The sequence below is a fragment of the Vigna umbellata genome, chromosome 9 (assembly GCF_029865625.1).
Source record: "Vigna umbellata cultivar VRB3 chromosome 9, Vumbellata_1.0, whole genome shotgun sequence".
Taxonomy (NCBI): Eukaryota; Viridiplantae; Streptophyta; class Magnoliopsida; order Fabales; family Fabaceae; genus Vigna; species Vigna umbellata.
This window is the reverse complement of record NC_142173.1, coordinates 22,283,571-22,355,659: the sequence shown is the minus strand read 5'-3', so window position 1 is coordinate 22,355,659 and position 72,089 is coordinate 22,283,571. Positions and strand designations below refer to the sequence as shown.

Genomic DNA, 72,089 nt, shown 5'->3' with positions numbered 1-72,089 from the left:
TTGAATGTTACTTTGAAAGCATGAATGACTTTGCCCAGGTTTTCTATGATTGAATCAATTGCTTGTTTTGCATCATATGATCAAAGGTGTTTTTGAAACCCTTTTTATTGGCCAAATTCATAAAGTTAGCCTTCTAAAAGAGAACACGTTGTGTTCTATCCTTTGAACCCTTAGCCTTAAATATACACTGAACACCCTTGATTGAAAATCTTTACCTTGAGTTAAGTAGAAGATCTTGTGTGGTATTGTTAAATGTTCAAGTTTGGGGTTATTGGGGAAACATGAAAAAGGAAAAAGCATTGAGCTAACAGCTAAAAAGTAAGAATATGCAAAGAAAAGAAAAGAAAAAGAAGCAAAGCTCAATGCAAATGCAAAAGCAAAGGCAAAAGAAAGTTGGGAATGAATAAGAAGATTGTGTTGTTATGATTCTCTTAACTCAAGGATTTTGTGATCCAGAAAAACCAATTTTCTTGTTAGCCCAGCCACATTATAAGCCATTGAAAAGTCCTTGTGATGATGCATGCTTGTGAATGTATTTGATTGTGGTTAAATGAAAGGCAAAGTTGATTCATGTGACATTGTGATAGTGGAGTGAATGAGTGAAACACTTTACCTCTTATACACTTGTGTGTTGAGTGAAACACTTTACCTAGTGAGGAAATATTCCATAAGCACATGAACATCCATGCTTAATTGATTGATCATTCATGAAAAATAGCATTTGTTGGAATTTAAATGACTTTGTGAACACTAAAGCATGTGCACATCTTGATTGAACTCTTGGTCTTAAGTTTGAGTGAAGTTATTACTTATCTTGAAAAGAGGATTTTGAATGAGTGAACCATCATATGAATTGGTTGGAGATGGAGTTACATTTTATTTGCTTGAGGACAAGCAAAGTTCTAAGTTTGGGGTTGTGATAACAGTTGAAAAACTGTTATTTTCATGCTTAAAGTTGATACTAAAAGCAACCTTTAGACTTAGAAACTAGCTTGAAATCATGCCTTTTGTTTATATTTTCAGAAATAAGAGAGCTGGACAGGTTTATGCTTGATTTAAGTGTTCTTGTGCAGGTTTTGAGGTGAATTTGGTGAAAGAAGTGAAGAATAAGAGAGAGGACATTAGAAAAGACAAGAAAGAGTGCAAAAAGGAGAAGTCGAAGGCACCGCTCAGCGGCAAACTACCGCTGAGCGGCACTCAAGAGGTGACGTTGGAACCGCTGAGGGGCAAAATGGCCGCTGAGGGGAAGAAAGAAGACGCGCAATCACCGCTGAGCGGTAAATACCGCTGAGCGGCACTTTTTGGGCTTGGACTTTTGTAATCTTTTGTAACTCTAGATTAGTATATAAGGGCTTGCACGTCCTATAGTTAGGCATCTTTGGCAGAAACGAGGCAAACACTCTCTCTTTCACCCCTTTGAAGGAGGATCTTGGATGCTCAGGCTACCTCTTCACCTTTATTGGGTTTATTCTTTCATACTTTCATTGTAATTCATCTAGGTTCACCATGAATATGGTGAACTAAACCTTGTATGTTTGTTGGGGAGTCAAAGTAATCTCTTGAAGCTCTCATATATGGATTTGTTGAGTACATCTTTGAATTAAGACATATGCTTTCTTTCATCATTAGTTAGGGTTTTTCCTCTTTGCTCAATGCTTGCATTGTTTAACTCATTCTAATGCATGATTATTGGTTTTGTTGATACGGACACGTACGGGGAAATCTAGATCCGGGGAATTTCTCCCAATATTATACTGACAATATTATATTGGTTGCCTTTAAGCTCCTGCACTCATGAACTAATCATTAGGAATGCTAGGAATTGTATGAACTATTTGATTAGGGAGAAGCCATCTAGAATGGTACATTAGAGAGTGGCATTAACAATGATGATTTGAATGTTGAATTCCTAAAATATATGAGAGTGGATGAGATGAAATTGACCCCCAACAACATATTCATTCATATATTTCCTTGAAAGTGTTTATCTTTTGTCTTTGTCATTGATCAATTCATGCATACATATTTAATTTTCGTCTTTGCATATTAAACTTCAATTATTGTGTTCTTAAGTCTTAGCTAATCAACAAATCACATAACTAAACTAGGCCGTGAGTCCTTTGGGAGAACGATACTTGGTCTTACCAAGTTTATTACTTGAAACGATTCGGTCATACTTGCCGATTGTAAAACAAGTTTGTGACATCATATTTTGGTGCTTACAAATTTGTCCATCAGTGACTACAGGAAAAGGACGTGTTGTGCTCTGGAGTTTGAGGGGTTTCTCAAAGGGTTGAAAACGGCAGGAGAGGGGACATCTTGTTGCTGGTCTTTGTGTGTTGTATCTGTATATTTTGATTATTAGAGGGTTAGAGAAGTGTTTTATATTTTTGACGTGGAGGTCTCTATAAAAGCCTTGTTGTAAAAACCTTGATCATTATAGTGCATTTGCTTCCTGGTGAGGAAGGACATTGGATGTAGGCTTGATTTTTCTATCCCTACACTTTTACTTAATCAACTCTGTACTGCGTTTAATCAACTTTATTTTCGTTGCACTTAAAAATCTTTTTCTTTATGTTTCAAGAAAGTTTTTAAAGTCATCTACTTTGCGAAAAAGTTTTAAAGAAAACATTGTTTTTGTATTTCACCAATTCACCCCCCCCCCCCTCTCTTGGTGTTGAAAAATAAGTCATTCTATTTTAACAGGTTATTTTATCATCCGTTGGACATCGGGCCCAATAATAATATAAGCGCTAGCCCAATTGTGGCCTAGCTTTAATAGAACCGTTTGCCCTGATTGGCCATAATGGTAACCGAACGGTGCTGAGTGTATGACCGTTCGGTATTGAGTGTATGATCGTTCGGTCTCTACTAGGTATAATACATAGTTGACGAGCGTTGTCGCGGTTTGACCTGGTTGACGAGCATTGTCCTGGTTTGTCCTGGTTGACGAGCGCTGCTATAGTAGATAGACCGATCGGTCTTGGATGCTTACCGTTCGATCTACATATCATACTATACATAATGCCCCTCAAGTCCGAGTTAACCATTCGGCTTTAACCAAGGTTAAGTATAGGACTTATATGCGCTTGGGAGAGGTTTTTCCCGTTGTATTGGGGATGTACTTTAAGTTGCCGCTTTTTAGAACTTTTTCATGTGATGGCCCGAGCGCGCTCGGATTAAGACCCGAAGTTCTCGGAGAGGGTTCCCTGGGTTTCGTGGACTAGACTTTGTCGCTTAGTTTTTCGACTTAGGAGTTCGTTTTTGAACTTCCTAGTGGACGAGAGTGTCAGTCCTTGGGGACTGCAACACCACTCGGTTTAGGACGAGAGTGAGAGTTACTCACCGCTCGGTTTAGGACGAGAGTGAGAGTTCACGGAGAACGTTCCTTACCGATTGGTTTTTCGACTTAGGAGTTTATTTTCGAACTTCCTAGTGGACGAAAGTATCAGTCCTTGGGGACGTGCAACACCGCTCGGTTTAGAACGAGAGTGAGAGTTCAAGGAGAATTTTCTCACCGCTCGGTTTAGGACGAGAGTGAGAGTTACTCACCGCTCGGTTTAGGACGAGAGTGAGAGTTACTCACCGCTCGATTTAGGACGAGAGTGAGAGTTACTCACTACTCGGTTTAGGACGAGAGTGAGAGTTCACGGAGAACGTTCCCCACCGCTCGGTTTTTCGACTTAGGATTACGTTTTGGAACTTCCTAGTGGACGAGAGTGCTAGTCCTTGGTGACGTGCAACACCGCTCGATTTAGGACGAGAGTGAGAGTTCACAGAGAACGCTCCTCACCGCTCGATTTAGGACCAGGGGTTCTCGGATAGTGTTCCCTGGGTTTTGTAGAAGCTTTGCCATCACCCATTTGATTGGTGCTTGTTGTCGTGTCTATTCCTGCAATGAACATTTTAAAAATAATAACGTTAACAGTTCTTGAGGAAAGCATATAGGGCTGAGTGGTAGAGTCCCTTTTCCATCCTTTCTTTGATAAAGGATCTTGCAATGTCAAAGGCTTGGTTGGCGTGGAACTGTGTCTTCCACCTTATACTTTTGGAGTTGTTGATTTTGCTTGGGGTAATGTTAGATGCCGAGAGTGGGGGATGCTAGCAATGACCAATCTCATATATTGAATTAGAATCATTCAACCAAAAAATAGTACTGTTTTGATATTGTTGGTGAATCTTTTACTAGGTGATGCATCAATTATAGAGGATGCATTTATATGTTCAGATGAATAACATTAATATTCCAAATGGTTTAGAAGTATAAATTAAATCATATAATATAAATTAAATAATAAAATGAACTTAAGAGGGTTATATCAAAATATTTATCTGTAAAGCCGTAGAAGTTTGTTGACGTTGATGGTGAAAGTTTCTTCAATTAGGATCAATATGTAGGGGCCTGGTCGACATGATGATGTTGAGACTGCGTCATTGTCTAGTTCCTTGCAGTTTCAGCGAGATGCCGCTCGACCCCATGATGAGTGCCAAAATGTTTCGGTAAGGATTTTGTGGGACCGAGAGACGAACCTTTGCTAACGTGTCTTTGCCGCCTTTGGACGTCTATTCTGCTCGCTTTCCTACAATATGGACCGCTCGCTTGTCCTTCGATGGGTCGGTCGCGCTCCTTTAGTTCGCAGTGTTCGTTCTCCTTCACCAGCAGAGGTGGATGTACCTGCATAAGGTACTCCGACGCTCAAGTTAGGCATAGGTTATGGAGCCTTAGCTCTCAAGAAAGTGATTTTGTTATCACTGTGGAGTATTTGCGAGTGTGAGTAGAACGTAAGTGGAAGGTACCTGACTGTTGGCCCTGACCCTGTATTTATAAGTTATCTCACGGACCCTAAAATGACACAGGTCCAATAAAATATAAACATACTTACCTTATAATCCGGTTGGTTGCTCATAAACCGCCTATCAAGATCTTTAATTAGATATCTTTGATTATTTTATCATCCGTTGGACATCGGGCCCAATAATAATATAAGCTTTGGCCCAATTGTGACCTAGCTTTAATAGAACCGTTTGCCCTGGTTGGCCATAATGGTGACTGAACGATGCTGAGTGTATGACCGTTCGGTACTGAGTGTATGACTGTTCGGTCTCTACTAGGTATAATACATAGTTGACGAGCGTTGTCACGGTTTGACCTGGTTGACGAACGTTGTCCTGGTTTGTCCTGATTGACGAGCACTGCTACATTAGATAGACCGATCCGTCTTGGATGCTTACCGTTTGGTCTACCTATTATACTATACAAGTTTTGTAACTCTATACATACACATTTTCGTTTATGAAATTATATTATTATTTTCTTTCATTTTTAATGTTTTTATTTTCTTTGCTAGTTGCGTCATCCTCTCCTTATTGTCTCTGTCAACCAGTTTATTGATTTTTTTTCTCAAAGATACTGATAAAACTTCTTTTCACAATCTTCTCTATAATTAGCAGTTAATATTTATCTCATGCCAGTAGATTGGCCTGGTTCTGCAGACTTTTTTTTTGTACAAAACAAAACCCTTGAATTGATATTCAATGAATGATAATTTGTTGTTTTTTCCAAATTATCTTCTTTAACATGATTGAACTATGTGCAATTTCAGTGCAAAAATGGACATTCACTTTCTCTATTATGAACTACTGTATCTAATATTTACTTTTGAAAAATGTGTTATGGGATGATTCAAAGCTCCCATTGCGAAATTTTGGAGACATAAACAGTATCAAATTCAACCCATCACACTTAATTTATTAAAAAAATCTGTGAATCAGTGTAAGTAATTTATATTTCATAGAAGAAAATTTATGGCCTAGCTAATGGTAGAATCAATAGACAAAAAGGAAAATAGAAGTACCATAAATATTGTAATATATATTTCATAAAAGAAATACAATTATGAAAATGTTCATACTGGTCCATAACAATTGTAAGACCATGCACACAGCCGCACAATGGGCTACAAACGCCTCAAACTGTGACAAGCTGATACACTATTCATAAACAAAAACAAAAAAACATATACGTAGCGACACACTGTATGCCTATGATCTTGTCCTATATGACTCCATCTAGAATATTGGTTTAATAGTATATTTTTTGTGCAGGATGGTGATGACATATTTTAGGGTCTAAAAGCAACTCTGGGGTTGAACTGAGCCCAGCGAGGCTCCATCAGCATGGTTGCAGGAAGATACAGCACGTTGGTTCTTGTATGTGAGCTTCACATCCTCCAACTTGATCCCTCTGCATGGATACTTGGAACTGCAATCAAATTTCACAGCAACTTGTGTAGCAGATGTTCCATGAATGTTTTTGTACGTCACATCACTCACTTTCACTCCAGATGCCTGTTATATTTTATTTGTGCAAACAAAAATCAACATCAGTTCAACTTGTATCAGACTATGTTTTTATTTTTTCTTTGATAATGTGTAATTACGATATGCATGCATACCTGACCAGGGCAGCCCTTGTTTCCTGGGCAGTAATTTTGGTCAATTATAACGGGGTTTTCGACATTGACCATGATAGCGTCTTGGAAAAGAACATTCCTCACAAAGCCGTTACTGGGTCTCCCCCAGGTCTTGATTCTGACGCCATTTTGAGTCCCGGTGAAGGTAACCGTTTTAACAGTCACATTTTGTACACCAGCTTCTTTGAAATCTTTCCCCAAGCTCCCAATGCTGCAAAATCCAATACAACAGTTCATACTTATGGAACAACCGAAAACAATAACACAGTAGCTTTTTCTTATTTTGAATGAAAGATGACCTTATTCCGTGTCCTGGTCCGCATGCAATGTTTTCAATCCACAAGTTTGTGGTTCCTGGACCTATGGAGATACAATCATCTCCTGTTCGAATATTGGAGTTGAGGATGGTGACGTGAGAGGACATTTGTACGTGGATGCCGTCGGTGTTAGGGCTGTTTCCGTCCGCCATGACCTTCACTCCTTGCAACTTCACATTTTGGCATCCATTGAACACAATGTGGAACATTTGACTGTTCAACGAGGTCAACCCACTAATAGCGACGTTATTCGAGTTGGTGAAACCCAACGTCTGAACACAACACAAAACCAAACGACCGTCACTTAGAATAAATTTATAAGAATTACTATTATTTTACAGACAAAGAGCCAACAGCACACACCAACATGGTTATGTTAGTACACTTGGCTTATTGGTATATAAAACACACCATCAAATAATTAAGTGTATAATTAAATTCAAGGCAAATGATTGCATCAGAGGGTGATTAGGTTTTAGTATTGAATACAACTGTAATGATTGAAAAAAACGAACAAGATTCAGTTAGAGACAAATTATCAACAAATCCAGAGGTCAACAACAGCTATTGTTCTAGCAAACTAACCATACATAACCTATTATTTTATTTATATTTTAATTAGTATTAGTTATGTTAATGCTGTGACTAACTCCTCACTTCAAATTAATTTGCCAAACCTTCTTCTAGCCACCATATAACATATCATTAGTATTTGTTAATTATTAATTATGAGTAGTAGATATTATTGCCACTAACTCCTTGCTTGATATTTGCTTCAACTTCTTGTAGCAAACCACACTTATAGCAGTTGAAAACCTTTCCATGAGTCCCCACTAATTAAATTAAACCAAATTTCACTACTCACCAAGGCCAACTCCACCTCCAACATTAAATTAAAAAATTGAAAAAATAAAATAAAATAATGTGCATGAAAATGAAACACACCGTGGCACCGGTGGGGCAGTTTCCTTTGCCGGAGTTCTTGCAATTCCACAGGGCTGTTCCTTGGCCATCCAACACCCCACCGCGGATGGAAACCCCATTCACACCCTCGAACTGCAACCACTTACCGGAACTACCGATGACCCTGTAATCAGAAGGAGCGACCAGAGTGCCATCAATGGTAAAGGTGATAGCTTGGTTGTGACATTGGCCACCAAAGGTGGCACTTCTGAGCAAGAACCTTCCTCGTGGCACATAAATGGAGGCAGAGCTGGTTGAAGCACAAGCCTTGGCCCATGCATTGAGGAACGCCTTGGTTGAGTCCGTTTTACCGTCTGATTTGGCACCAAAGTTGACCACATTGTAAGTGGCTCCCATAACAATGGACGAACACAACCAGCAACATAGGATGACATGAAGGACGAGAATGGGACTAGGTTTTGGTGTTGGGTTTGCCATTTTTTGGAATTTGGTCGCGTTGAATGCGGTGGTAGTGAGAAGTTGAAAGATGAAGTGGTAGAAGTGGTGAAGAATATGGAATGTTGAGTGGAAGTTGGAACGGTTTGAGAGAGTATTTATAGCTAAAAATTAGGGGACAACACACTGTACTGGTTGGTTTGCTACATGTATTGTCATAATAAAGAATAAATAAAATTATAATTTATTTTATTTTTTTAATACTGATAAAAAATAAATAATTTAAGGTGTGAATGAAATGGGAAGAAAGTAAAAGTCGCCCCAACTTTTGAAAGGGAGAACCTGTTTTACCGGTAAGTGCACTTTGCGTGCGTTATAGTTCCATTATCTTAATCTCCTTCCGACTTTAAGATTTTACACAAGACTTGAGAGCGTGATTGGTCACTACAATATCATGTTCATAATATCAAGTTTTGAGTTATAATAAATATTTACTTTTAATTGGATTGAAAATTAATGAATGAAATGAAAGATAACTTAATTATTTGAACTAATTTAATTTTTCTTTGTATGAATAACATAATTTTATTTATTATTCATAGTTTAATTGGAGGATGTAAACAAAATTAAATAAAAAACTCAAGTATAATATATATATATATATATGGTTGCATGAAAATAGAAAGAAAATTATTAAATATAAATTAATTAATGATAATTTTCTTTGGACAAAATAAGGAAATAGACCAATAACTGACATGGTATTCGTAGGTTGCAAACATGGTGCACAGTTTAAAACCCTAAATCACGCCATCATTTCATACTCATTTTCCGGAGTTAATTATTGTAGCATATATACCGAATATATACTATAACTGAACATTGTGGCTGTTCAGGCCGTATGCTCCAATAGTTCAATTAGTGTGTCAAATACGAACATGTGGGTATATAAGTAAGTTTCAGATTTAAAATTTTAATTATAATTTGTAAAATAAAAGCAATCCAAAAGTGACGATATAGTTTATAAAAATATAAAAAAATCTTGAATGCTCATCCTCGAATTTAAATATATATTTTTATCTCGATTCCTAAATTATATAAAACTATTAAATATATTAAAATAGATGATACTTTTATTCAAGGGTTGGAGATAGTATGATAAAAATAAGAAAAATACTAGCCATTATAAATAAAATTGTATCTGTGGCGCAATGTAGCGGGGTTTGACTAATTTCGAAATGGTTCCGTGTTCGATGTGAGACTTAATTTTTGTTTCAGTCTTCTGATAATATTATACACTTTACACCTGGGATGTTTTATGAGCAAATAATTCACAATTTAAACGGCTCAATTTTTTTTCAATACACGTGTTACTTGTGTATTTGAAATTTTGTTGCAGGTTGTATAAGTCATATATTTACTGAATCTCAATATAAACAAATGACTTACCAACCATTTAAAAAAAAGGGTAAATTAAATATTACTTAATATATTTGATTTAGGAATTATGAACTCTGTATTTTGGAAAACTCTGTATATTTGATCAAATTATATTACTTATAAAAAAAATTGAGCTCTGGGTAACCTTTTTAGGATTCGTTCTAAGTTGGTCCTAGGAATAACTTGTTTTTTCAAACGTGTTTGGTATTATTACATTGATATCGGAGCTAAGAGAATGTCTTATCCAAATTTTGTAAGTTACGATTTTGGATTTTTCTGTGACCAAAGTTTTGAATCCACTTCTCAATTCAACTCAGCAATCAACGGATTTTACTTTCTTTCTTGAATGTCATGAATTTTAAAGGTTTTAATGCTTATTTCATTGAAAATTACATAGTCAAACAATTAAAACTGAATAAATTTATTGCATTCAACAGTTAGCTATTAGGTAGTTATACACAACCACATAACTTGTTTTTTCAACTTAAAAATGGCAATAGATTAGGGATCAGATTATGTACTCGGAAAAAAGTGTTTATGGATGAAAAACACAAAAATTAAAGTATGAATTTTGAAAAGAGTAGACATCCTAATCACCGCAATTAAAATAACTCAAAATCAAGTTTGTAAATGTAATAATATGTTTCTTATGTTAGGGATAAAACTATAAAAGGTATATTTAGTCACATAATAAATATATTTAGCATTGTCATTCAATTATACGAGAATAAAAATGTATCTTTTGGGTTTCGAGTAATTAAGTATTTTTCTCACATGAAATATAAATTATTATATTAAATTTTACCATAATATATATATATATATATATATATATATATAATAAAGAAGAAATCTATTATTAGAATTAGTTTAAGGATATAGTTATTTAGTTAAATAATGTGCATAAGATTGTAACATATTAAATTAGTCTTATGTTACATGTTGAAAGACGAAGGTGAATAAATATAGGGTAGACCTCTTCCTCTGACTATAATTACCAAGTGAATCTGATACATTAGTTTAAAACCTCAAAGTATTACGTGAATCTTTCTCAACTTTTATATCCAATAGAACATTAGTACGTATTATTTAAAACTTTTTTTCATAATAAAAAAACATGTTAGATATACAATTGGACCTCTACAAACATGAGGATCTCAAATATAAATGTTTTCAGTTGAGCATTACGAGATATAAACCTCAACGCTCGAGGGCTAAAAGCTGGTAAAACACTTGTTTTAAATTTTTAAAAAAGGTCTCAAAATATTTTTTAGTACTAATATTCTTTATTAAATTAATTATAAAAGTATATTTAAGAAAAAAAATATCATTTTTTTATTTTGAATATATTTTTATTAAATTAATTATAAAATTATGTTTAATAAAAAGCCTCCAAAAATTTAGTACTTATATATCTCTATTAAATTAATTATAATCTTATATTAGAAAATAAAATTAAACCAAAATTATTATCCGTGTCCGTTAACTTTATATTAGTATTAAAAATGATATTTAATAAGTTAAAATTATTTTTCAATAAATTATAATTTGGTCTAAGAAAAAAAATTATTAATTATCTTTATTATCTTATAATTAATTTTTATTTCTATTTTCTCATTTTATCCTATATGATTTCTCATCTATTGATTCCTCCTTTTCTCTCTTTTTCTTCTATTTTTTTTTAGGGTTTTAGCATATTTCATTCATTGAATTTTATTTTACCCTTATATGGTTATAATGTTTTTCTTTCTATCTGTGTCCGTAATGTTTTTATTCTATTTGTTGAATTTGTATTAGAATTATAAATGTGTTTCTTTTATTTGATTTTTTTTTTCGTACTTTTCGATTAACGAGTTTCGAGAGCTTTTTAGCATTTATTTTAATGAGGATCTTAAATTTTCGCTTGGACTGAATTGTTAAGCTTTTTGATAGATGATGAAAATGAATTCTCTAATAAAATAATACAAGAAGGACTTTTGACTATATTGATTGATGACGTTTGTTGTCTAAATAACCGTCATTAAAAGTATAAATGATGACATTTATATAGAAAGTCGTTGTTAAAAATGGGACATACAAGAAATAATGATAAATATATAGGGAATTGTCATTTAAACTTTCAGAAATGACAATAGTTATATTGAGAACCGTCGTCAAATATGTAGTACTTTCATAAAAAGAAAACATGCTTCTTTCTCCGATGTAACTTTCATTTGAGTGATTCTTATTGCCCCTTGCGCTTTTATTTTATTTTTCCCTTACCTTTTCATTTTGTCTTCCCTTTTCATCTCACAATCGTTGTTAGTGTCAATGGTAAACCTTTGTGAGTCGCTAACTAGTCTACACAAATCTCAATTGTGAAGCATTACCGATCTCATTACACACCGCAAACTTCTTTCACATCTTGTTGTAAACCCACACCATGATACTCCTATGCAAAACTCTACACACTACATTGCGAAACTCCTCCACGAAGCTATCCATACTATGCTACAAAATCCTCATTGTGACTTTCCTCCTCGCCTATGGTTGGTACTTTACATTTATTCAATAATTTGTCTACTTTTTTATTTATTTTCACGGTTTATAAGCAAGTAAATGATTAACTCATGGAAAACTTTTGTGCTTTTTAACACTCGAATGAAGATGTTTTTTTTGCTTCACATTGGTAGGTTTGCCTTTGTTAATCTCATCGTGACATGTAACATGTTATTTTTTTATGACTTTTAGCGACGATTAAAAATAATTATGATCTTTTGAAACTTTTGATGATGGTTGTTTTAACCATTGTCTTTTTTTGTCAGACTTTTAACGACATTGAAATATATGAGAGTTCGAAAATCATTGTTGAAGAGTTATTTTAACTGTCGTGGAAAGCCCCTTCTACCGTAATTGATAGGACATGAATTTAAATTAGATAACAGTGTGAAAGTTAAATAAAATTAATTACAAAATTTAATAAATAATTTTATATAAAAAAATAAATTTTAAATAAAAGACTTCATTATTAAGTTTGGTTTAGGTTTTCCAAACTCTTGAGCCATCTCTTTCTCATCCTTTGCATTTTTGAACAAAATGTTATTTTTTATGATCATATATACTTCTCATTAATTTCAAAAAATGTTGCATGGTTTTGATGTGTGAGATTGTTATTATATCCCAAATTAAGTTTGCTATATAAAAAAAATGTTGAATTGATTCTTTGCAGTTTGTACACAACATGCTCATCTTACAAGGTACCAGTACAGAGTTCAGTGTTGGAGGTTATTAGTTACAACACTGTTCAGACCCAATAATAAAATGCTTGACAGTAAGGATTGCATTTATTCTTGAAATCATATTAAAGAATTAACCAGAACTAGTCTAGAATTTTGTATGTTGTATAATGTATATATTTAATTACACAAGAATAAAATGAAAGCAAAACGTGGTGAGTAGTACATAACAAGTCATGACAGAATTGGAACGACACAATAAGGCATAAACAAGGTCACAAACTGTATCAGAGAAACAAATTGAACCACACTACACTAAGTTCATTATGTGTTCCTATTACAATTAGTAATATTGTTCATTCCTACCAAATCTAGAGAGATAATAATTTCTTACTTTGAAGAGAGAATTATAGACATCCCCAATATTAAATTCAACTGGTTGACGGGCACACTTTTGCATGTAGAACACGTATATATTCATCTTAAGAAAGTCTATGTCTCTTATTCGTATATAAATAACAATTTCTGAAATATATTTTCAAACAAAATTATATATTTTTATTTTTTTATTTGTAGTTTGTTACTGTAATAAGTGAACTCAATAATTATTTTCTATTTTTACAAATTGAACTAATTTATCTTACATGTATACCAATTTCTTTATCGAAATTGGAGTTCCCTCAGTAAAAGAAAATCAATATCTAGTCCTCGATGCAAACACACAAAAACCATCCTTAATTAGGTAGTAGTGTCATATTTATGTCACATGTGTGACAATCGTGAACACTAATTCTTTAACGAAAATATGACTGTGGTGAAATTTATGAATGTAAAGGAAGATAGTGTGTAAGGAATATGGAGAGAGATATTTATATAAAGATTAAGTAAGAAAAATTATGAATTAAATTTTTTTGTCATTTTTAATTAAATATAAACTTTTAGATTAAAAGTAACTTTTACCCTTCCTATTCATTACCATAAAGACACATAAATTAGTAAAAAAGTGACATTAACTTAAATAAATATAAATACTAAAAATATATAAACTATTGTCAATTTAATTAACTCTAAATCGACACTGATCTAAAATTAACATAAATATTTATTTTCATTTTAAAAGGTTAAAAATAATTAGTATACTATTATAAAGTTTGTTAAATTAACTCTATTCTCTATTATCGCGGATCAAGTCAACAACAGTAACATAAATATTTATTTATTAAAAAGTTTAAAAAATTTACGTTTTTAGCTTTTAAAAAGAAAGTAATCTTTTACGTTATGTCAAAGAATGTTAAAGTGATTCTAATAACACTAGAATTTAAACAATTCTAATATTTGAGAATTAATTTTATGTTGCTTTTTTGTAGGGACAGTTCGTTAGCGTGACAGACAAGTTAAATGTGACAGACAACATGGATTCTGTCTAATATAAGTAATCTGGATCACATTAAGACATACTTCCATGTTTTATAGATAGTTGAGACAAATTTAAATCATGCATATCTAATGTTTAAAGGGTCTTGTTTGATTGTGACGTCACAAACAATTATAGCAGTTGTTAAATAAAATAATGAATCTCATAAGTTTCTGAAAATATATAATGAAGCGTTCACCATCTGCAATTCAAGAATATAAGAAGTTAAGTATTTGATGTATGTAATTGAAAGAATGCAAAAGTGGAGGCAGGAGGGCTCACATGTTGTGTCTGAAAATGAGCTCTGTCTTCTGCAAAGTATATATAATCCACAACACACCCAAATTTCCTGTGTGTACAGTTTTTGTTAGCGTACAAAATGGTACTTCTAATACGAAGTTGTTTCATGGTTCCTTGTTCATGGCAACTATACAGTTTGTGGAGCCATGTGATTTTGGTTGACCAGCAGGCAAATATAGCCCTAGTCTATAATTTTTAGGTGTAGACACATGATTCGCAGCTTCAGATGCATCCATGTTTTTCCTTCACAACTACTCATCAACATTCATTTATATTATCCATTTCATTTTTCTCGCATTATTATGCAAGTTCACACTTAATTATGGACCTACCACTATTTTTATTTTGAAAGTTTATGAATAGTATTAAAAGTCACTCTATGGCTTCATTCCTCAATTAGTTCATGGAAGAAAATAATTTATAACAGACATTCCTTGTTCATTTAGTTTGGCACGGGAAAGAACACTAGTAAAAAAATAAATATACTAATGCAGAACTGATTATGTCTAGACAGGACTATAGGCATCGATTGTCTGCAGAACCGAGGTCATAGATCTTGACATTCCTTTTACAAACTGATGTTTCAACCGCCAAAATGTTTGCACAGGACTATAGGCTTCAGTTGTCTACAAAACCAAGGTCATATGCCTTCACAGACTAATACTTCAACTACCAAAATCTCTTAACAGGAGTATACCTCGGTTGTCTTCAGAACCGAGGCCATAGGCTCTCACATCCTTTTTACAGACAAACGTTTCAACTACCCACCTATCTTGGACAAGACTATATGCCTCGGTTGTCTACAAAATCGAGGTTGTATCCCCTCTATAGCTTCAACTAAAGGTAGAACCAGTTCCATAATTATTTTAAATTTATATCATTTTGTTCTCTTTATTGTTTGGACAAGACTACATGCCTCAGTTTTTTGTGCAATTAGTGCCATAAGGGTTTTATGCCTTGGTTATAATGCCAACTAAAGTCTAAAGTTTGAATTAAATTTCAAAACTATCATTGAAGTTATTATTTTTAATTTTTCGGGTGACTTTAGGCCTTGGTTTTTAGTAGAACCGAGGCAATATCCACTTTATTGCCTCAGTTTTCTTATGAATCGAAATAGCTAGTACTAGGGTTAAAGAAAAAAAAAGTCAAAGGATAGAATAGTTCATCTTCTTCGTTCGCCTATGCAAACTTCAACCAGCGTTGTGTCATTCATTCTGCTTCATTTCGCCATTTAACGGTGTGGTTTCTTTTGTTTCGGTTCTTAAAATAATGGTTTGTTTGTATTTTTGTCCAGGTTTTGTTTTTACACAATGGGATTTTTTACCGTTTCGAACAAAGTGTCTATTATTATGGCAGTAAATCAAAACAAAATGACAGCGGTTGAAGAGAGAATCGAGATAATAAACAAAAAATAAAATAAAAAAATAAATATAAAATACACTCTGTCGCTTTGGTTGCAAACAAAATCGCTGTCAAAACCCTTCCTTACTGCCTTAGTCCAAAGCAACTGAGACAATAGATTTTTTTTGCCTCAATTCTTAACCAGGACGAAAATACACCATTTTTTACCTCGACGGGATATACATTAGTTCTTTAACCACTGCAAATAGTAAAAAATAATTGTTCTGGTTTCTCTCCGCTGTAATGAAAATAAAAGATTTAATGAATATCAAATCAATCTTCATAGAAATATCGCCGTAAATATGAATGTCATTTAATATTTAAAAATGATTTAACTAATTTTTTTAATTTTTTTTTCCTTTTCATGGTACTTATTCTACAAGGAATATCAGTTTGTTTGACATTTTCAATGTTATCTATGTTGCCTTTTTGCAAGATTTGGAAGTTGAAGAAACCTACCGATAACGAATTTGGGTAGGCGGTGTTACACTAGATCTACATAGATAGATGCATGTTTCTCGTGTATTAATTCACACGAACGCCTTTTTGTCAATTCTTGTGATTCCTAATATGTCATGCAACTGCACTTGGAAACAACTAGAATAATCACTGTTTTGAAGTGGGTTAGGTTCGTTACGAAATAATGTATTGCTTTTCTTTCAAACTAAAATCCCATATAGTAAGTCAATTGCGTGCTATATAGAACATTTAAAAAAAATTAAAAGTGACGTGAAAAAGGCAAAATAGTATAAATTTTATATTCCTGAAAATACTCTAAATAAATTGTCAAAATTTTAGATTCAACTTTGCTTGTTGTTAATTTGAGGGTACTCGTTCACTTAAGTAGTGACTCTTCGAACGAATTTAAAATAATTTTTTACATGATCTCAGAGTTTGTGATTGTGTATAACTTACTATTTGAAAATGTGTTAAAAAATAAGTTTCTAAGTTCGAACATATTTTTTTCAAACAATAGGTTTGGCCGACAATTTTTAAATATTTAGAATTGAGTTTACTATTGATGATTGTTACGACGTGGGGATTTCTTTGTATGATGCATGAACCATGGGAGTTGCTTAATCTATCGTAAGAATATGCCACAAGTTTCGTTGCATATAACTTACCAATAAAGTTAAATCACAATAATCAAGTCAAAGCCGTTTTCGGAAATTACATGTTGAGTTGGGATTTTTCAAAGTTTTATACATGTTATTGGCGGTGGAAGCTAACGAGAGAGATGAAAGAATATGAAAGAAACGAATTTCAACGTAAATTTCATTAAAAGCAAAGTTGGAGGAATAAGTAGGCAAAGATATTAAGAAAAATGTTAAACTGTATATAATATCATGCATCTACCATGTCGTTAGAAATACCAATAGGCATCATTTGTGAAAAAGGTAGTTAGAAAAAAAAAACCAAATAAATAAGGAAATACTTGTCATTTACTAGGCTTTCGGAATCGTTCAATATAATTTGTTTTTAAGAAAAATGAATGTAACATCCCAAAATACAGTAATAACCATAATCAGAAATTAATTACATTTAACAGTAAAACAGTGCAGTTTTTACACTAATAAAAACCTAATAAAGTCGAACGGCTTAAGTACAGAGTTAAATACAACGCAGCAGTATTTCCAGGTTCAGAGACGAACGGTTTTACAAACAGTAACCGAACGTTCAAAATTTTCTAAACAGAATTACTTAAAGACTAAGCTTAACGAGCACTCTAGGGCTCGGCTTTAACCTCTACTTCGACCAGATTGGCGTCTTCCAAATTTTCTTCTTCCAGCGTTTCTTCAAGCAACGCCTCTCCGTCTGCTCACATCCACACGGATGATCATTGCACAGACAAGATGGATGTACAGGTACGAACGACAACACAAGGAAATAACACAGGGTAAGCTTATATAAATTTAATTCATAAGTCATTCATACAAATCAACATATCAGTATTTATAGAAATATCTCAACACATAAAATCATCCAAAAACTCTCATAAGACAGACCGTCCGGACTGCATGAATCTGTGTATCTACAGGCGTTCGTGCACCCGGGTGATGTAGTAACTGATAAACACACAACAGCTGCCACCCGAGGTTAGCCCTATCAGTCCAAAGTACTCAGAAGGACTAGGACCTCCTGCGGTTCCCACACATGACCTACTCCCCTCTACTTGAGGACGAGCACTCACGGAACATCAGGATGAACTGCCATCAGCAGCTTTACCACAGTCATACCACACACTTCTCAATACTTAATACAAGAGTCGTTCCTCCACGGAACGCTCGTCCAAATTCCACAACCATAGTTTCACCTCATATACTGTTCATCGTTAATGATTTTGCAACTCAATATCATTTTCATACTTCATCTTAATTCCATAAAAAGACGAACGTTCAGCCCCCTTCATAATGAGGACGAACGTTAACATGATCCAAAGAAGTTCTCGATTCTGAACGGAAGGAAACGAACGTCTTTTCAAGGACGGACGTTATAACCACTTGAATCAGTTAAATGAACTGATTCTAGAACGATTCACTTTATACTTGGAATAATTTAAGTATACTAACTATAAATCAACTCCAAAAGAATAAATACACCGCAAGGCTTTTAGATGCTGATACCGAGTACGAATTAATAAAAGAGAATAACCGTCAGTCAATGACCGAACGCGGTAATAGATATTTATTAAATATTTGGACGAACGCTATATACATACGTTTGGTCATCGAGTGTAAGGACGAGCGTTCGGTATAAGACCGAGCGACACTCGTAATGAACGCTTTGGGTCGAGACCCATAGCTGATACGAAATATTAATAGAATAGAAATTTATAAGATAACCATTTGGAAGTGAATTATTTAGGAATTGACTAAGTATAGAAATTTGTATTTTTCAAGCTTCTAAATTTCTCACACAACACTCAGAGTACCTACGTTTGGCCGAACGCTCAAACGTAAGACCACTATAAGAGGGCGTTCGTCCTAAATCAGTATTCTTTCCAAATGGAAGAGTTCTGTTTATCAAGGGAATTACTAGAATACCGAACGGTCAAAGACCATTCGATAACGAACGTTCATTATCATAGCATTTCATATTCAAATTCTCACTTACAGTAACTCATTTTTCAATATAAACTTTCATACATTTAAATACTCATATCACAGCACATTTCAAAATTTCCATATATCATCTCATCATCCAGATCATATACCAAAGATCAATAATACAGATTTCATACTTCATAAATTTACACACGTCATACAACACAACACATACACATGAATTAAACTTAATAAGCTTCCCTTACTTGGATCAGTAGTGAACGTCCTAACTCAAAGTATTTGGTTCGTCCGCTAACAGTTTTCTACCCTCAAGGGATCACTTAATTCTTCCAATCAGATCTAACCATAAAAGCCAAGAAATACTAAGAACTTAACCCTTCATGCAACCAGAGTTTGACTTTGCATGAGACAAAAAACGTTCGACGAAGAAGAGAAACTTACCGGTGTCAGAACGTTGAGGTGATCGGTTCAAAACGAAGCTTACGACTCTAGGGATGGTTCTACGGTTTCTGAAATTTGATCGGAGAAGAAGAAAGTGAGTTATGGTAGAGAGAAGATGGAGGTTCTAGAGAGAAGGTAGAGAATTGGAAGGTCAGAGTTTTGGGGAAGAAGAAGAAGCATGCAGAAGAGTGGGAAGAGTTTTTCAGAAAATCATTTTCCCCTTCCCATGCAGGACGAACTTCCATTCTCTTGCTGCCACTTGGATTCCACTAACGATTTCGAATGTTCCAAAGTGACACTTGGCAGTTGCATGCAGAGTGGGTGTGAGTGCGTTTTAATGGCACTGCACGTGTGGCGCGAGTGCATTTAATGATGGTCAGAGTGTGGGGTTGGGTGCGTTTCTTAACACAAATTTTGAACAGAGTATTTGGGTAATTAAAATGGGATTTGACAGGTGGAGGCTGGTTGAGTTTTCAAGACTTTACAACGAAATATTTTAAAATCTGATAATATTTTTAAAAAAAAATTCATAACTATAGACTTCGGTAACTAAAATATATAATTGTGTATGTTTCGATTTGTAGCTTTGCAAATAATTTCAAAAATACCATTAGTAGCCTTTCTGAAAATATCTACAGATATAGATAGTGCTAATTTTATAATTATCTACAAAAATTATAGGCAACAATTCTTTAAAGAACTCTTGCCTATAATTTCTATATATAATTACAGAAATGTCACTCGTGACATTTTTGAAATTATTTCAAAAATTTTAAGTGGCGGTTTTTTAAATAATCGAGACATATTCGTCTGGTTAACATTGTATTCCCAGCAAAAAAATTTCAATTGCGATGTCGCTCCATCAGATCTCCACTGCAAAAATCATTTTGCTCCCTTCCTCATGGCCAAACGTGAACCACGCTGCCACTTTCGTCACCACTTCTTCAATCTCCTCCTTTCCTTCCTCAGCCAACACAAAGTGTGTCACTGCGTTGTTATTATGAGCATCCATTTTCTTTCCATTTCGAAAGTGGCTAGAGGTTTGTTCTTTTGTCTTGCATATTTTTGGTTTAATAATTTTTTTTAATGCAAATATTTTTTTTAATCTCTTTTATTGAATGTGGAGGTGAGAAAGATAGTGGTGACTCTATTTATTGGTGGGGAGCACGATGATTCCATGGTGATTCAAATTTAATTTGTATTCAAATTATATATCATTGCCCTATAACATCTAATTGCTTTATGTGAGCAAAGCATGCATAATTTAGTTACTCATATATATGTATCAACGTGGCGACTACCCTTGAATATTTGCAACAATACCTCACATCCCTAAACAACTATATATATACGACACATTATTAGAAGTCACACTCTTGTCTGCAAATATAGCACACCCCACAAGATGCAATAAGAACGCTTATGTTGCAAACTCCCATGTGCTGGAGGAATAAGTCTTTGTACACCTCTCTCAGCCAATTAAGTCTGACATGTGCCCCCACGACAATGCCTCATTTTTTAGGTCACATTTGACTATTCTACTCCTAGTAACTCCACCAAAAGCAACACAATAGTAACAAGCTCAAGATGTACAAATGGACAAATATGTTCCATAATAGGTATACCAAGTAGTTCATATATATCATCTAGTATTATGGTCATCTCACTAATAAAAAGATGAAAGGTGTTTGTATCTCTATGTCACCTCTCCATAAAGGTTGATAACAATCCCTTATTGATTGTCTTATAACTAATGTTGCACAAAGACAACATCCCAAATTAAGAATACATCCCAAATTAAGAATACAGTCCTCAATATTTCAATAAAAATCCTAGTTTACTTAATTTACGTCCATAAGACACCAATTTCAATTCTCTATAGTCGTAGACAATACCTCTATGTGTTATACTATATGAATTACAGAATCATCATCAAATTAAGATAAAGGTAAATTTTGTTTACTAACCTCATCCTCCTAGAGTCTGCATGTCACATGATCAACATAATTCACTAGCAAAGAAGTGTCAAATGATCCTTTAGGAAATCCTTCTTGCTACTCGTGCTCCACATCAATCCCTATAGTTGCAACTACATGATCTATATCCAAAGCAATAGAACCCGAAACTTCATCATGATTTCTTCTACGAATAGAAGTAGTAGTTGTATATGCACCATCTATATTACCTTCAGGTTGGCTTGCACCACCTATGGTCCTTGCTATATTTGTAATTGTTATGTAAGAATTCATATTCAAATTATACAACATGCAATACACATTAATAAACTCATTCCATAATGCCCATTCTAGATGACATTACCAGATCTGAGAACACTTTTTGAAAAATAATAATAAATCTCTTCCAGAAAGCCAATTTCGTAAGGTGTTTCCAAATTCGTTAATGCCTTCCAACATAGGCATTTCGGAATTGGTTTATTAATGTGTTTCAAAAAGTTCATTCTGATAAGTATTACTAAATCTATAAGTATTACTAAATCTATGAATATTATTGTTAACCTATTCACTAATATAGAAAAGCCTTTTTACATGGTTAAAAATGACTTTTTATGCTGGTTCACAAATTAGCATAGAAACAGGAAGTATAGAAAGTATTGCAATTTTTATACTAATTCCAGCACCAATCGTTATAATAAAAAGATTCACATTCTATACTTGTTGGGGCACTAACTGGTATAGGAAAGCATCACTTTTTATACTAGTTAGAGCATGAACCGGTATAAAAGTCTCTCTTTTTCTAAGGGAAGGTTTGTATATGTTCCCTAACACGTACAAACCTACATATAATGTAGTCCAAAACAACCAAATAACGTATAGCAATCTAAAACAATCAACCAACATGTATATTCATTCAAAGTTATAATATTTACATTAAATATAATACAATCATAACCTCATAAAATCATTATACTTATAATAATCTAATAATGACTATACATCCTAACCTCATCAAATAATGAATATACATATAATATTTACAAAAAATCTCATAAAATACCTAACATCATCTTCGATAAACATTTAAAAGGAATGAAACCCACTTTGATCACCTACTTCCTTTAGGACCTCTTGATCTATAATGCCTACAGCCTTGAATAAGCATTAACCACTATGTAAAAGTTAATGTACATTTAAATTATGCCTAGTAATATAGAACTTAGTAAAATTATATTATATAGCACAACAAATAAATTAATAAATAATTTTATATTATATAAAATTATATTACATAACTCATATATACTTCTCCACTACAAAGACTATAAATAAATAATTCAAATTTGTTGGTACCAGCAATTGGTATCGTCGAGTCGCACAACGGAATAAAATTGCAGAAAGCGTGTTACGGTCAATTTAAAAAATGGTTCCTTTAGTTTTTTTATAAATGTTTGATCAAACAATCGATGTGCAAAAAATATAAAGAATGTAGGGAGTAGAAAAATTACACAAATGATTTTTATCCTCGTTCGAATCAAAAGATTCTACGTCCAGTCGTTAATCACTATGAATAGTGATTAAGCTTTTCACTAAAAACAGTTGCACAATTACAAAATAGTGAATGGAAATCTAGAATAGCAAAACCTTCCTTCGACGAACGAACAGAAGAAACCTCGTTCGACAAACAAACCGGAAGCAACAGCTCTGCCAACTTGAAGAGAACTACTTTGACCTTTGATGCACAAAGCGCGAGCTTCTCCTATTCACAAGACTTGACAAGAGCAAGAGATATCACTTGAGAACTTCCTTAGACACACTGTATTCTCAAATGGCATAGTCTCTTTTTCACTCACAGAGAGTTTCCCTTAGGCACAAAGCTCTAATACTCTCAAACGAAAAGTTCCCTTTTTATAGCTGTGGAAAAAACTATTTAAAAGCCCATGTTCGTGTAGAGTTAGAAACTGAAAATACATCTCCCAACTGTTGGTGATAATCGATTATTGTAAGTGATAATCGATTATCTACGAGACTTGAAACAATTAGGATATTAACTCTTCAACCGATCGGCTTCAGTTCTTCACCTCCTTCCACTGTTCGATTTTGAGCCCTCACAGCCTTCTGTCGTTCGACTCTATTCCTCATTGGCTTCCATCGTTCGGCTCGACCCCTTATAACTTTCTGTCGTTTGGCTTGGTTCCTCACATCTTTCCAGTGTTCGGTGCTTACTGCTTAGTCTCGGTCATACCTTGCTTGGTCTCGGTCATGCCCTCCACCGCTCGGTTCGTACTGCTTAGTCTCGGTCATGCTTTCCACCGCTCGGTCCTTCTTCTTCTCTCTCACAGCTTTCCACCGCTCGGCTCAATTCTCGTATACCTTCCAACTCTTAACTTTTTCTTCTACAATGTTAGTTGGACACAATATCGTTCAGCTTGTGTTTGACGTCGTTCGGTCTTCAACTGTGTTTGTCCTGTGTTCAGCCTTCATCCGTTAGTGATCGTTTGTCCTTTTAGCTATTGTACTCTGTTCGGTTTTCCTCCCGGACCAACATACATGAATGCTTTTAAACTTAATGTAACAAGGGTCTTCATATTCTTCACTTTGTAACATCATCAAAATCATTATCTTCAAGTCACCAATGCTCCTCATTAGTAACAAAATTATGCTCCCTTCCTCAATCTCTATGTGGATGCATACCCAAGTTATAGACCCAATATTCCAATACTAATCTTTCAATATCATTTGGGCTTAAGAAATAGTCATAAACGAAATAAAGCATTCATCTTACAACTAAATTATAAGCAAGAACTCAAATATAAGCATCTGAAATCTGCATTGGGAATATAACTAATTTTGTAGGGCTTTCAAAATTCGAGGCATACTTAGTTATAGGATTTTAAAATTCGAGGCACAATATCAAAACCTAGATTTAAAATCGGGGGAACATTATCATCTCATATTTATAGTTTGCAGAAAACAATGTATCTGTAGGTTGTCAAATCCATATAATAGGATTTCTTTTTATATTGGCATTGTTGTCGTAATTATAAGATCTAATAAAGCTAATAGTTAACTTGGGAGAAAGATGTAAAAGATGTTGGTGTTGTTAGGATGTGAAAGGGGTAAAAAGTATAGGAAATACAAATCTCATGTTCATCCTAGTATATATAGAACAAGAAAATGTGAATGTCATTTTAAATTGAGAGAAGTGGGTATTGAAGATTGTACGTGAATATCATAACCATGATTTAATAGAGTTTAGTTGATCACCCTTCTGTTGAGAGGTTAAAAATTCTATTGAATCGTTTATTGATATAACTAAAAATAGAATGAAACATACAAACATTCTTCTCACTAAAAAGTCATATGTAACAAAGTAATTACAACAAATAATTTGATCAATAAAAGAATTGTGATAATTAATAGATTATGCATCATGTGTGAAGTAATAAACGAATATGTAAGTCATCTAGTTTTCATCATATGTGATGGGGCACATGTGGAACGAGAAATGAGTTATATTAGAATTGTGCATCATTTAATGCCAAAATGACATCTCTATCAATTTAAATTACCTCATTTAATGCCAAAATGGCAAATGGACGAAAGTAATATGGGTGATTTGGAAAAAAAGAAGTAATACTATATTCATAAATGAAATAACAAATGCTCCAAAGACGTTTACGTGGAGTGGATAACTAATAAATTTCCTTAATCACAATTTACCAACTCATATTGGTGTCTTAACCTTATAACATGTTCAAAATTCATGAGGTAATTAAGGATTAGGGATTAGGAATAAAAGGGTATACAAGGTCAGATTAAGGAGCAAAGTTACACTCATATGTCACACTTTGCATATTATGCAGAGATCTGCAGTCCTTTAGCAGGAGAATGCATATTACAACAGAACTACTAGCAAGATAAAGTGTTGAGTGGCTGAGCAGCAGTGGCTGTTGTGATTTTTGGGATAATGAACCTACAATACCAGATAAATGCATTCATAAACTATACTTTAATATTTCACATAAACCATTTTTCTAGCAACATAATCAGACCACAGTGGATAGCCTCCAACAGAGCACCGAATAATCCTTAATTTGATATTAATTAATACATATTTAGTTTGCTGATAAAAAAAAAGATTATCTTTGGTGTATACAATTTTATTTGTCAAGATTACTATTAAGTATAACTGTCCATTTGTTTTATAATAATTTATTTCATTTTTATTGTTCAGTATTTCTTAACATAGAAGATAATTTAAAATATATTTCAAAAGGATTATAACTTTTTATTTATAGTATTTAATAATAATATAGATTTTTATTTATTTTCAGAAATACATTGTGTTTTATATACTAGTAGTAATGATAATAAAAAAAAGGTCCCAAGCTATCATTTAATTTTAACTTTATTGAAATTAAAACCTCACTTTTTGTTTAAACTTTCACATTTATCTCTTTATTAAACTTTTATAATCAAATACATAATTTTAGTGAAAAGAACGTCATTATACACTTCTGATCAATCATTACACCACGTTAATTGTAAATGATTATATAAAAAAGTAACATATATATATATATATATATATATATATATATATATATATATATATATATATCTATACACATAATTTAAAGAATATTTTACCATTATTACTGCAACTGGTAACTTACAAATATATATCGTATTCCAATCAAGTCAAAGAGCAATTGAAGTTTTTAAAACATTGCATTGGAGTGCCAAGGCACATCTCTCTTACAGTTTAAACATTGTTCATGTGTGATTAAGTGATTAAAAGTTTTGTGGAAAGAATAAATTATTGAAATTGCATTGCCTAATTCAAGGATTTAGATTGCATTATTCAAATACATGTTCCATTTACACGTTAATAAATCATTATCAGTGTATTTGGTTCTGAATTCACATTATTAAGGAGGAAGAAAGAGGATGGAGTGTACTCATTTGCTTCTTTTAAAGAATGCACAAATGTAAGGAAAATGAAGTACGAGACATGCACACACACACATCTCTCAAACCATGACATAGATAAATACATGTCAATCATAGTCAATTAAGTGACTAATATTATTGGGGGTAAGTCCCACATCCGATAAAAAAAAAGTTAGACATAAATTTATATACACATAGATACTTTCATTGGTAAGAGGCTTTTTGGAGTGGTACTAAAAGCAAATTTGTGAAGACTTGACCAAAAGCGGACAATATCTTACCAATGTGAAGATATGTGTATATTGAACCTCCTCAGCCTTTGTATTAGATCCCAAGGAAGATAAAATCCAGACATAACCCTAGTATTAATCCATCATTTGAAGATAACTTTCATAACAAATCACACTTATCACCTTCGCATATAAGGAACGAAACATCAAGATATGAAAAAGGAATAATCAGAAATGAAAATACTGAGAAAAACTAAATATATCTTTAATGAAAAGGACAAAACATGATTTTGCCATTGAAAATAATCAAGAAAGACAAGCAGATTATAGCATGTTCTGTGTTTATTTATAACGTAACACAAAATATCATTGTTGTAAAGATATATGAGAGCAGCATCCTTCATCATAAATGTAGTCTTCAGAGACAGTGTCACTCTTAAAAATCCCTTTCGATGATGAAGTGATTGAGATATTCCTTTTCATTTTTTTTCATTTTCTCATCATTGTTCATTCTTTTACATAAATGGTAGATACAAAGAGAGAAAAAGAAGCCTATCACTAGTATTTTGTGGCACAATGTTTCTAAAAAATCATTATGTATACTCCTCGTCTACTGAATATACAGTATCCTTTAGCTGCAGCTATAATCAAATTAGGTATAGTCACTTGTTCTTCAATATTGATTGATGCTCCTATCTTGTAGAAGATTACTAGGAATACAAGTAATGTGAAGAAGATTCACCACTCTGATGAATGTCTCCATGCTCAACACCTCCACAAGCACTAACAACTATTGTATGGATATAATCATCCACCACAAGACCTTCAGCTTGCATTCTGTGCACGAGCTTCAGAGCCTCTCTAGCATGTCCATTCCATGCATAAGCCAAGATCATGGATTCCCAAGACACCAAATTCCTCTCTGGCATGTTGTCAAAAACTTGAAAAGCATCAGCAACACATCCGCATTTTGAATACATATATATTAAAGCACTGTTCACAAATACATTAGACGAGGCAGGAGACTTGCTTGCATATGAATGAATTAACTTTCCAAGCATTGGAGCTTCTAGTTCTGCACAAGCCTTCAAAGCTGATGAGTAAGTATAGGAATTAGGTAACACGCCTTCTTCCATCATTTCTTGCAGAAACTCCAGAGCCTCTTGTTCAAGCCCAAGTCTAGCACAACCAGAGATAATGGCAGTCCAAGAAACTACATCCCTAAGTGGCATGTGCTGAAGCACCTTGAAAGCATAAGAGTATTCTTTACACTTGCAATAGAACCACACCAAAGTGCTTCCTATATACATGTTCGTATGGAAAATACGTTTGATTATCTGTGCATGAACCTCTCTTCCATATAGCAAAGCTTTTGTTGTGCCACAAGCCATCAAGACACTTAAAACTGTCAATTTATTAACATGCATTCTTTTACTCTCCATTAATCGAAAGAAGTTTATGGCCTCTTCACCAAACCCATTTCGAGCATATCCTGATATAATAGATGTCCAAGTAGCTGTATTTCTGATTTTCATTCTATCAAACACCCCTTTAGAATCCACCATCAATCCACATTTTGCATACATATCAACTAGGGAAGTTCCTATAAAAACATCACTCTTACAGATATTCTTTATTATGGCACCATGAAGCTGTGTTCCAAATTTCAGTGCTTTATTTTCTCCACAAGCCTTTAGTGCACTACATATAGTATATTCATTAGGAAAGAACCCCTCACCTAGCATTTGTGACAACATCAACATAGCTTCATACCCAAACCCTTGTTGGGAACAGGCAGTGATCATAGTTGTCCAACATATTACATCTCGCTCTGCCATACAATCAAATGCCCGAAATGCACTTGATATATCGCCACATTTTGCATAAAAATGAACAACAGCATTGTCCACAATTATATTCCTCCATCTGCTTTTCAAAATACGAGCATGGATTTGTTTCCCCAGCTTTAAATCCACTCTTTTACCACACAAATTCATGATACAGACAAACATCTTACTGTTGGCTGGAACCCCATGTTTAACAGAATCTTGAAACAACTTAAAAGCCTCATCATCCAAGTTACATTTTAAATATCCATCAATAATAGCAGTCCATGTAACTGTATTCTTTCTTGGCATTCCATCAAACACACAACGAGCCCGATCCAACTCAACCAATCTTAAATAGCTACAAATCAAATTATTATCAACATAAGTATTTGAATGTCTAAAACATTTCAAGACAATTGCATGTACCCTTCCGACTTCTTCCACATTATAACACAATTGTAGCCAATGAGCAACTAATTCTGGATTGAAGCATTGATTTTTCTCACCTAAGTTGTCTATCTTCCAGCAGGAAGCATCTGAAGGAGACTTGATAATATCTTGGAAGTTCAATTCTGCAGCATTTAGTGTTTCAATGCTTTCCATTGCACTGTCATAGTCTTTTACGGCAGCCAAACACATGTTCCGAAGCTTTGCAAAATCTTGTTACATAAACATAGGGTGAAAATATACCAGATTAATTAATTAGGGAAGTTTGAACTATTTGAATATTAACATCAAGGACATAATAATCCCAAGGCATATTATCACAGTTTATCAAAGTTTATGGCTAAGTCAGACAAACAGTAGCCGAACAATGCGTTATAAAAGAACTTTTGGAGAGATGAGAATGAAAATGTAATATGATTTTTCTCGGCATGAATTTGATTATAGAAGACACCAACATTATAAAATATCTAAAAACTCTGAAACTAAGGGATATCATTCAGTTCTGTGGCTGACCAAATACTTGAAAGCAAAATATACTCTCATAAGAAACACTAATTCAGAATTCAAGGCATTTAGTCTCACCATTTTGTGTTTCAAGATTGTTGACAGAAGATTCAGCTAAGGTATGAAGATGCATAAAGAATTCTCTTGTGAAATCTCTACGACTCCTTGAAACAATTTCACTAATTTCAGATGGATTCTCTTTGATCATTAGGATAAGTTCATTGTGTCTCTGCAACTCTTCATCTATCTGAAGAAGAGGAGTATTAAATGACTTTTTGAATGCCATAAATAACAATTTAAAGGATTGGTATAATATTTAGACATACAACGTTTCCATTAATGACGTTTCTTTGTTATAGGGGTGGAGGATAAAAGGTTAGATAGAACAGAACTGTGCCAGATTGATTTTAATTAGTCACCACCCATATCATGATGACAGAGTGATGGGTATAATTTTCAATATCAAATAAGCAATGAAAGACCTCTTTAAGCTTCTTTCCAAGCCAGAGCAGTTTGTTCTTCAGCACTGGATTGTCTATGGCATCTGCCTTGTCCCGACAGTGTCTAAAGAAATGGGGCCTAATATTGCTCCACTTTTTGTTTAAAATTAAAAACTTTCTCCAATCGGTCTCGTGCAGCATGAAAGACTCGATTAGCTTGTCACAATCTCTAAAGATCATTTCATAGTTATCCAAGAACCCCATACCATCATCATCATCATCACAAGAACTATCACCACAAGAGGCACCAGTACATGAAAACCCTTTACTGATAGGATTCAGCACTGCTTTTGTGTCAGGTGCATTGACTGGAAAGTAATGCTGCTGATCTGCTAGATCAAGAAACAAGTTAGCATAATTAGCATAACAATTAGGATCCTCTCCTGAAACGCACCATCAATTCAAGTGAGATAAATACAATTATGGTGTAAATACACCATCACAGTGGGTTACAACTTTCAAAACTATTTATTTATTCCTCATAATTTTAGTTCCTACACATGGATGAAAGCTAAGTTTGGGTTCCTGGTGTTAATATCAAACAAGTTACAAGCTACAAAATTCTTTTGGCAGTGATAAACCGTTGCAAAAGAAAACCTACAGGACCTAAAACTTAACATTTTCTCATACAAGGACTAAAACTTGAAATGCAAACCATTACAGGGACCGAATGAATACTTTAACTTATTACAAATTAGGTTTAAAATAAGTTTGATTCCGCTAAATATTTGACAACTCCATATTTACAGCGGTTTTGCGAACTGTTGCCATAGAGAAGCAAATAATGCTGCCCATTTCCATGCTTACCATGGTGCTCACCAAGTAAAACACTTTTCTGTATTTCGGATGTTTCCTCCCATCTTTTAGACTCAATCCTTCTCCAGTGATCTTTGGTTCATTTTTTGCATTGAATAAAATATAAGGGCGCTAAGAAATCAAAAATAGAGTTTAAAAAACATAACATTTAATGTTATCAATAAATCTCAACCGGGAAAAACTAATATTATTTATTGACTCTTTAATCACATCAAAACCGTTTTCATTAAAAAAAATCAATTTGGGTGGTTCACCTTTCTTTTTGTTTGTTCAGTGTCACAAATCACGACAATGAAGATAAACCAAAAAAAAATGGAACTCCGTATGCTGATTTTACCTTCTAAGCTCTACCGAAACAACAGTACATAATATATAACACAGAAAACAGGTAAAAAATAGTGGGGTGAGAAAACATAGAGTTGAAAAGCAGTGAGTGACCTTTGGAAGGAAAAGTTGAGCATGGAAGACGAAGTGGATTTGCAACGAACAAGGAGAAGGGTGAGGGTAACTCTGGAGTGGGTTTGTGAGTGTGAAATCTCTGTTGAAACGAAGAAGAGGAATGGAGAATTGCGGTCCTTAACGGTAACTCCATATGTCAAAGTATAGGAAGAGATTGTGAGGTTTTGTGGAGGAAGAAAAAGAGTTCTGAGCTCAGACACTGGTGGTGAAGAAAAATTAGAACTAAAAATGAAAAGGTTGAAACTTGCAAGAAGTTTAAAAATATCTGAAGTTTTGGGATGGAATGGATTGTTGATATTTTGTGGGAGGTGAAGTATCTAAAGAGTTCAGTGAGGGGATAAGGGATCTGCATATGTAACTTAAAATTACTTCATTTAAATGTATCTTTTTCAAATTTTTATTTTTATTTTTTTGTAAATACTTTTACATAAATTTGTCTAAACAGGTACAATTTTTATTAATTTTTAACCTACAATAAGTTGATGTGTTAAATGCATTTCAATTAACGTGATTAAATTATTTAATATTTGATATACACAAACTTTTTGTTCTAACTTTTGTTATGTGTTGATTAACAACAATACAAAAACTCTTTAATCAATATTTCAAATCATTGTTATTATTTTATTTTACTTATTTATGAAATTTGTTACTTTTTATAAAAAAACAATTAGATTATTTTATAGATAATTCATCCTTGTTTTTTTAATGGCAAATAAATAAATAATTAAGATAAATAATTACGTATTTAATGAAGTCAAAGTATTTTATTGTCAATATGAAAAATTAATAAAAATTAAATATTTTATTGTCAATATTAAAAACAAATAATTCAAAGTATATATAACATTGTATAATTATTCAAAAGAAAGAGAACTATATTAACATAATATATACAAAGGAACTATTAAACTAATGTTTTTTCTCTAAGATTGTACACGTTAAAGAAAAAACTATCCTAGGATTTAAATTGGAGGTTCTCATCCTATCAACTCTATATCACTAACACCATAAAAGTGATTATTGAAAAAAAAAACAAATATACAACAAAAGGATAAACTAGCTCAAAAAGAAACAACATATGTCTATAATACAATAAGTCATTTAATTACAACATTACATAACTATATAAATATAACCAAAATCTTTTAGACTCAATTTATTGAGACATGTGTACTTGAGTCAAACACATGAAGTTATACATTTGGAGTGAATATACCCTGTTTTACCGAATTATCACACATAAGATTAGTCTTTGACATATAGAATCCTTAGAGTTGTTCTTATGAAAGGACCTCATGTCACTATCATTCTCTTCTTCTGCATGAGTATGAATGATGAGTAGAGTTTAGGATAGGTTTGCAACATGAAATAGTCTTTATGTTAATGCACACCCTAGGGAATCACACCTCAAATAGGATTTCCTCCTTGGAAATCTTTACATTATCACCAATTCATACTTTGTTTCGTATTTATCAGTTAATAACACTTTTATGATACCAATAATATCAAGAAAACTAAAAAAAAAACCCACAAACACATACAAAACAGAATGACACCCAACAACATAAAAGGCGAGCCTAGTGTTGGCTTCCAAGGGGCTTGGCACCCAACAGACCATTGTGGTGCACAACGCTAAGGCCCTTGGAACCCTTCTCGATGAATTTTTTAGATTTATGCCCAGTGGCACAAGGTGGCTTCTAGCAACACAAAGTCAGCAAGCTCCTTGACTTTGGTTTCGTCTAGTAGAGCATATACTCACTCAATGACAACCAAGTCAGAGGCCCACGATCCAAAATGGCATTCGAGGGTATCATCTACACCTAGTTCCCTAAAGCAAAAATGCTCATTGACTTGAAAATATGAATTGGCGCCTAGTGCCCCTCTACTACCACTCAATGCCATGATAGAAAGTGTTACAAATGAGGGAGTTTAACTTGCTCAAATTGGTACTTTCTATTATTTCCTTTGACTTAAATAGTTTTAAAAAACTTTCTAAGTTCTTCCAATTTGTCAAATTACTCAAATTAAGACTCTCGCATTCCATCACTCATCAAAACCCATAAGAAACATATAAAAGTACAATCTCACATTTTAACCACTAAAATAACACATTACCACAACATATCAACACACTCCAATCAAATTTCAACAATGTACCATATCATCACAATCAACATGCAATATCCAACTAAACCATAAATTAACCACATTCAAAGATACAAGCTAGCTTCTCTTACCAAATGAAGTTGCTCAAACTTCTTTAAGACATCAAAACTCCTTCAACTTCATAGAATGTGCTATCTACACATAGAAATATTACAAAGATGATCAAGTCGTACTGTTATAATCACTCATCAACAGAGATTCATATAGAAAACTTTAGGAACACATGTGAAGAGAGGACAAATTTGACCAAGAAAAGAGCAAAAAAATTAACTTATATACTCAAATGAAAAAAATTGATCATGAATAAAAAGAACTCGCCGAGAGGATCGCTCCTACCATCTTAGATTTTCAAACATATGAACATAAGGTGAGACAAAGTAAAGAGAAGGCAAAAAACTCTAAAAGTAATTTCTAGAGAGATAATGTGTTTTAAAAATCTCGTTTATAAACTTTCTATTTATACTTAAGTATTTTAATATTAAAATAATTCACTCTCATTATTTTAAAGATACTATCAATTTTAAAATGTCACTTTCTATATCTTACCAAAAAGTGACCTTACTTTAATAATAAAATAAAAACCTTAATACTCACTTCTCTTATGTGTTTGAATTAGGAGAAAAAATTGAAAAAAAGAAAGAGGAAGAAAATGAAAGAAAAAGAATGGAAATTCTTATTTAGATTAAAAAAATCAAAATGATATAAAATGATTTAATTGGTATAATAAATTTTAAAAAATATATAAAATAATATATTTATAAAATGATCAAATTATATTTGTTGTTAAAAATTAATTTCATTTTGAATTGTAATTTTAATTTTACTATTATTATTATTAATATTTAGGTTTAATTGCTTATTTAGTACCTAAATTCACTACTAAGTTTCAACTTCGTCCCTGTTATTAAAAAGGTCTCAATTTCATCCTATTTTGTATAATTTGCACCAATTAAAACCATTTGGTTAATTTTACATTTAATTGTGTGCTAACATGAAAAAAAGTCTACAATTTTTTTTTCTTTCTCCTATGCTTTTTTTCGTGATGCAGATCCAAATTTTATAGTACATCTGATGATGAGACTCCAAATACGTCAATCTCCTGTATATCTATTTATTTCTAGATAGTACATATTCTCTCATATGTTTGTAAAGGTAGTTTATACCGCAATACAACAAGGTTTATTATAAATATATATTTATACTTTTTTTCATGTTCTCATTTTCTTTCTTTTCTATTTTTTTCTTTTGCTTTAGATAAATTATAAACCCTAAACCCTAAATCCTAAACTTTAGAATAACCTAAAAGACATCTATTGAAAAAATATTCACATGTTAATGTAATCTCATCAATTTGATATGATGGCTATCATTACAGAAGATAACTTCATTATTATTATCTAAGATAAGTATATTGTTAGGATTATAACATAGGTTTAGAGTCCAATCCTATAAATACCATTTATATTTGTGAAGGAATATTTACTCAATTCTTATACTTACTACTCTATTCTCATAGATACTAAAGTTCTTTTACTGAATTGAGTGTTAGAATTTGTTTGGAAATAGATTTTTCCTCTTATTACAATCTTTAAGGGTAACATCAAAGTCCTCAAAGTTATTTTCATCACACCACTTATACCAAGGAATGCGGTCTAGACCCTGTAAAAACAAATATTTTTATCATTTTATACTTTTATTAGTATTATTTATTATACAAATTTAATTTATTTTTATTATTTTTTTATCAATATTATTATATAGATTTATTTATTATTATATATATAATAAATAATTATATAATTGATTGTATTGTATAATATAAATAAATAAAATTTATTATTTATATAAGATAATTGATTATCACATTATTTGCTGTTAAAGTTGTAAATAAATCATCTTTGAGTTAGATTTTCATAAAAAAAGAAAGGTCCAAATATGTCTTTCCCGTATTTTCATGGTCGTATTTCTGTTTAAATTAGTAGAAATAAACCACTTTTTTCATCAGTGTTTTTTCTTATCCACGAGAATTACTCCGGCATAAATAAATACATCAATCCAAATAGGAAAATGATACTTGAACAACCATTTTTGACAACATTTAGACACGCGTACACGTGTCAAAATCTGAGTAGTCCAGTTGGAAAAATTAAATGAAAATGGACCACTCAGATTTTGACACGTGTGCGCGTGTCTAAATGTTGTCAAAAATGATTGTTCAAGTGTCATTTTCCATCCAAATATCACCATCCATTTTTAAATAGGAGAATCCATGTTAGAACTGATTTTTTTTTATTAGTTTATAGATTGCCTTAAATATATACGTATTTAATGTTAAAAATATACTGTGAAACCTAACAATGTGAAAGTCCAGATTTTTTTGTTGGATTTTTTTTATTATCTTCTGTTAAATATTAAAAATATATTAATATTATTATATTAACTTTCTTTTAATACATTTTAAAACATAAAAATTAATAAGTATATTTTGAAGTTATACCTTGATGAAAAAAAAAAAATATTCAAGTTTCAGACATGTTATCGAACATTGTCTTTTGTGTTGGAACTCCATGAACTGTGCTCCTTGTTGTCCTATACTGTGTGTACCTTTATTATGTCCAAAAACAACACTACTACCAAAACCACAAAACAGTAACGATGGTTTCCATTTTCGTACCCACAATTTACTTTAATATTTAATAATAATATTTTTATATTAAATTAAATTAAATAATTCAGCAATTAATTAAATAATTATATTGTATTTAGGAAATACAATAATTAGTATCACAAAAGAAAAATATTAGTATATAATTAACTCTTTTTATTTGTTAATAGTTAAAAGAGTTTTTAACAAAGGAAGGAACTTTTTGTATGTAAAATAAGTAAAATAGATATTGGATGTTTTGTAATATCAGTCCAATGATATTATTATCATCAATATTTTTTCTTTGAAATATTATTGATTTTGGAACATGTATTAGAGGATTAAAAAAAAGTATTATTTAAATTATTTTTTACTTCGATTTCTAAATGACATGAGACTATTGAGACCGGTAAAAACATAAGTTTCTGGTAATCCAAAAGTAATGGTTCATTTTAAACTTCCTTATCGACTTCATAATTGGTGTTAATGTTTCAATATCTGATTGTGGAATGATATTATTAAGATAAATTACTTATCACCTAAGATATTATTCCTATTGGAGACTGAAACTTTATCATCATTTTATTTTTAAAAATTGTCTTGAATGAAAAAAGAAAAAATATTTAAACTACCTTAATCTTAACTCTTAAACAATATAAACTATAAGGCTTGATAAAAGAAAATTAATTACTTAAAACTAAACATATATATATATATATATATATATATATATATATATATATATATATATATATATATATATATATAATTAATGTTGTTTGTAAACACGAACAAGAGGAAAGTTATTATTATGATGAAACATGAAAATAATAAATAAATATTTGAAGTTGTTATAAACTTATTTTCAATTGATTGTTTAATAATATTTTTTATTTATTAAATAAACAAATTTTTATATTATTTTCTTTTAATTTTTTATTGATTAGATATTATCTTGTTTCTTTTTACCACAATTTTAAAATTGGTATAAAATAATAAAAATGATTTATTATTTTATATTAACTATAATATTATTTTATTATCATAAAATATATTATTAATAATGAATACAATAAGATTTGAATACCTAATAAAAAATTGAATGAAAATTTAATAAAAAATATACCAATTCGGGACATATTTAAAAGTTAATCAAATCTAACTAAAATTATATTTGAATATTTATGATAAAAATAATAAAAATATTAAGTGGTTTTAAATTTAGTTTTTATATATTGTTATAGTAAAAAAGAAAACTTAGTAAGTTACGAAGTTACGAGTTAAAAGACCTTGAAAGATTCAGCATACATGATTGATTGATTAGCCCAACACTTTTCTTGTCTGCATTTCTGTTCCTATGTCTCTTACTGTCTCCACTCTCATTCCTAGCTGTCTTCTCTTCTCTACTTTTTCTTCTTTCCAATTCAACAGCAAACTGAAATAAATGGAAACAGAATAGCGTTTTCAATACAAAGAAATGCCGAAAAAGAGAAAATGGAAGAATGACTGTTATTATGCACTTTTTTTTTTTCAAAAGATGAACAAATAACATAAAATATAATACATTATCATTGTTTTTTCTCAAATAAATCTTTTTTAGAAAAATTACATAAATAAATTTTCTAAAGCCTTCATGATAACTTTTAATAATTGTCCTGTAACTATTTAAAGAGAAATTAGCGTTTTAATAAATATATCTGATAACTATTAATAAATTAGCCTTTTAATAAAATTTTTTATTATACTAAAAGTAAACTATAAATCGATTACTTATCCTTTCATGTATACGAATAGATCTTTCTACTCCTTACACCTTAAAATTTGACATCGAGGAGTCAAATTCTATATTATATATAATTATATTTTATGATTAATTGTCAGTATAAATTTGGTAAACACTCAACTCTCTATATCAAATTATAATGGGTCTATTTGGGTTCAGTGTGTGTAATTTAAAAAAATATATATTTATTTGAGAAAAAATTATACATGTTACTTTTAATGAAAGCATTTAACTATGAAGAATATATATAATTGATTAAGTATTATAAAAATAAATTTTTAAATATAAATAAATTTGTCTTTCCTTTGAACTAATTTCTATTATTTTCTACTCTCTATTTTCTTCCCTTTTTTTACTTCTTTTTTTTTTCTTTCTTTTTTAACACGGGCGGTTTCTCTCTTCTGAAGAAACAGTTGATTTGTGTATTCGTTGGCTCTGAATTCTAAGAAAGTGGTTTTACTGAAAGCTCAAATTTTTCTTTCTTTCTTTCTTTCTTTCTCCCATTGCCATTGGAGATGACTTCCCTGAGAGAGCTTCTCACAGAAGAAGGCTTCTATCAAACAACTTCAAACCTCAACCCTTTGAAGCCAAAATTCAAATTCTCACCACAAACACCAGAGATAATAATAAACTCACTCCCTCTACACATATGCAACGATCGAAAAAGCCTTGATTGTTCCAACAACAACTTGGACAACTCCACCATACGAACTGGGTCTTGGTCTTTTCAATCCAACTCTCAAAGGGTTGGTTCAGTTTCTGAAATTTGGAAGAATTCCAAGTCATTGCTATCATCGGGTTCCAGAACCGTGGGACCTCCCATGAATGAAGTAGCCACCAGAGCAGTGGTTTCTATCCTCAGTGGCTACATTGGAAGATTTTTGAAAGATGATCATTTCAGGAAAATAGTGAGAGACAAGTGCAGTTCCTATTTGATCAGAAGGAGAAACGGTTCTGGGTCAGAAGATGAGGTTCTGGTGAACTTGAAACTAGCCATGGAGAATATTTACAAGTTGGTGCAGGATCAAGGGACAAGGAAAGAGATAAAGATGGAAAGCTTAAGGAACTCCATTGAGCTTTTGACCATAGTTTCTTCATTGAACAGTAAAAGTAAAACATCAAAGGAAGCTGGTTCAACTTGTGGAATACCCAATTCCCATATCTCTGCTTGTGCTCAGCTCTACTTGGCAATAGTTTACAAGCTTCAGAAGAACAACAGGATTTGTGCTAGGCACCTTCTGCAAGTGTTTTCTGATTCTCCATTTTTGGCTAGGACTTACTTGCTTCCTGACCTTTGGGAGCACGTCTTCCTTCCTCATCTTCTCCATCTTAAAATTTGGTATGCTGAGGAACTCGATGCACTTTCGGCTTCGAGTGAATGTCAGGATGCGAAGGATAATACAATGAGGACTTTGAGTAAAGTGTATGGGAAAAAAGTGGATACGGGAACTGCTTTGTTTGCTTTGTATTACAAGCAGTGGCTTAAAGTTGGGGCAAACGAGCCTCCTCTTCCTGTTGTTCCATTGCCATCAAGACCAAGTCGAGGATCATCAAGAAAAATGTCTTCAGATTCTTTTGTTTTGAGTTCTTCAACCAACAAAAACTTGTAAGTAACGTGGATATTTTGCATTCTCTGGTTCATTCATTCTAGTTATGTTTTCACAAGAAACAAATAAGGTAAATGGTAATTTGTGTTTTGGTTGCTTGCAATAGATACAAGGAAGTATTTGGCCCCAAACTAGAACTGAAATCTACCGCCCTGGCTGATCAAAATGGATTGCTGACAATCAAATGTGGCTCAGGGAATGATGAAAATTTGTATGGAGATGACTACAACCGCAGTTCACTTCAGGTAAGTTTCAGTATCTTCATTGAATGACAGATTTAAAATATAGAATGCATTTGAAACATATAATGGCCTTTTATTTCTCACCTTTGGCAGAAACAAGACTCTATATTCCTTGGAAAATCTTCAAGGTCAATTGACAATAGTTATGCTGAACTAAAGCCAGGGTCACAGAGATTGGACTATTTCCAATGCTTTTCTTGTAGGAGTATGCAAGCAGAAAGCTTGACGAATAGCAACTACACATCCTGCAATGGTTCATTTAGAAACGAAGCAACCTCTCTTTCAAGCGAATTTGTTCGAGCTATTACAACTATATGTTCATCAGATGTTCTCAGTGAATGCGAATTTGCAATTCGTGTGATTGCCAAAGCCTGGTTGAACTCTCATGTTGACCCTCTAATTGAAGAAGCAGTGTCACAATCTAGTGTAGTTGAGGCTATCCTGGAGATACTGTTTGCCTCAAGTATAGATGAAATTCTAGAATTGGCTATATCAGTTTTAGCAGAACTAGTACGGAGGAATGATGCAATTAGACAAATTATATTGAGCTGGGATCCACAACTAGATATCTTTGTGAGACTTTTAAGAAGGACTGGCCTGTTCCTAAAAGCTGCCGTTCTGCTTTATCTGTTAAAGCCACAGGCAAAACAGATGTTATCACCAGAATGGGTGTCTCTTGTACTTCGAGTGTTAGAATTTGGAGACAAAGTTCTAACCCTCTTCACGGTTCAATGCTGCCCTCAAGAGGCTGCAATTTACTTTATGGACCAACTTCTTACTGGTTTTGATGAAGATAAGAATTTAGAGAATGCTAGGCAGGTTGTTTCTCTTGGGGGATTGACCTTTCTTATGAAAAGAATTGAAGAAGGAGAGATTCACCAGAGAAACAAAGCTGCTTTGATTGTTTATAGTTGCATTCATGCTGAAGGAAGCTGCCGGAGTTTTCTATCTGACAATATAAAGAAGAGCTCTTTACTAGAACTCATTATTCTCGACAATAGTAAAAGTTGCAGTGGATGTGCCTTTGCTGTGCTAGCTGAGTTGCTCTATCTTGAAAGGCACTTTTTCCCTACCTAACTTTTTTGATGATATCTTTTTATTCTTCTTCTCTTTGTTTCCTTACTAAATTTTACCAGAAAGTGCTGACATGAGTCTCTTGAAATCGTCAGAACCACCAAGATTTTAAATTTCTTAAGGGGACTTAAAGATGGATGGGGTGGCCTAAACACAATGCACATTCTGTTCATCTATCTTCAGAGAGCTCCACCTGAACAACGGCCTCTGGTTGCAGCAGTATTATTGATGCTTGAAATTATGGTAATTCTTTCAGCCTACTAATCCTTGTATGGAAACATTAACAATATTGTTCGGAGAAAAACATTTCGGTGAATAATTTTCCAAGCTGTTCTATAACCAATTGTTTTGTTTCCAAAATCAAGCTCTTAGACTGTTTAACCGTCCATTAGTCCGTAATATATCAAGTTTAGTTTGTTGAAGAGTTCACCAATGGAAAAGCAGTTGTTTTGCAGGAAGATCCTTTCAAAGAGAGCTTTTATAGAGCAGAAGCAATTGAGGCAATTATGGTTGCTTTAGATTGTCGAGTGTGTAATGATATAATACAAGAACAATCAGCAAGAGCTTTACTCTTGTTAGCAGGACACTTTACTTATACAGGAGAATCATTAATGGAGAGAACTTTTCTACACCAAGCTGGCTTTCAAGAAAAGTGCATGGAAGGTTCCTCATATGGCAAGGAAATTGTTGTTTATGATTCAGCTCACAAGGTAGTTATTGGATTATAATTATGCAATTGTAAAGTTTCATATCCCTAGTTCTATAAACACGAATCGCTTTTAGTATCACTTGCAATTCAAGATATTGATTGGTTGCATGTTGCTGATTAGAACGAAGAGGACGATGAAGCTGAAACATGGCGAAGAAAAGCAGCCTGTGTCTTGTTCCAAAGTGGAAACCAGAATTTACTAAAGGCACTTTCAGATTCTTCAATCAATGGAGTCCCAAGTTTAGCACGAGCTAGCCTTGTAACAATTTCTTGGATGAGTAGCTACCTTCACTTAGTTGATGACAGAAAGTTCCCACCAATGGCATTCTCAATCCTCACGCCACTGCTACTAAAATCCTTGAATTATGATAAAGATGTTGGGGCAAGGGTGTTGGCTTCATATTCATTACTATGCCTTGTAAAAATTTCAGGTATGAACTATGAAACCTTGAACTATGAAGGGACCAGTTGCTTCAGTTTTGCTCTCAAACTTTTAGATTTGACACAAGAAAAAGTAATGGGATTTTAATCAGAATTTTGTATCCTTGTTTAACTCTTCTCTTTTGATATGTCCTTTCTTTTGGCAAACTCGTAGCAGGATGTGTCTCTTTCCTGGCATCACTGGATAAAGATTCAATCAAACATCTTGAGAATCTCTCTCTTGTTACGTGGACTGCCAATGAGCTAATTGCAATCATCTCCAAAAGCAGCTTGCAGTACAAAACAATGAAAAGCAAAGCTCATTGTTGAACTCTTCCGTGTGTTTATTTGTTCATTCTCTTTCGAACACGCGTGATTGTAACCTCCACCAGCCTTGAATTTGCATAGCTGATTAGTTTGAGTGGCAATGTTTCTAGCAAAAGTCTACTAGTTTCATTTTATGATAGCTTATGATCTCACAACCTGAAAAGCTTGTTCAGCCAAAGAAAGAAAAAACTAACACGGGAAAACAGTAAAATAGTGTTGCGTGCTAAATCATATCCAACACAAGAAGTTACCCATTGATCATGGTATTATCTTTTGGTTCCTAGATTACAAAAAGAGTTCTTATGTCAATGTCTTTCTACCATCACCCCACAAAAGGAAAAGGAAAGAGGACAAAAAAGAGATGAGAAAAAGGGGGGCACTTTATTAAGCATTTTGCATGGATAACAAACTTATATCTCTTGCGTGCGTGGTTGTGCATGTGCACCTTCATGCTGGAGGCTGTGACAGACTAAAGTAACCCCCCACCCTCTCTAAGGAAAAAGGAATCTCTTGGCAAAAAACTATTCTCATTCGGGAATAGAAGACAAACATGTGGATGTGAATGTGATCACTCGTTAGGAACTTCACGAGGGCAGATAACTGTTTTTCTAAGCTCATAGTAACTTCAAAATTAAACCCATGCCATACACACATAACCACGCAAGTATTAAACTTGGATCAGTAGTCAGGCTGGTCAAGAAATTCATATTCTTTTCTTTCTTCAGTGTCCTTTTTCGAGACAATACTAATACAAAAAAAAGAAGACTTTTTAACTATTTTATTTTGGACCTTTTAGGTATAATACAAGTCCGCTTACATAATTTTACATCAGTTCCTCTAAATGATTGATATAAATTTACCTTAGACCTTATAAAGAATCGATGTCAATTTATGTCGATTTTTTAAGAAAATCGACGTAAAAAATTTCGTATCCAATAAAAAAAATTATGAAATGAATATCTCTGAACTTTACGGTTTGCATGTTAAACAAAAACAATTCATCAAGTTGAGGAAAATTTATGAAATAAAGAAATCAAATTTAATACAAAAATTAGATTATTCCTAAAGAAGAATTTGAGTTGTATAGGTTTAAGGACATTGAGACAGACGTTATTCCTTCACATGAGTACCTTTGAATCTATACAACTTAATCTTCTCTTGTTTTTACACTACCTAACATGAAACCTGTAACATAGAATATATTTTTGTTCGTCACTCCTCTCCAAGGTTACTAAAAACTCGGAGTTGAAAGTCTTATATTGAAAAAAAAAATGAAAAAGTTGAATGATATATAAAAATAAGTACCCACAAACCTTAAGCGTATAGGTTTTTTCAACTCATACCTCAAATAGTTAATTTTCTTAATTTATTCAAGTAAAAAAATTTCAACAATTATTTCAAAATTGACAATTGAAATGTTTTTTTAAGTGTATTTATCTATTTTTATGTAATATAACATTTTCCCTTAGAGATAAACTAACTTTAATTTTAAGAATATGGTAAGAAACCATACTCAATAAAATAAACTATGCAAAGTTGAATGGTGTATAAAGGATTGACACTACTCTTTACTAAAAACTTTAAAATAATGAAGTAATAGATATTTTATTTTTACACGGTGTGCTCTACTTTTTCATTTGTATCTAATGTGAGATTTAGACTAACATTTGAATTTTCAACAATATCAAGTGTTTTTTTTTAAACCGTATTTGTCTATTTTTATGTAATATAACATTTACTCGTACATAAACTCACTTTAGTTTTAAGAATAAGAAAATATGGTAAGAAAGCATAGTGAAGAAAGTATGCAAAGCTGAATAAGTTTTTGGGACACTTAGATTCCAACTGTTAGTTACTTTCAGGCCAAAAACAAACATGCATCGCTGGAACAGAGGTGAAGTCCTACGTCATCTATACATTGATGTTTTGGCTCTCTGCATATGGCCTTTGGTACGATTTATAAATCTTGGCATCTAACGTAATGCTAATTTCCCACACGTATAAAGACAAACCAAGTTTCTTCAAACGCTTTCTTTCTGTATAGCCGGTTGATATAAACTACTTTCCCCCCATTGAGTGAATAATCCATATTACAGCAACAAAATCAGTGTCAGTATTTTTATGATGACATTTGTCTTCTTTCAATATGCTAACATGGTTCTGTAACAAAAGAAATGTGTTAGAAATAAATTTTTTGTCATTATTTACATTTGTCTTGAAAATTAAAAAATTTTATACGAATCACATTTTACTATGTAATTCTCCTACGACTATATAGTGTAGGCATTAACAAATCATGAATCATTCTGTGAGATATTTAATATCGCATGACTAAGAAGATTCACCAATGAACACAACGAGTTTTGTCCTTGAAATCTTCCCCCAGTGGCAAGAATAGTTTATTTTGGTACATTTATTCCTTCTCATCTTTAAGCAATGAATTAAGCAGGAAATGACAGGGTTTTTGATTGGGCAAACTCCATGATGTAGCCATGTGCTTGCAGTGGGTGGCCACAAGTGTATCTTCCATTGTCTTTACCTGCATTAGAGAACCCCATCTCCAAGAAAACAATGAAAACAGCCGTATACATAGCAAAAAGAGTAAGACAAGAATCCAAACTCGAATTTTGCATGAAATTATATGACCAATCATCATCGTTTTTCAATGTGCATGGTCCCCATTCTTCACTCTGTTCACATGCCACTCTCAGTTCTTGGTTCCAGTAGTGTCTCATTTGAATAATAGTGACGAACCAAACACTATTCAAAGTTCAAACCCTCTCTTTGCACCAGAAAGTAAAGGGTACGAGAAATGAGGACTGGAATGTACCACATAACATTTCATCCGGTTAAGGGAAAACTTGAAAACCATTAATCTAAAATATGTAGGTTCAAATGTAATGTAAGATTCCATTAGAATAGCATAATCCAAATAACTGTTGCAACGTTGTACGGAAATGCCTTGTAAACAAATGATATTGAGCATAAATCCAAAAACTGACCTCTACTTGATTCCTCACTTCGACCTTTTTTCTTTGACAGAGAGAAGAAAGAAAACTTATGTAGCCTCCATTATTTAGCGGTGAAAATCTTTTTCATCGTGCGTTTGATTTATTCAAATTTGATTTTAGAAACAATAAATAATTCTCTCTTTCATGTATTTTTAAGATACCATAGATTAATAATCATTACATTCGAATTATTCAAAATTTAGGGGTTCCATCAAGATTTTACTATTAATCTAACTCTAAACCAGAGCTATAGGTTTTACATTAATGAAAGATATAATAACACTTTGGCAACATAGAAGGATGAGAGAAGAGGCAAAGGGTAGTTTCGGGAAATCAAGAAAGAAAGACAAAATAATAAACTAAAATCATTGAAGCCGTTGATTTAAAATAACAACAATCGAATGATGTAATAGGGTTTAAGGTTTCTCTAGCTATGTCTCTACCCAGAACACTTTGCTAAGACTTTTTCTTTACTTGCGTAAGAATTTTAAAAAACGCAAACTTTATATTCAATATCATGTATCAATTAAATCTTTGTTGAATGATTAACAAAGCATCCAAAACTGAACAAAAATTAATGTGTTTATAAGCCATGGTTCAGCTAATCAAACTTTATTTTAACATTGTAGAAATCCGGTGACTCTCACTTAACAGACACCTAAAAAATTATAATTATTTGACCCATTCACTCCGTTTTTTAAACGAGTTGCCTGATACTAGACCAACTTTCGTCTGATTTAAAAAGAAAATTAAATTTTATATATATATATATATATATATATATATATATATATATATATATATATATATATATATATATATATATGGGTTTGTTAACACGTGCATGTTTTTCAGTTGGTACATTTTAGCAATGGAGTTTTAGTTGACAAAAATACCCTTATATACATATATAATATCAATTCTAAGTTTTAAGGTTAAGGGTATTTTAATAATTTTCATTCTCAAAAAAAAAAAACCCTCAAACTCTTCATCTCTCATTCTTCTCAACCCTTTCTCTTTCATCTCTCACACTCCAACCTTTTCTCTGTCATCCTTACTGTAGTCCCAATTGAAAAAAATCAGAAACACTTGCCGTTAAACAATTTGCCTTTGTAAAGAGTTGAGTCATTGACATATTCACCTTTAGGCAAAGGTTCATTCAAAATCTCTTCAATTTCACCATCTTCACTACTAATTTCATCATTTGTATATGTTGAATCATCATCTCTAAAAAAACCCTCCAGGACAATTACCAATTCCTTCAGATGTCATTATGCTTGTGAAAATTAGATAAAATTATATACGACAAAAATTATAAAATGAAAACTCATTATAAAATTATTTTTTTGTAAGAAATTGTTTAACAAAGAATATTTCTGATTTTTTTCCAGGCCAATTACTAATTCCTTTCATGTCATTATGCTTGTGAAAATTAGATAAATTTAGATAAGACAAAAATTATAAAATGAAAACTCATTATAAAATCATTTTTTGTAAGAAATTGTTTAAGAGCGAGTATTTCTGATTTTTTTCAGGTCAATTACCAATTCCTTTATGCTTGTGAAAATTGGATAAAAAATTATAAAATGAAAACTCATTATAAAATCATTTTTTGTAAGATTGTTTAACAGCAAGTGATTCTGATTTTTTTCGGTTGGGGCTACCATAGGATGACACAGAAAATGTTAGAGTGAGAGAGATGAAAGAGAAAGGGTTGAGAGGGATAAGGGAGGTGAACAAGGATTTGGGAGTTTTTTTTTTTTTTTAGTTTTGAGATATGAAAATTATTAAAATACCCTTAACCTTAAAACTTGGAATCCATGTTATATAAGAGTAATTTTGTCTACTAAAACTCGATACACATTACTAAAATGTACCAACTAAAAAACAGGCGTACGCGTTGTTGGGATTTTGTGACTCAAACAACATTTGATTGAAGGAGTCAAAGCAGTTAAATAAAAATATATTTTTATCTTATTTTTAGGAAGATTTTATGCATTATTTAATTAATTAGATTTTATGCATTATTTAATTAATTAATTTAGGAGATATTTTTCCAAAGTTGATTACAAATGATGTACTATAAATATTTACTGTTTATGCTCAATAAAATGATCAGTTTCCCTTTTATTCTTTTGCCTCTTATACGGTAAAACCACAACAATTGGTATCAAGAGCAAAAAGGATCTTATGGGATCTGTGATATAACCCATAAACACCTACAACCACAAAATAACCACCACACATAAGATGGAATCTCAAACATCCTTTACTACCGTTTCTATACCTATATTTGATGGACAAAACTATCAAATGTGGGCTGTCAAAATGGAAGCATATCTAGATGCTAACGATGTGTGGGAAGCGGTAGAAGAAGACTACGAAGTGTCTCCCTTGCTAGATATTCCTACGGTTGCTCAAATGAAAAATCACAAAGAAAGGAGGCTTCGAAAATCCAAAGCCAAATCAATTTTGTTCACAACCGTATCTCTAGTCATTTTCAACAGAATAATGACGTTGAAAACGACATATGAAATCTGGAAGTTTTTGGAGGAGTATGAAGGCAGTGAGAGAATCAAAGGAATGCTAGCTTTGAATCTGGTTCGAGAACTTGAGATGCAAAGGATGAAAGATTCGGAGACAATCAAAGATTATGCAGACAAGCTTCTCGGCATTGCAAACAAAATACGTCTTCTTGGTACTGATATTCCTGATTCTAGAATTGTTCAAAAAATACTTGTAACAATTCCAGAAAGATATGAAGCCACATTGACTTCCTTGGAGAACTCACAAGATCTTTCTACTATTACCTTGGCATAACTTTTGACTGCACTTCAGGCTTCAGAACAAAGAAGACTCATGAGAGAAGAAGGTCATATTAAAGGGGCTTTGCTAGCTAAATTTATGAAAAACAAGGGTAAGTCTTTCAACCACAAAAATGATAGCAAATCCTTTCATGTTTTTCCATCATGTCCTTTTTGTAAGAAAAACAATCATCCAGAGACGAAATGTTGGTGGAGGCCAGATGTGAAATGCCATAAATGTGGACAATTAGGGCATGTGGAGAAAATCTGCAAGTCATCAAAGATACAAGAGAATGTACAAGCTGTTGTTGAAGAGGGTGAAGAAGAAGATCTTTTGGTTGTTTCTTGCTTTGCCACTACAATCAATAGAAAGTTGGCTAATTGATAGTGGTTGCACGAACCACATGACTTACAATAAAGAATTATTCAAAGATCTTGATGCAACCTATAACACAACTGTCAGAATTGGAAACGGAGCAAAAATAGCAGTGAAGGACAAAGGAACCATCGCGGTCAAAGGTTGCACAGGTTTGAAATTAATTACTAATGTTCTATACGTTCCTGAAATTGATCAAAACTTGTTGAGTGTTGGCCAACTTCTAGAGAAAGGTTATAAAGTTCTATTTAAAGATAAAACCTGCATGATTAAAGATTCAGATAATAAAGAATTATTCAGAGTTCGAATGAAAGGCAAGAGCTTTGCTTTGAATTTGATTGATGAAGAGCAATTTGTTATGCACAAGGTTGAAGACAATATGCAGGTACAAGGGCTTCCTAAAATAGAAGAGAAATCACCCGTATGCGCAACTTTGCAATATGAAAAACAAACAAGGTTGTTTTTTCAAAAAGACAAATCTTGGAGAGCAACAAACAAACTGCAGGATGTCAAAGAACCTAAAAGAACACCATCTTTGAATGACAAGAAAGTAGAGCTAGTAGGTGTTAAAGTTGGTGAAAGTCAAATTAAACCAGAAAAATTAGAGGAAGAAAAGCATCCTAAGACAACTCTTCCCAAAGTAGAAGCTGAAAATGCGGAAAAGCCAAAAGATCAACTACAAATAGATGAGAAATTTGTAAAAGATTGTAAAGACGTGAAGACTAAGTAAGAAATTGTGATCGGGACTTCCAAAAGTGAAAAAAACTTTAGATGATACGGTTAAGGACCAAAAAAAACTTAGTATATGCTGACTTTGAGTTAAGGAGGAGATTGTTGGGATTTTGTGACTCAAACAACATTTGATTGAAGGAGTCAAAGCAGTTAAATAAAAATATATTTTTATCTTATTTTTAGGAAGATTTTATGCATTATTTAATTAATTAGATTTTATGCATTATTTAATTAATTAATTTAGGAGATATTTTTCCAAAGTTGATTACAAATGATGTACTATAAATATTTACTGTTTATGCTCAATAAAATGATCAATTTCCCTTTTATTCTTTTGCCTCTTATACGGTAAAACCACAATACGCGTTAGCAAACCATATATATATATATATATATATATATATATATATATACACACACTAAATTGAGACTTTATTACGTGGGACTACCAACATGTAACAAAAAAAAAAGATTAAGAAATTAAAAAAAAAACACAAACGAACATGTGACACTTCTTTAACATCATTTATATAGCATTAACCTGATCTGCAAAATGAAAATTCACCTGCAACCTGCCCTTTACCTACGAGGATATCCGTTTCAAAAAATCCACAGATATTTAAAACGCACAATACTCGCGGATATCCGTAAATATTAAAAAATATGTATTTTATACATTTTAAAAATAATATTTAAATAAAATTACAAAAAATATATAAAATTTAATATAAATAAAAAAAAATATAAATTAAAATTTAATTTTAATTAAATTTAATATAATAAAATATAAATTTATTTTAATTTAAATAAAATAAAATATGAATAGTGTTTAAAAAAATTTCGCAAATATGTCTAATGAATTCACGAAAGGTAGATGATTTAAATAAAATGTTTAGATGCTAGTTTTTATAAAGAACATATATGGGAAACGTTTCAAAGATCAAAGAAATACAACACAAATTTTATACTGGTTCGCTCAATCTAAGATATGTCTAGTTCTCTTACAAGAACTTTTAAGGGGTTTCACTAATATTTAAGAATATTACACAAGTTTTACGTCTTCAGGTTTACAATGAGTATTATTAACACCACTCCTAGTTTACCTATTTAACACAACTAGTCTGAGTTTAACCACTCCTGCTATCAAACCTAGACAAAATTGTTTAAATCAACTAAGCTAAACACCAAGTATTTTAATTCTCTTCAGAATGTATAACATAATGAGTGTTATGAGCAAATACGTATTGGTAACTCTCAAAGAGAGAATAAAAAAAGTACAATGAAATCTAAGATTTTGTAGAGGTTCTTTCTCTTAAAAAATAGCTTTAGACACTATAAAGTAACAATAAGCTTGTATGAGCATTCAAGAGTTCACTATTGTATCATTCTTGTCTTCTCTTCATGCACCTGTCTATTTATAACTTTCTTTGAAAAATGTCCGTTAGACACAGAAGTTGACTTCATGTAGAGCTAGTAGCCTTTTTAGGTAGGAAGTCAGACTCAAGTCTACATAACAGAAGTACACTGCTTTGTCATAGATTTTATCAAAACATAGCTTATACTATGAGTCAGAGGAGAAGGCTTCAAGGGAAACATTCCATAATATACTTCATATCTCTCATCGTCTTTATCTTATGTGTAGTGATTTTGATCAAGTCTTTATACTTTTGTGATCTGCACAAATATCAAGAACATGGTATATAAGTATCAAAACACTTTATCGTACATGCATTACATGTTCAAAATATTTTATCATTTGTTAACTCATTAATAAATGCATTATTTAGCAAAACATTCAACATATAATAATCAAATAGTGTGAAAGATTATATGCTTTATATTCAAAAAGTTGTTTGTGATTTATAACATTTAGCAAGTTTTCTTAGACGATACATTTTTTAAGACGCTTGCTTGATTAACATTGTCTGAGTAAAACATATTTTTAAGCTTTAGAGAGACGCTTATTTTCGTAAGATATTGTTTGTAAAACGTTGTCCATTTAGACAATATAAGTTTGAAAGCGTTATTCTATAATTCATTAGATAATTCTTTATAAAAGACATTTCCTTTCTTTAGACACATTTTACAAAACTTTTTCTTTCACACAATATAATTTAGAAAAAACATTATTGTAAGCTTGTTTATGTCTAGAAATGATGTACCAAAATTTATTTCTCTTAAACACTTTTTAAAGCAACATTATTTTCAACATGATATTTCGTTTAATGTTGTTTATTTAACTTCAAAACTTGAGTTGCTAGTGTTGGAAATCCAAGTGTGAGTCCAAGTCCCACATTGGATAGAAATGAGAAAGTAGAGCAGTATATAAAGGTGAAAGAGTGGTGTCGATTCCTTATATAATTGGTTCAGATGTTATTGGTGTTTGTGTAACTCACATAAAACCTCCTCCTTGATAGACCCAATAGCTAGACGGTCTAGTCTTTAGACGATCTTGTCTTAATAACAATTGTAGTCTCACTTATAGATGTTAAGCGTTCTTGAACAACATCCCTAGTTTTCCATTTTTTGAACCCAACACTTTGAACATAGACACTTAATGGCAAGACCATTAACAAAATTCAAAAAAAGTTCAACCCATTTGCATATTCAGTGTTGTTTCGAGGTTTAGAAATCCACAATTCATTTATTAGCATGACCACAAAACAAACACAAAAAGAAAAAAAAAATATTTAGCAAGGGGATTATACAAAGAAAACCTTTATGGCATAAATAATGGTGAAGGACAATGCTGGCACTTTTGAAACACCTAACCACACGTTTAAGCCAATTTTGCCTTCCTTGGGTGCTAATACATAATATAAGTGTGCAATTATTAAAACAAATATAAAATGTTGAATATGAGTGGAAGTTTCATGTTAACTAAGTTAAACAACTACAAAATTAAAAATCACAATTGGAAACCACATTTGACAGCTTGACAACTCTGGTGTAGACATGAAGATTTTCTTAATGCTATTGTTGTATGCTATGCAATTTATGGAAAAATAATGAACTAAACTAATTGATAATAATGAGAATGAATGGAAAATACTTTTTAATTATGCAAAGAATGCACAAAACCTAAAACCTCACCTTGAACCTAAGGTTGCCAGGTTAGTAGCATGTAGGGGTGGGCAAAGTATACTGCAATGCACTATATTATAAAAATTTGTAGTTAACTACAAAATAGTTTGTCTGAACTGAACTAAAAAATAGTTCAGGCGAACTGAACTGAACTGGTATTAAGTTCACTTATAGTACATTATAGTTCAGTAAACTAATTTTTAGTTTACTTATAAAGCAGTGCAGTAAACTAGTTCCACTTTCTTTCAAAACTAAAAAATACTGTTGCAGTTTATAAATGTTTGTCCCACGGGACTTGGAAGCTTCTCACAGCTTTTGAAAAAACAAAGAACTTATAAGAACTAAATTGAAAAGGTAGAGTTATTGAATACACAATTCAAAAGTAAAATCGATTACTCTGATATTTAAACATGTATGTCAAGATTTTACTTTAGCTGTGTCATATGATACAACTCTATTTGCTGTCAGATCACTCTTGTTTCCAACTAAAAGTTGTAAACATTATCACTGGCATAGCAATCAATTTCACTAAGCCACTGCTTCACATTTTTGAAGCTATCTTCATCTGTCACGTCATAAATAATCCGTGAAAGGAACCAGTTAGAGAAGAGTGCAACAAAAGGCAATTCAGGGATACAGTTAGATTAACAGTAATAAAAAAAACCAGCAAGACTCTTTATGAGTCATTTGGCAGAAGCTGATTAAATAAAAAAACAAAGGGTGAAGCTTCCTTAGAAGTTTTTTAGAAAAGGTGATTCTCTCAGTTATATATATATATATATATATATATATATATATATATATATATATATATATATATATATATATATATATATATATATATATATATATATATATATATATATATATATATATATATATATATGAATGACACTGTCAAAAGACAACAAGTGTCATACATAGTTAGTTTGGTCCCGCAAAACAAACCACACACACTCTTGTGTTTTTTCTATCATCCGTTTGTCATTTGCCAGATTCAACTTGCCACAGAAAACATCTTTTTTTCTTTCTCTCTTCTTATAATATTCAAATTATTCTCTGGCATAATAATATCTACAAGTACATTATAGAAAAATAGAAATTCTAAATACAACAAAAAAATTCAACAAATTCAGTCAGAACTTAGGAAAATGATAGGAAAAATTTGGAGAAGGAACCGATCATACCAAGAAACTTAAACAACTATTTGGTTCTCCATACTCATCTATTCTCTCAAATCAAACTAATCTAATTGGGCTAACTATAAACTGAGAATTTGACAAGCTAAGAAGTCACCAAGAGCTTTGAAGAGATACCAGAATGCAAACCAAAATTCAACTTCTTTCATACTACACTCAGTTCTTGAAAGGAAAAAGGTAAGGAAAATATCTCTAAACAAGGTGACAGTATTGGAACAAATTCAGATCCAGTACTTGTTATGGAAGGGAACTCTGTCATGGAACAATTTCTCCTTTTTTTCTCTTTTACTTTATAATTACAAAAATATAACTTTTGAATTACCATATTAAATTATCAAAATATATTTTTCTTATTTTTGTAATAAGTGCTTTTGCATTTGCTAGTTTAAGAATGTCACATGCTAACATTTATATCTACAAGTGTTACAAAGATGCTGGAGTAAGATATTATTTATGCAGGATCCAAAAATCATATGGGCCAAAGTTTGCTCTTTATATAATTTAAACTTTGTCCTTATAATGATACATATATATCTAGTATTATCCATTTGCCCTTACGAACATACAAAGCAACACATACTCGTTCAGATTATCAGAACTACAATCCTTATACATCCAATCTTAACCAAGTTGATTGTCTATTGTCATAGGTAAATGATTCAGTTAATCATTAGAACCTTTAAACTTTACACCTTGGTATTCACTTACCTAAACTTACTTTCAGCATGTTTCATAACTAAAACAAACCAATTTAACATGAAATGCTAAGGTCCAATAGTATTTAAGAATTAACAAATTTCATACAATGCATTACACACGGTCAATATCAACACCAAGGAAAACATTCAAATAAAACCTAAAACAGAAAATTCTAGAAGCACATGGAATCACTTTCTCATGGGCATATAAACAAACATCTAAAGATCATAAGTTTGAGAAAACCTAACCCAATGTAAATGATGAGTCAACGAGAAAAAGATATCAAAAGTGGAAGCAAGAATGGAAAGCTTGAAGGCTTGTCGAGCAGGGAAAGGAACACCCATCTTGAATCTAAAAAAGGGAGGACGCTCCTCCCACGAGAAGAAAAAAATTAGTAAAGATAAAGATTATGAATTAGTTAATAACAGGAGAGAGACCTGGAGGAGTCATTGACGCTGGAGCGAAAAGAGAGTCGATGAGGAAATCGAGGGAGATGGGAGGAAGGATGGGCGACCGCAGAATGGGCGAGGGCAGGATGGGCGGTGGCACGAAGGAAGAGGGCAGCGGACCTTGGCAAAAGCTGCGAGGTGTAGTGATAGAAAAAGAGATTCTGATGGAGAAAGGATAAAAAAAACTCATGTGTTAACTTGTTAACTGGTTAACTGTCTTAAGTTTCAGTTAATTGCCTTAAGTTTAAGTTCTTTTAACCTGAACTATGAAATAATTGAATTAGATTTTAGTAAAAACAGTTCAATTTTTTTAAGTATAAAATAATACAGTTAACTGTAGTTTAAGTTCACTTTGATGAACTATGCCCACCCCGTAGTAGCATGACAACACCAACTTTGAACTCTAGAATTAGCTTACACGTACTAAAAGGGCCTAACTATTATGCTAATGATGCAAACATGATTTATGCAATTGAAATTTAAACTAGCTAATTGATCTAAAATGTTAGCAAAACTAAAAGTCCTCAATTAGGTAAATTGATAAAACAAAACTAGAAATAGATGCTTAATATGCCAAGACTGAAATAAAATTCAGAGAATGAAGGCAACTAAACCAACAAGTCTAAATGATGCTAGTCAATTAAAAGGATACTAGAAAATAGAATATGAATGCAAAACCAAAAATCAATCATTACTTAAAACCTGAACAATGTAATTGAACTAGCATGATCTCAATTTTAACAACAAAAAGTAAAATAAAGCAAAATTGAACATATAAGAATTAAGGTACATACAAAACACAACTCAGAATGTTCTTTCTGAACTAAAACATGATTTTAATTGGTGAACTCAATATTAACTTTGCTCAAGAAGATATGTTGTTAAGTAAGGCCCACTTTGGGGTGTTAGGATTCTAAAACAGAACCTTGATTACACAGAGTTTACAAGTTCAGTTCACCCAATCAAAATCGAGAATCATAATTCTAAAATAGCAATCCAAGAATAAAAAACATAAATAAAGCAATTATAACAGCTTGAATGTAAACCAAAAACTAGTAAACTTGTGCAGGATAAGCAAAATGCAATGCATGTGAATTAAAAGAAGGCCTAGATCATTAACATGGTCGGAAACAAAAATATGTAGAGAGAACTCAATTAGGAACCCAAAAAGAATAATATTCAAATTTATTAAATCATGGCAGTTCAAAAATGAAACTCTAGTGTTTTCTAATATGTTTAGCTTCAAAAAACATATTTAATAATTATTTAATGACAAAAAACAGTCTGAGAATGCCCCAAATAGAATAATGAAACTCTAGTGAAGATTATTGCAATTTAAGTCACTGCTTTAGTTGATTTCTTTTACTGATTTTTGTTTTATCCTTAGTAATTTATTTTATTTCATTCAGTTTCTTGCATTTTTATCTTGCTAATTCCTTTATTTTCTAGCTAGTTTATGTTTTTCACAATTTTACTTCCTTGCTATATTACTTTAATGCACCTTCATCTTCAACATTCTCATTTTGTTATTGAAAAGCAAGTTAAGATTTCAAGTATTAAAATTTCTAAATTATATGAGGCTTTCTAGAATCTATTTATTTGGAGAAATGCACGAGTTATTAATTTATATTCATATGAAAAGACAATACAGTGAAATGTATTCATAATGATAATTCAAGATATAAATAGACTTTGTATTGATCATTGAATTTTAATTCCAATAATATAATTTAGATTGAAAGAGGATGTATTTGCTAGTCTCATTAAAAGATCCACAAATGGAGTTTATTTAATTCATTAAAAATATTTGAAGATTCATCAAACTAAATTTTCTAAAAACAATAATACAAAGTTTCTCAAAGACTCGAACACTTAATTTGTAAAGGGGTCAAGACACCGGCGATACCGGTTCTAATAACTACCATTTTCATCATATACACCATATCTAAAAAACCTAGTTGTGCCATATGCTGGAAAAAAAAAACCTAGTTCTGCACATGTCTGAGAAGTAAGAACAAGAAAATTACCTGGGTTCTTTAAAGTAGTGTCGTTGCACTAGCACAAAAATCGCGTACAACGTCGAATATTTTGGGTTTTTAACGTCGAATTCGCGAATGATGACATATCAAGAGACGTTAAATTGATGTCGAATTTAAAAAATTAGACATTAAATTAACGTCAAATTTTGTCAATATACCACGTTAATAATTTTTTTTGTTTTTTTTAATTAATTGTGATTATTTTTTACAACTCTACAAGACCTGAAAAGCAAAAAAATAACAAATTTTAGTTTTTAGTATTTTATAAAATAAGAATTATGAACGTGTAGTGTAGTATCAATAATAAACAACAATAACCAACAACAAACACGTTCAATCAAACAACAACAAACAAGTTCAACCAAACAACAACAACAAACAATTTTAACAAAAAAACAACAAACAAGTTTAACAAATAAGTTCTTCAAAACGAAAACGAAAACTAACCTTCAAAAGATGGATTCGTCGAAATAAAGAGTGGGAGAGAAAGCAGAATTCACCTATGAAGGATAAGAGCACGAAAATAATAGGTCAAAATAAACGAAAATGCATTTGTATCAAATGAAAGAAAGTTTACATGTGATGGTCGTCAAACTTCGTTCGAGAAAAGTTTGAGAAGAGAAGAGGGTCTCACACGCTAAGATAAAGTGAATGAACTTTCAATCTTCCGCTCAAATTTTTATTGAATTCACTAACCTTTAACGTTGGGGCATTTGACGTTATATATCCTCTTAGTCGAATTACAATTCTAAACGACGTTTAATAATTATATTTATTTACAAAAATGTCATCGGTCGTTTTTAACGTTGGCTATTCAATGGTTGGACGTTGAACGCGTGACATTATACGCTATTTTTATACTAGTGTTGAAAGGGGTTTGAAGACATTATGAACATCACAGATACGATAGCAAAATCACAAAAGCAACAACTATGACTCAAAATGTGGAACAAAGCTAATTGGTCTACCTTACAGGAGTGGTATTTAAACGCTTTAGGAAAAATCACTAGTGTAGAAAAGGTCTTTTACGTCATTGTTTAGACGTCCGATCTCTGAATATCCAACGTAAAAAATAATCGGTGACATTTTTGTAATTAGAACAAGTATTTAGATGTCGGCTATGGAGGGGCCCCAACGTCTAAATACTCATATACGTCAGCTACCTCCAAATGGACGCCAAAAAGATATGAAAAAGTAAAAAAAACATTCATCTTTTATTCCTATTTGGATGTCGGGGTGCAGGGGGACTGACGTCTATAATCTATTTAGACGTCGGCCACCCATATCAGACGCCTAAAGGGTCAGCTCGGAATCCAAAAAGTCACTTTTTGACGCCATTTATACGTTTGATCACGCCAATCTAACGTTTATAGGCTATTTAAACGTTGGCCCCCCTTCCCCAGACGCCAAATGGTTTGCGAAAATTGACTTTTCCTTTGTCATTAGGCGTCTATCGGTCAGCCCCGACATTTGAATAGGGCTTAGACGTCGGCCACCCCCATCCTAATGCCTAAAGTGTGCGCAAAAATTAATTTTTAAATGCTTTAAACGTCGGCTAGGTAGGGAAGTAGACGTTTAAAGCCATTTAGATGTCGGGGATGAGGGTGGCCGACATCTAAATGACTGCTATTACTAAACCCCCGCGCGAGGTAGCAATTACGCGCACTCATTGTTCATCGTCTTCCTCGCGTTTTCTCTCCACGAGCTACGTTTTTCAGGTTCGTGTTCTCACTTTTGCACTGTTTAAAATTAATTTTACTCCGATTACATTACTCTTTGATGAATTATCTTTCATTTAAATCGATTAAAATGCGTTTTCGTTGGGTTTTGGCGCAGTTTTGCTCGTGTCCTTGGGCGGCGTTCTTGGGTGACGATTTCTTGCGTTGGCTCTCCTCCATTTCCCTCCACTATGTTTTTAATCTGTTAACAAAGTTAGCATTCTTGTTTAAAAGTTTTTGTCAATGCATATTATTGGCTTTTGGGTATGCATGTTATTAGCTTTTGGATATGCATGTTATTGGCTTTTGGATATTCATGTTATTGGCTTTTGGATTTGCATGTTGTTGGATTTTGGATATATGCATGTTATTGGCTTTTGTGTCTCACTGGCAACTGATGGTCATCATTCCCAAACAATGTAAAATTATATGGTTTTGTCCGTTGCACAGGAAGATGAAAATTGACTTGAGAAACATGCTTCAGGGTAAGTGTTTATCTTTTTATGTTTCAAATTCATGTTGACCTTCAATTTTTATGATAAATATAGTTATATTAATATTACATTGTGTTTTCAATGTAAATAGAGTTATGGGTAAATACCCAGTTCAGCTAGTTCAAATCCTGTATCCAAAGGTTGTAAGTCATTTATAGTTCTAATTCATTTTCTATGTTATTAAATGATCTAAATGCTTGACTATTTAGTTTGTCATTTTAGTATAACAAGCAGTTAGATTCATGGAAATGTGGCTACTATGTCATGTCTTGGACTAAGATATCATTCGAGCTGCCATTACAGATGACTGGAATGAGGTAATGATGCTTACCTTCAATACATTACAAATCAAATTCATCTTTAAACATATATGAAAACATAATGAACTTTCTTCATTTTGCAGTGCTTCAAGAGTACATCTCCTATACTAGAGGACGCAATTAAGTAGATAAGACAGGAGTGGACAACTTATCTTCTGCAAAGATGGACCTAGGAAGACTTCTATTTGTTGTTGAACATTAATTACATTTAGTTTAAGTTTAGCTTTTGATAGTTTAGGTTTTGGATTGTTTTTTAGGTTATTTAGAACTTTGTTTAGTTGAAACACACACACACACAAACACACACACACACACACACACACACACACACACACACACACACACACACATATATATATATATATATATATATATATATATATATATATATATATATATTATAGTATACTATTCTGGGATAATTTTCTGTTTTTCAGGTGTGGTTTTATTGCAAATATAAATTATTTTTTTTAGAAAAAAACACCTAGTAGACGTATGTTATGGTACTGTTCGACGTCTACAAATGTTTGTTAGTGCACATGCAGTCGTCCAATGGATTACAATGGCTAACCACGTTTCAGGGGTTTAGACGTCGGCTACTACTAGGGATGACAATGGGTCGGGTCGGGTACGGATAGTGTCTACTTGTACCCGACCTGCCGAATAAAACTGTACATGCTACCTGACCCGCTACCCACTGAATATCTGCATAAATAAAATCCGCGAATTTTTTTAAACCCGTAGATACCCGTTTTCAACCCACGAATATTTTAAAAAATTTATTTTATAAGTCGGGGAAAGCAAAATAGAAAAAGAATTGTGAGGACTAAAAAACAATATAGAAAATAAAATAAATATATACAAGAAGTATCAATTGATTCTAAAATCCTCATAAGAAAAACCCTAGTGCCGCCCTCTGCACTACACTTGAGAAATCACCGATGGGGAAGAAGCGAAAGGTAGCACCCAAATCTTTTGCATCCGCTGAACCTCCACTCAAGCATCACCAACCTCCGCATGATGGCGTGCCAGCTGGCGTCCATTGGCCTCGTCAGTAGCATCCAGAGTCACAGGCAATGCCTTCCTCAGCGCCGACGCTATCATCGTCAGTTTCGGAGTACATGCAGAGGAAGATCTACGTGACTAACGACGATGCAGAACTCGATCCGCAGAAGCTTTCGACGTTCTTTCCACGGTTCGGGGAAATTGAGGAGGGGCCTTTGGGGCTGGATAAGGTAACAGGGAAAGAGAAAGAGGCAAAAAATGAAAGAGACAAAGATGAAAAAGGCACATATGAAAGAGGCACATATGAAACCTATGAGGAGGGGCCTTTGGGCCTTTGGAGGTTGTTGCACAGATGAAAGAGGCAAAAAATAAAACCTAATTTAAATCTAAGGTATAAAAGTAATTTCAATTTTTTAACGGCTAACGGGTATCCGCGGGTCGAATAGTATAATACTCGCACCGACCCGTTTATAAGTGGGTATGAAAATACTCACTTCTCACAACCCGTGGATAGTAAATATCCATGGGTATCAACTATCCGTTGTGAATATCTGCAGATATCCGCGGTCGCGAATTGTTTTGCCATCCCTAGCTGCTACCAATCAGACGTCTATATAGACGTCTGATCTATAGTGTCTGACGCCTATATAGACATTTGATCTGTAGTATCCGATGTCTATATAGACGTCTGACTGTATTGTCCGACGTCCCATTTACATCATTCATAAAGACGTCAGAGCGAGATCAAACATAAAAAGTCCAAAAAAACAAACATTAAAAGTTTTTTCTAGTGAATATAACACATGAAAAGTGACATCTTAATATATGGATTTATTCATATCTCCAACATGATCTTTGCTTTTTTTTTTTAAAAAAAGTACCATTGAAGGGTATTATTTTATTTCCAAAAGACTAATTTGATTATTTCCTACTTAAAAGTATCATGAGAAAAAAAAATATTTGCTTTAAAGACTCAAGTTCACATAGTTGTATGTCTCCCTTATATTGATATGTGGGAGATAATGTCTACTAACATATGGAAATGGAAATGTCGTATTCCTCTAGTCTCAACTTAAAAACCACCCTGCTTAAAACCAACATTACGTAAACACAAAACATAGCCGTAAATATAGAAACATGGAATGACACATGAATGCGAAGGCATGTATCCCCATGAACTTTATCCCTTACTCTCCCAAACTCTATTCCAAAAAAATAAGAAAACAGTTAGTCTTAATATCTTTTTATATATATACAACTTGAATCCTTCAATCAAGACTCTCTCAAAATATTTTCTTAAAATAATTTTATTTTATCATGTAATAACTATCATACACTTTTGGAATCACCTGTGTTCTTTAACAAGTCGATAATTCAAAATATTAGAAATATTTATTAATTTTAAGTACTTGATAGAATAAATAAGAAAGTAATACTCTAAACATGCAAGTGGATTTGATGATTTACACAACTAAAGAGTTAATTTAAACCATTGACCAACAATTGAATTTCATCTTATTCCACATCAAGGGTATCGAGATATCAGTCAAAATAAACTAAAACGGGAGAATAGAGTTTGTTTGACCAATGACGACAAAGGGTATATCAGACAAACCTCTTTAACTCCGCCTCCTTCTCTCACCTTTTTACTATATCGTACAAACTTCCCTTTGATATGTCCGCTATCAAACTTAAGGCCAGTTTCGTAATTTCGTTTACCTTTCTATAAATACCCCTTGCAGTTACTGCGTTCGTTAGCGTTTTACTTCATTTGACTTTGTTCAGTCAGTTTTTTCGCTCCCGATTTCTCCAATTCCAATGGAAAGAGGCAGAGGCAGTCACGGTGGCCGTAGCAGTTACCGCGGCCGTGGCAGTTACCACGGTCGTGACAGTTACCACGGTCGTGACAGTTACCACGGTCGTGACAGTTACCATGGTCGTGACAGTGGCAGTTATGGTATCGGTGAGGGCAATGCTGGGCACTACACTTCTGATGGTCGATACGGCAATACTGGTCGTAGCAGTTACGGCGGACGTGACAGTTACGGTGGCCGTAGAGGAAGGTTCTACCAACGTCCCCAGTTAAGTGGTGGCAATGAACACAGGTCTCCTTCCCAACCACAGCCAAAAGAACAGTGGCAACGGAAGTTAAATCCTTCTTCTTCTTCCCGTGGGGAATCTTCAGAACCACATGCTTCTCAACCTCGACCTGAAACTGAAACTGAAACTGGAATTGAAACTGACAAACTGACAATTCAAAATCCAGGTATTGAGCGCGCCTTTCTTGCTATATTTATAGCTTAAAAAATGCATCAATCTTTATTATAATGATAGTAAGAATTCAATTTATATTTTCAATTTGTTACAGACGTCGGATCTTTGAGGATATCAGAGGAAAAAGTAGAGAGCATCAGACCAATGCGTAGGCCTGACAAAGGGGGAAAAATGGCAGCTAAGAGAAACACCCTTGAGGTGAATTATTTCCTTGTTCAGTTTGATGAAAAGAGAGTAATATTCCACTACAATGTGGATGTGAAGGCCAAGGCTCCATCCATGAACAACCGGCCTCAGAAGATTTCCAAGTTTCTTCTGTCGTCGATTCGGGATAAGCTGTTTTCCGATCAGGCGTTCCCGACTTCGGCGTACGACGGCGACAAGAGCATATTCAGCTCGGAGCGCTTGAAGGAAGGAACCTTCGATGTGGAGGTGGTGAAAGGTGGGGAAGCAAGAATGCTTTGGTATTCGGTCACTCTTACACTTGTGAAGGACCTTGAACTCCGCAAGTTGAGAGATTACTTGAGTGGAAAGGTTCTTGGAACTCCTGCAGATGTTTTACAGGGCTTGAATTTGGTGGCGAAGGAGAATCCCAGTAAGCAGTGTGATACGGTTGGGTGCTGCTTCTTCCCCAAGGATCATCCCATAAGTCCGGAAGACTCTAAAGGGATAATTGCAACTGGAGGGTTTCAGCAGAGTCTTAAAACCAGTTCTCAGGGCTTGTCCTTGTGCGTCGACTTTTCCGTTCTGTCGTATTTTGGGGAGGAGAAACCGGTGTTGAAGTTTCTGCACGAACAGATTGAGAATTTCGATTTGAGGATGTTTCCCAAGTTCAAGAAAAAAGTTGAGGATTTACTTGTCGGGTTGAAAGTTAATGTAACCCACCGGAAGACGAAGCAGAAATACACTATCACAAAGTTGACACCCATGGTTACGAGCAAGATCAGATTCCCTGTTTTGGACAGTGAGGGGCGGAATCCAGCAGGGGAATGTAGTCTGATTGATTACTTTTGCAGGAAGCATAAGGTGGAGATTCAACACACGGAAATTCCTGCCTTGGATTTTGGAGGCAACAAGATGAATTATGTTCCAATGGAGTTGTGCGTCTTGATCAAGGATCAAAGATGCCCCAAAGAGAACTTACTGAATACAGATGCTGGCAATGTGTTGAGAAGAATGTCACTGGCTACTGCAGGAGAAAGGCGAAGAAAAATATGCACTATAGTGGAATCAGAGGAAGGACCGTGTGGGTAAGTGAATTTGAACCTGGTTAGTAATTGTTGCAATGAATTTAGCATTTGCAAAAATTGCAAATCATTTGTGTTGACAGTTTCTTTTCCTGAATTTGTTGGAAACAAAGGCCTGACAGAATCTGTTTTGACAGAGGTGGTGTTATGGAGAGTTTTGGCATGCGTGTGGACACTTCCATGACAAAAGTGACAGGACGCGTAATTCAGCCCCCGGAATTGAAGATAGCTAATCGAAAGGGTGGGATTATTAGTATGACACTGGAAGTGGGGAAACCTCAGTGGAGTCTGAAGGGAGGGTCAATGGTGGAAGGCAAGCCGTTAAAGTGTTGGGGCATTATTTATTTTTCTGATTCCAAGTGCCAATTTAAAAGCGAACAGTTCATTAACAATCTTCGTAAGAAGTGCGGATTACTCGGCATTAGAATGGAGAAGCCAGCTTGTTCTCAAGAATTTCCTATGTCGACTCTTCGCAAATACGAGTCGCTGTGTGAGTTACTTCAAAACATTGATCACCAGGTTCAAAAGGAACGTGAACAACGGCTGCAGATTCTTCTTTGTGTGATGGCCGATAAAGATTCAGGTTACAAGAGCCTAAAGTTGATCGCCGAGACCAAGGTTGGGGTGGTGACACAATGCTGCTTACGTTGTCACGCTAGTGATTCGAAGGATCACTTCCTTACAAATCTTGCCCTCAAGATGAATGCCAAAATTGGAGGAAGTAATGTAGAGCTCATGAATAAGCTACCAAACTTTGACGGCGAAGGTCATGTTATGTTCATAGGAGCTGATGTTAATCATCCACCTTCCAGGGACACCAACAGTCCATCAATTGCTGCTGTAGTCGCCACTGTTAATTGGCCTGCTGCAAATCGCTATGCTGCACGTGTTTGTGCTCAAGGTCACCGGGTTGAAAAAATTTTGAATTTTGGAAGAAGTTGCCTTGAACTAGTTTCTTATTACAATAAGCTGAACAACGTGTGGCCAGAAAAAATTGTTATCTTTCGAGATGGCGTGAGCGAAAGTCAATTTAACATGGTTCTGACGGAAGAGCTGCAAGATTTGAAATCAGTGTTTGGTGACTCAAATCACTCGCCAACCATCACTCTTATTGTTGCACAAAAGCGACATCAAACTCGATTTTTTGTGAAGGGTAAAAGTTTCAATGTGCTACCCGGAACAGTTATAGACACAGAGGTGGTACATCCTTATGAATTTGACTTCTACCTTTTTAGTCACAAAGGGATATCGGGTACAAGCAAGCCCACTCATTATCATGTGTTATGGGATGAACACAAATTTACATCTGATGATTTGCAGAAACTTATATACGAAATGTGCTTTACCTTTGCAAAGTGCACTGGACCAGTATCTTTGGTTCCTCCAGTGTACTATGCTGATCTAGCTGCATACAGAGGCCGGGTATACTATGAAGCAATGAATGAAGTCAAATCTGATCGCTCTGCCACTACTGGATCTTCTTCCTCAGTTTCTGCTTTAAATGATGAAGGCTGTTACAAGTTGCACCCTGACGTCGAAAACCTTATGTTCTTCATTTGAATGCCTTCCATTTGCTCTTTCCATATGGACAAACCGCTTCAAATAGGTTAGTTTGTGCGTGAATCTAACGGCTCAATTCAAACTATCATGTTCTCTGTTTGTTACACTACTTGTAATTGTGTCATGTTTGTCTTGTTTTACTCTAAAACACACTTATACAATAAAAAATAAAATAGAAAGGAATAATATCAAATGAATCTAAAATATTTTTATTTGTCGTATCATTTCTCTAAATAAAAGGTATCAGCGGGTTTGATTTAGTCTCTCTCAAATCTCCCTTTTCTTTGATACGGTTGGTAATTTGGAATGTATAGTTTTATCTGGATATCTATTATATTTGATGTATTATTATGGTCGTTTTTACTCTCCTAAAAAGCTGAGCAATTAATAACAGGACATAATAAGAAAGCCTTAAAGTAATAGAGGCATACCTCGACCATGGCTCCAGGCCGTATTTGGGAATTTTGTTTTTCTACCACTATCATCAATGCTTATTATTTTATTTTATTTTAGCTTTTAGAGTTACTATTTATATCATTCTAAATTTTTGTATTTTATTTCTTTAGATAAAAACAATTTGAATTAGGCTCGGTCAACTGGAATGTGTATAATTGATATATGAAATCTTTCAATTGAGAATATTCATCGACTTGAGACAAAGAGAAAAAAAGATCTATCTATTTTTTCAGTTATTCAATTAAATCAATTATTTGTTATTTGAGACAAAGAGAAAAAAAGTCTATCTATTTTTTTAGTTATTCAATTAAATGAATGATTTGTTATTGGAGCAGCTAGCAACAATTATCTTATATGAGAAAAGTCATATTTTTCTCAACAATGTCTTTGTGATTTGATCTAGTAGCCCTTGGTTGGATAGGAACAAATTTGATAAATATTGATAACTTTCACATAAAATACTAGAAGGGAAAAATCCTTTAGATGATGAACTATTGATTCTAAGCCATCTCTGGCAATGCATCAACAATTCAAAATGTTTTTCTTGCGTATTCTTGATAAACCAGTGTTTATATATAGATATAGTAAGATATGTTTAGGAAGTAAGAAGTTCCCTTGACATCGCTTGAGAAGAAAATGTTCTTAATTTACCATTATACATTGCTAACATCATAAAATAGAATAATTTAGATTCTTGAGTAATTGGTTGAGTTGATAACATAGCTAACATAGTGATAAATCCCGCTAATAAAATGAGTCTTATGGAGAGTCCATCTATTCCGAATCTCAAGTAAAAGTCAAAAAAATGGATCCATTTATAATTTTCTGTCAATTGGATTAATGGATAATCCAATTCGAAATGATAACAAAATGAATAATAATACTTTGACACGATTTTTTATTTAGATACTCAAATGACACGCTATGATTTCCACTAATATTACAAATTACTGACATGACATGGTACCGTGTCAAATGAATAGATTTGACACGTTGGCATGTCAAGGTAATGATACTCTAACAAAATACATAGCTTATTAGAAGAAAATTTATGAAACATGTACAATAAATATACTGAGATTTATATTTATTGGAATAATAGTCTTCCATTAGATTAGAATTGGATTATCAAGGAACTAAATTGAATTGATATTTTTATTTTTTAATTAATTAAAAATAAATGTTTTAAAAAACTAATTATAAACTAGTTAATTAATTATATTAGTAAATAAATATATAAAATAATTTTTAAAAGTAGAAATATTTTAAATAAATGTTTAAAAATAAATATAAATAAATAAATACATAAAATATTTATGAAAAGTATATGTAAATAGTTATAAATATTTTAAAAAATTATCTATAAATAATTTTTTAGATAAATAGATATAAAAATTAGATAAATAAATATTTAGAAAGATGTGTATTTTAAAGAAATTTAAATTAGCAAAAGTTTTAAAGGAAAATTTTGTGAAAGAAAATGAATTTTTGTAAGAAAGTAATGAAATATATGTTATACAATTCAATTTATTTAGTACTGAAAAATATACTACTTTTTTAAAAATATATAGTATATGAATTTAGAGAAATAAAAATGTGAATAAATAAATATATTAAAATATTTTAACGAAATATAAACTGTATTTTAAGGTACACATATTTTAAAATACATTTTGAGAATTCTTTTATGAACAAATGATTTCATTTGGAATATTATTACTAAGTGCAAAAATATTTTTTATAATGACTATTTATACGGATTATAATTCACTAAGTATAACGGTAAGATAATATCTTTTATACCGATTATAATTATAATAGGTATAAAATGTGAGCATGATGATATTTTTGTAATAAAAAAGAAAACTTGTTATACTAGTTACAATTATAATTAGTATAGAAAGTGGACGTAGTGATATTTTTGTAATAAATAGGTTTAATAATTCGTCATGTCCTTATTTGGGGCAAGAATCTCAAATTGGTCATTTTCTTTTTCGGCATCTTAATTGGGTCCTTATTTTGTGAAAATTGCAACAATTACACCCCTACCGTTAAATTGGACCCAACGTCGTTAATTTTCCATTGACGTGACATGTGATGTATATTTTCAAATGACGTGGACTTCATTATTTGGTTTACATGATTCGGACGTGTCTATTTTATTTTATTTTTAAAAAAACAAACTGGAAAGAATAAATTAAACATCAGGAATGCTTCTTGTAACCACCTAGAACCAGAGGTGTAATTGTTGCAATTTTCACAAAATAAGGACTCAATTGAGACACTGGAAAAGAAAACGACCAATTTGAGATTCCCACTCCAAATAGGGACCTCACGAATGATTAAACCTAATTATAATCGTTATAAAACGTTGTCGCGATGTCATTTTTTTAATAAACAAGAAAAAAATTCTATATTGGTTTTAATTATAACTGGTATAGAAAATGATTTCCATAGTGATTTTCTACTTGCAGTCCAAAATAGCCAAGGCCCGCAAATGAATCGAGACACTAGAAACTAGATATGCCACGTTTGACCATCATTTGCCCTTGTCGTCACCGAAACTATTTGAATTTGAAACCTTTATGGTCTGATTTTTTCTTTTTTCGGTGACGCATGCGGTGGTGCTCATGGTTGCTCGTGGTTCCAGATCTACAATGAAGAGAGACACGATTTGCAGCTACATGTGGTTTTGCATCTTAGAAGTCCGATCTGCATTGCGATGGATATGCGATTTGGAGTCGCCATGGTTTGTGCAATCTGCAAAAGGGATGCTCATGTTTATTAGCGCATGATGGAAGTTCAACAATAGTGTTTCGTAGTGGCAGATTTATAATTTCCTTCTCCGACGAGGTAATTAGAAGGTCCAAAGATCTACGTTATGGTGGTGGTTGCCAACAGTGGTGTATGACCTTGTTGCCAACAATGATGTATGACCTTGTTGCCAACTTTAAGTTGTGAATTGTTCATCAAATCAGTAAAGTGGAATGACATGTTGTCAATAGCGGCATAAATGATTAGTACGATGAGGAATCAGTGATGAAGATCAGGATGTTGCAACTAAGCATGAAGAATTGGTGAATGAGAACGCCGTGAGGAAGGAGGAGATCAAGAAGCTGGTGACAAATCTCGACAGTTTACAAAGCAACAACTAGTGAATAAAGAGAAGATTGAGAAGATGCAGTGAGAGGTTATGGAATCATGAAAAGCAGCAAATGTGGCTGAGGTTATTGCAACGAGGGTAGTGGATCTACAACCGGATGTGATAGGGCTACAACACAATATGATATCAAAGATCAACCATTTCATCATGCAACACACAAAGATAGTATGGATCAAGCTTGAGGAGCAATGAGTGAGGAAATCGAAGGCGATATGTTGATGTCCAAGTGTTGATCTAATTTCTAATAAGTGCATTGGATTCAGTTATAGCACAATAGGGTCGTATGCACAAAGATTTAATTGGTTAAAGTAGAGGAAATTTGAAATGGAATAGTGGTTGGGTCTAACATATTCAAAATAGAAAGTGTTTAATGATTAATGTAAATGATGCTGATAAAAGTGTTGGGATTGAAATTTGTTTTAATCTTCTTCTACTCTAATGGTATTGATTCGTTATATGACAAGGTCATTACTTAGTGTTCTTGGAAGTGCTAAGGTACTAAATAAATTTCTTGACTTTAGAATCTAAGGTTATCAGACTCAGTGCGATTGTTCAGTCCCTAGTTGAGTGACTACTTGCATTGAGAACATGAGTCTATATTCAACTAAAGCAGTTAGATATATTACTAGCATCTGACAACATTAGTTGATCTGATTAATTTTAACTTAAACTAGATTTCCAACTCAATTCAAGCTAATGAAATAAGATCAAGTCATCAAGCTAGTAAATGCAAATCAAATCACTGAACTAAAACAAGCACTTAAACATATATAAATTAAATACTAGTATAGAGAATAAGAGAAGTTGCATTTAATCCCAACACAAAAGAGTCTAGTTACTCATGATAACAAATTTGAATACAAACATTTAGAGTTGTTTTCCCTCTCCCATATCTCTCCTAATTTTCTATTACAAAAGTCTCTAAATAGTGTATAGGGAAAAGCTAAAATTAGCATAATAAAAATAGAACATGACTATGTCTTTATAAGAAAAGACAACACAACTCTAGCTCCAACTATGATGATCAACTTCTAAGGTTTTATCTCTCTTAGGGTTTTCTTCTAACTTTGTCTCTCGGATTTGTCTCTCAAAACTTCATAAATGCATGTTTATTAGCATCTTTTTCTTCCTCCCCTCCTCGTTTCAAAAACAATTTTCCTAGAAGTTGTTCATCTTTTAAGTATTCCTTTTCTTCTTCTCTCATTTTCATGTATTTCTCACCTTTCTCTTTCAGAATCCCTTTTTGTATTACTTACCTTCTTCTTTCATTCCTTAAAGTTTGTGTTTTTATTTGCCACCTTCTTCTTTGACGGATTAAAGTTTGAGTTTTTTTTTGTCCTTTTTCTTTCACCAGTTAAAGGCTGGACTTCTTTTCTTTTTGCTACCTTCATTATGTCGGTTTAAATTTGAAGATAAATTTAAGGAAATGAATTTAAGAGGAAAAACAAGTGAAAGTAGGATTGTTTGGATTAAGAAAAGTATAATAAGAAATAAAGAAATTTGAAATGAGAGTTTATGAAAATTAGTAAATGATGTGATAGATTAAAAAATAATCTAATTAATAAAAATGAAATTTATTATTATTATTTATATTTATTATTATTATTGATATTAAAAACTAACTTTATTTAAAAATAAAATTATTACACTTTCTTTTATGTCGAAGAGAAAGTTAAAAGTAAGACTAAAGTTTTTGATTTTGGTGTTTTTGTTTTCTTTTTCTTTTGATTAGTTTCTGCCTAAATAGAGAATCAGCGCATTTCCAGCAGCTAAGAAAAACTAAATAAAAGTAACCTTTATTATATTGTCAACGTGTTATGGCATTTTTTTAAAATTTAAACAAACTGATTTTATATAAAAATATCAGAAAATATTTTTTATAAAACTTTTAATTTATTCTATTTATTTTTATTAAAGGTTTTAAATATATGTCCTTCGAAACCTTCTTTTTGCAAAAGAATTAAGAAATAATTTATTTTCCATAAAATATTATTTCTTGCACCTTTTAACTATCACATTGTCGGAGCAGTATTTTTTCATTTGTAAAAAGGTGATGCCTACAAATGCTAAAAACAATATTCTGTTGACATGGCTAATGAAAGTAAAATTAATATATCAGTAATATTATTTAAAAAGCAAATAATAAATATATTAATATTGTTAAGTGAAGCAAGAAAACAGAGAACCAACACAAAAAAGGCAATACCCTAACAATGGCAGGTTTTTCTGATGAATAGTTGGAAGAAAAACATTAGGAATTCATTACGAATCCGACCTCTGAAATTGTTCTATTTCTTTGCAGAAGCTTTGAAGAAAGCAAACAACTGATCTCTGGGAGGCAGGCCCTCGTTGATGACAGGGTGATTCACAAACTCTTGGCTCCATTTATATAACTTGGGAAATTTCTCAAGAGTAAGCAATTTCAACCCTGCAATCTCCTGCAATATTTCAACCCAATATCCAATGAAATTGGCAGCAATATCTACCAATCCTATGCTCTCTCCACCAAAGAACCTCTTCTCCCTCAGTGCTTCCTGCAGGATCTCCAAAGCTTCCATGGCTTCCGCCGTTGCCTTCTCTCGCCCCTTCTCATCACTCCAGCACGCATTCCAAAGTGCAGGCAAAATCTAAAATAAATAAAATGGAATGATGAGTTTTGAAATTGAAGATAGTGTTAGAAATATAAGGTAAATGATACCTTGTCATCTAAGGTCTTAGCCCAGAAACGTGCCAAGGCTCTCTCGTAAGGGTGTTGAGGCAAAAGGGGGTTATTATTCCAAGTCTCATCGATGTATTCAACAATAAGAAGCGACTCAGCTAGAGGGTTTCCGTTGTGGACGAGAACAGGAACCTTCTTGTGAACAGGGTTGTATTTGAGTAGGTCATGGCTCTTGTTGGCGAGATCTTCCTCGGAGTATTCGTAGGTTACTCCCTTCAGCTTCAGAGCGAGCTCAACCCTGTTGCTAAATGGGCTCGCCCACTTCCCCAATACCTTCACTTCCGAGCTCCCTGAACCCATTGCTAATGCACAAAATTTAACTCTGCAACAAAGTACGGTTTTATAGGTAGGGTTTCCACAGAGCACAGAGATTCCTCAAGTTGGAATTTGGTTTCGTTTTGGTCAACTTCGGGGGACTGGGGTTTGGTGGAGCTAGTGGTAGGTGGTTTCCTCCAATCTCATGTATTTCATATTATATTAAGCTTTCGGTATTTTTCCATTCAATTAAGAACCGGATGACAAAACAATCCTTACTCACTAATATTTATGATTAAAATTTCAAATGGAATATTTTTACACCTGCAAAATATACTAATATTTAATTACTCACTTGTTTATGAAATCAATATAATATTTAATTTACA

The 72,089-nt window shown here is 32.7% G+C and overlaps 6 protein-coding genes across 7 annotated transcripts; 3 read left to right on the top strand and 3 right to left on the bottom strand.

Annotated features, from left to right (window-relative positions):
• Nucleotides 1–5,858: 5,858 nt before the first annotated feature.
• LOC148192933 (polygalacturonase-like) lies at nt 5,859–8,259 on the bottom strand. Its single transcript, XM_088099002.1, has 4 exons — nt 7,736–8,259; nt 6,773–7,062; nt 6,456–6,684; nt 5,859–6,348 (listed from the first exon to the last, which is right to left on the bottom strand). Exons 1-4 carry the CDS (start codon nt 8,189–8,191, stop codon nt 6,130–6,132), a joined length of 1,194 nt encoding a protein of 397 aa, XP_087955128.1. The 5' UTR covers nt 8,192–8,259; the 3' UTR covers nt 5,859–6,129.
• An 18,673-nt stretch (nt 8,260–26,932) lies between these two features.
• On the bottom strand, nt 26,933–31,397 carry LOC124846051 (pentatricopeptide repeat-containing protein At4g18520, chloroplastic-like). The gene is made up of 4 exons (XM_047323300.2): nt 31,101–31,397; nt 29,829–30,175; nt 29,425–29,593; nt 26,933–29,054 (listed from the first exon to the last, which is right to left on the bottom strand). The coding sequence occupies exons 1-4, from the start codon at nt 31,252–31,254 to the stop codon at nt 27,277–27,279; spliced, it is 2,448 nt and encodes an 815-aa protein (XP_047179256.2). The 5' UTR covers nt 31,255–31,397; the 3' UTR covers nt 26,933–27,276.
• A 6,761-nt stretch (nt 31,398–38,158) lies between these two features.
• LOC148192932 (putative E3 ubiquitin-protein ligase LIN-1) lies at nt 38,159–42,211 on the top strand. Of its 2 annotated transcripts, none has more exons than XM_088098311.1 (7): nt 38,159–39,323; nt 39,431–39,569; nt 39,660–40,624; nt 40,736–40,883; nt 41,096–41,350; nt 41,471–41,780; nt 41,948–42,211. In XM_088098311.1, exons 1-7 carry the CDS (start codon nt 38,233–38,235, stop codon nt 42,097–42,099), a joined length of 3,060 nt encoding a protein of 1,019 aa, XP_087954437.1. In that variant the 5' UTR covers nt 38,159–38,232; the 3' UTR covers nt 42,100–42,211. The 2 variants fall into 2 exon arrangements, with proteins under 2 accessions (XP_087954437.1, XP_087954436.1); XM_088098310.1 differs by having other exon boundaries at nt 41,945–42,211.
• Nucleotides 42,212–47,357: 5,146 nt separating this feature from the next.
• LOC124844392 (uncharacterized) lies at nt 47,358–47,927 on the top strand. The gene has a single exon (XM_088099318.1). It carries the CDS (start codon nt 47,358–47,360, stop codon nt 47,925–47,927), a length of 570 nt encoding a protein of 189 aa, XP_087955444.1.
• A 13,889-nt stretch (nt 47,928–61,816) lies between these two features.
• On the top strand, nt 61,817–65,275 carry LOC124830113 (protein argonaute 2-like). Its single transcript, XM_047303747.2, has 3 exons — nt 61,817–62,292; nt 62,395–63,550; nt 63,685–65,275. Exons 1-3 carry the CDS (start codon nt 61,845–61,847, stop codon nt 65,105–65,107), a joined length of 3,027 nt encoding a protein of 1,008 aa, XP_047159703.2. The 5' UTR covers nt 61,817–61,844; the 3' UTR covers nt 65,108–65,275.
• Nucleotides 65,276–70,822: 5,547 nt separating this feature from the next.
• On the bottom strand, nt 70,823–71,914 carry LOC148192931 (putative glutathione S-transferase). Its single transcript, XM_088098898.1, has 2 exons — nt 71,425–71,914; nt 70,823–71,353 (listed from the first exon to the last, which is right to left on the bottom strand). Exons 1-2 carry the CDS (start codon nt 71,743–71,745, stop codon nt 71,015–71,017), a joined length of 660 nt encoding a protein of 219 aa, XP_087955024.1. The 5' UTR covers nt 71,746–71,914; the 3' UTR covers nt 70,823–71,014.
• Between the last annotated feature and the right edge of the window lie 175 nt (nt 71,915–72,089).

What these genes read in the sequence shown, in the direction of transcription:
- LOC148192933 (XM_088099002.1), bottom strand. Translation starts at nt 8,191, where the DNA reads ATGGCAAACCCAACACCAAAACCTAGTCCCATTCTCGTCCTTCATGTC. An exon ending in GGACCAGGACACGGAATAAG is followed by an intron (nt 6,685 to 6,772) that starts GTCATCTTTCAT and finishes TGGATTTTGCAG; the next exon opens with CATTGGGAGCTTGGGGAAAG. An exon ending in ACAAGGGCTGCCCTGGTCAG is followed by an intron (nt 6,349 to 6,455) that starts GTATGCATGCAT and finishes AAAATATAACAG; the next exon opens with GCATCTGGAGTGAAAGTGAG.
- LOC124846051 (XM_047323300.2), bottom strand. Translation starts at nt 31,254, where the DNA reads ATGGAGTTACCGTTAAGGACCGCAATTCTCCATTCCTCTTCTTCGTTT. An exon ending in TTGGAAAGAAGCTTAAAGAG is followed by an intron (nt 29,594 to 29,828) that starts GTCTTTCATTGC and finishes CCTCTTCTTCAG; the next exon opens with ATAGATGAAGAGTTGCAGAG. An exon ending in CAATCTTGAAACACAAAATG is followed by an intron (nt 29,055 to 29,424) that starts GTGAGACTAAAT and finishes TTATGTAACAAG; the next exon opens with ATTTTGCAAAGCTTCGGAAC.
- LOC148192932 (XM_088098310.1), top strand. Translation starts at nt 38,233, where the DNA reads ATGACTTCCCTGAGAGAGCTTCTCACAGAAGAAGGCTTCTATCAAACA. An exon ending in ACAACCGCAGTTCACTTCAG is followed by an intron (nt 39,570 to 39,659) that starts GTAAGTTTCAGT and finishes CACCTTTGGCAG; the next exon opens with AAACAAGACTCTATATTCCT. An exon ending in ATGCCTTGTAAAAATTTCAG is followed by an intron (nt 41,781 to 41,944) that starts GTATGAACTATG and finishes GCAAACTCGTAG; the next exon opens with CAGGATGTGTCTCTTTCCTG.
- LOC124844392 (XM_088099318.1), top strand. Translation starts at nt 47,358, where the DNA reads ATGGAATCTCAAACATCCTTTACTACCGTTTCTATACCTATATTTGAT.
- LOC124830113 (XM_047303747.2), top strand. Translation starts at nt 61,845, where the DNA reads ATGGAAAGAGGCAGAGGCAGTCACGGTGGCCGTAGCAGTTACCGCGGC. An exon ending in ACTGACAATTCAAAATCCAG is followed by an intron (nt 62,293 to 62,394) that starts GTATTGAGCGCG and finishes AATTTGTTACAG; the next exon opens with ACGTCGGATCTTTGAGGATA. An exon ending in TCAGAGGAAGGACCGTGTGG is followed by an intron (nt 63,551 to 63,684) that starts GTAAGTGAATTT and finishes CTGTTTTGACAG; the next exon opens with AGGTGGTGTTATGGAGAGTT.
- LOC148192931 (XM_088098898.1), bottom strand. Translation starts at nt 71,745, where the DNA reads ATGGGTTCAGGGAGCTCGGAAGTGAAGGTATTGGGGAAGTGGGCGAGC. An exon ending in CTAAGACCTTAGATGACAAG is followed by an intron (nt 71,354 to 71,424) that starts GTATCATTTACC and finishes TATTTATTTTAG; the next exon opens with ATTTTGCCTGCACTTTGGAA.